The sequence below is a fragment of the Onychostruthus taczanowskii genome, unplaced genomic scaffold, assembly GCF_017590055.1.
Source record: "Onychostruthus taczanowskii isolate IOZ18803 unplaced genomic scaffold, ASM1759005v1 scaffold103, whole genome shotgun sequence".
Taxonomy (NCBI): Eukaryota; Metazoa; Chordata; class Aves; order Passeriformes; family Passeridae; genus Onychostruthus; species Onychostruthus taczanowskii.
This window is the reverse complement of record NW_024496858.1, coordinates 1,293,659-1,354,606: the sequence shown is the minus strand read 5'-3', so window position 1 is coordinate 1,354,606 and position 60,948 is coordinate 1,293,659. Positions and strand designations below refer to the sequence as shown.

The 60,948-nt window shown below is 44.8% G+C and overlaps 1 protein-coding gene across 8 annotated transcripts; it reads left to right on the top strand.

Annotated features, from left to right (window-relative positions):
* The first annotated feature begins 481 nt into the window (after window positions 1-481).
* KTN1 (kinectin 1) lies at window positions 482-58,846 on the top strand. Of its 8 annotated transcripts, XM_041413379.1 has the most exons (44): window positions 482-520; window positions 4,340-4,896; window positions 6,571-6,708; window positions 9,054-9,221; window positions 11,484-11,614; window positions 13,979-14,095; window positions 17,137-17,277; window positions 19,148-19,254; window positions 20,498-20,630; window positions 21,621-21,708; window positions 21,999-22,165; window positions 22,763-22,831; window positions 24,602-24,639; window positions 25,224-25,314; window positions 25,565-25,633; window positions 26,354-26,391; window positions 26,507-26,597; window positions 28,825-28,893; window positions 29,958-29,992; window positions 30,120-30,210; window positions 31,544-31,612; window positions 32,904-32,941; window positions 33,567-33,657; window positions 33,820-33,888; window positions 35,415-35,452; window positions 35,918-36,008; window positions 36,112-36,189; window positions 37,043-37,080; window positions 37,756-37,846; window positions 37,942-38,010; window positions 38,375-38,412; window positions 39,339-39,429; window positions 41,355-41,441; window positions 43,247-43,336; window positions 44,308-44,388; window positions 44,950-45,039; window positions 45,123-45,215; window positions 46,714-46,785; window positions 47,230-47,313; window positions 47,516-47,599; window positions 49,847-49,930; window positions 51,232-51,324; window positions 56,745-56,864; window positions 58,333-58,846. In XM_041413379.1, exons 2-43 carry the CDS (start codon window positions 4,374-4,376, stop codon window positions 56,847-56,849), a joined length of 4,068 nt encoding a protein of 1,355 aa, XP_041269313.1. In that variant the 5' UTR covers window positions 482-520; window positions 4,340-4,373; the 3' UTR covers window positions 56,850-56,864; window positions 58,333-58,846. The 8 variants fall into 8 exon arrangements, with proteins under 8 accessions (XP_041269313.1, XP_041269330.1, XP_041269321.1 ...); XM_041413396.1 differs by lacking the exons at window positions 482-520; window positions 33,820-33,888 and adding an exon at window positions 2,912-2,977; XM_041413387.1 differs by lacking the exon at window positions 482-520 and having other exon boundaries at window positions 9,120-9,221.
* Window positions 58,847-60,948: the final 2,102 nt, after the last annotated feature.

Here is a 60,948-nt window from a genome sequence, read left to right as displayed (position 1 = left end):
GCTTCTCATGTGCTGGGGCTAAGCTATGAGTGACTCATTAGCCAGATGGAGCTATAATTTATTTCTATCTTCTCAAGTAAGTTAATCCCCTGGACCTAAACTGAATGAATATCCTGTGAAATGTGGTATCTGCACAGGGTGAAACTTGAGATTTAAATTCAGAAAGGCAGAGGGTGGGTTAGGAAATGCAGGGCAGCGTGAACTGGCAGGAGAAGTCAGGTGCAGGCAGTAATAGCACACTGGAGTTCAGAAATAGTTATTTTTCTGTGGCACGGGCTCTGTTTAGGGAACAAAAGTGCAATTCTTTTGTTAAAGGCAGGATGGGAACAGTAACTGGGTCTGTGCACGGCCTGGGACAGATGCAGCTTGTTCCCCTTTTTCAGAATGACTGAAGGGATGTTGTGAGGTCTGGAATTTACGGGTGAGACGGGAGCATGTCTGCAAGGGGGGAGCCTGGCACGGGTGCTGGACTCTGAGAAACGTGATCAAGAGCAGGTTGAATATCAAATGCAGATCAAAGGTGAGTATTTAACCAAATCCCTTGAAATTTAAGTGTAGCTAAAGTTGCTGTGCCTCTGTAGGCAGTAGGGAGGGGGAGGGCAGTGTGATTGCTGCTGGGAGTGCCTTGCTGGGATTGTGGGTTTGGGTGGGTGGGGAGCTGGTGCAGCCACCCTGGAGACTTCAGAGCTGCAAGTGATAAAATCCCATTGCAGCACTTCTGGAGAAGAAATGCTTTTTTTTTTTTTTTTTTTTTTTTTTTTGAGAGAGTGTCTCCTAACCAGGATGGTAAAACTAAATGGAGCAGTTAAGCTGGTAGGTGAAGGTGTGTCAATGCAGCATTTGCTTCATTTGCTTTTTTCTGCTTTAACAGAATGAGTTTCTTCATCCTGTTTATTTCTGCATGGCATAGAATTTTTTCCCCCTATAGAGTGGTTCTGTTTTTTCCTAGATGGCTTGTCAGTGTAATACAGAAATACAGAAGTATAAATGGAAATGATGGAACTGTTGTAGTAATTGTAGATTGTCAGAGGACAACTGGAAACTGTGTGTGAGCCAAAACACTGCCAATTTACCCCATGGCAAGGATGCCACTTTATAAAGACATTTTGACAGAGGGTGGTGTGATGGATGTTGTTTTGTCATTCTGCATAGAGCCAGCAGCAGTGGGATCCCCCTGGAGTGAGTTTTAAATACCCTTGCTGGGCTGAGATGAGAAATTAGTCTGACCATCAGAGCAGAGCTTTTGCTTGCTGTTCCTGTGTGCTTAATCAATTCTAGTTACACCCTGAGACTTTTATTTAGATTTAGTAGTTTTTTTTTCTTTTTTTTTAAGTGTGCTTCTGTGTGAAAAACTGGATTTGTGGAAGGAATTCAGAGATCAGATCTTCCTTCCTCTGATCAGTGTTTGGGGTGGAAAAGTCTGTCTGTGTTTGGCTTTGCCCTGATGAGCAGGAGGGGGACAGGGGCAGGAATGGAGCCTGGGGATGCTCTGGACCTCATCACTGCAGTGTCATGCTCCAGATCTGGGAGATGATCCCGTTTTTGGGGAAGTGCAGGGAGCAGGAGGGGGACAGGAGCAGGAATGGAGCCTGGGGATGCTCTGGACCTCATCACTGCAGTGTCATGCTCCAGATCTGGGAGATGATCCCGTTTTTGGGGAAGTGCAGGGAGCAGGAGGGGGACAGGAGCAGGAATGGAGCCTGGGGATGCTCTGGACCTCATCACTGCAGTGTCATGCTCCAGATCTGGGAGATGATCCCGTTTTTGGGGAAGTGCAGGGAGCAGGAGGGGGACAGGAGCAGGAATGGAGCCTGGGGATGCTCTGGACCTCATCACTGCAGTGTCATGCCCCAGATCTGGGAGATGATCCCGTTTTTGGGGAAGTGCAGGGAGGGGGGAGCAGGGCGGGGGACGGAGGCTCGGCAGAGCTTGTCCAGCTCTGAGATCAGAGCTCAGCTAGTCCAGCACACATTCCCCACCCAGACTAGCTGTTGTCATTATGGATTTATGGCTCCTCTGGAAGCAGCTGTAGCTTTTCAGCGTGTCTCTCCTCTCTGGTCTCGGAGCAGCCATCACTTTGTGGAGCATGTCCTGCCTCGATGGCCGTCGTGCTCTCCTGACCCTCTTGAAGAGCCTTGAAGCTCTTGACCAGCACGTGTTACCCTGAGCCCCTGCTTTGCCCTGAGCATCTGGTGTCAGATGCTGGGAAATGTGTAGGGTGTGCCTGTCCATGCCATGAGTTCATGGCTGGCTGTGTGCTGGTGTCATGAGCTGTGCTGGGCTCCTTGTGCTTGGCTATTGTAGCTGCTGCAGTAATGTATTGTAATGATCAAGTTAATTACACTTGTGAAAAATCTGCTTAATTACATATTTACTTTGGGGATTAGCTTTTCCCCGTAAGCATTCAATATTGACTCTGGCTGAGACAAATTTTCAAGATCTGCTTCCTTCAAGAGATGACTAATATTAGATCACTTAGTGCAGGGAGCTGGGTTTATCAAGTAGCTGTAATTAATCATTTTGAAAGCTCCAGCTTAGTTTTGAGCATCTGTGCTTTTTTTCCCCCCAAAAGACAAGCTTTTCTTCTCATCCCTCTCAGCCCTTCCAAAACTTTCTGTGCTGGATGTAATTTTAGACCCTGTAATTTTCAGTGAGCTGTGTGCATGCAGAAAATAAATACAAACTGGGAGGAGACTTAATGTTAAGACAACTGATGAATAATTAGTGTATTGAAGTGTCAGTCTTTTATTTGGATAACTTAATAGCCAAATTAGTGTTCCCAAGCCTTGCTTTCTGTGCTGCTCAATGCACTGTACAAATATATTATCACAGGAACTCCTCTCTGTCCAGAAATTATTCTATATAACAACTCTTCCCTCCTGAGCCAGAGCCAGACTCCACACCGAGCTCTCTGCAGTGTGACAGGATGGCACAAGCCAGTTTGTGATAGCAGCGTCCAAACCAGTCAGGAATTGAGGTAAAACAACTTGAAATGAGTAAATCTTCTGCCCAGAGGCAAGGAGAGCCTGCCCTCTCCCTGCACCATGCAGCTTCTCCATGGATTTATTCCCTGTGCCCTGGGTAGACACATCTGTTTTCATTTTTCAAGCAGCAGTGGAAATATTCTGAGCAACCTGGGTTAAATCCCTGCCTTTCATTCCCAAGAGGATGAGTGTCCCAAGGGACTCTGGAGTTGAAGAATAATTTTTTCTTGTGTAGAGGAAAATGGAGTTGTGGCATGTGCTTCCCATGATGGATTTTAAACTGAATTGGTGGATTGGGAATTGCAGTTGCCTAATTAGTTTGGATTAAGTGTGGATTTTTTTTTCAATATTAGGTGGTGGTTGTTTTTTTTTTTTTTTTGGGGGGGGGTGTATTTTTCTTCTTGGATCAAACAGTCTGGAGAAGATTTGTATTCTTCCTGCAGAAATCCAAGTCTTTTTATAGTAATCTGTTGTGAAATGGGAAAATCTGTCTTGTTTTGACCCCAAAGTTAGGTTTTTTAACCTTGTTCTGACCTTTTTTTTAACTCTGTGGCTCCTGCTTTTTTATAAAGAAAATAAATATAATGTTTGGGACAAAAATACTCTTTTCAGCAAATTATCCTGGAATCATCTGGTCTGTATAAGTGCCGTGGAACTTTTATACCATCACATGTTCAAAATAAGTAACAGATCTTCCTGTTTCCCCATAAAATGTATGGAATTTTCCTGAGTGTAAAGCTGGGTTTTAGACTTCAAAAAGCAGTTTTGAAAATACCTGATTCTTTATGGCTGACTAAAATTCAGGGCTTTCTCCTGTCTTCTCCTCATTCCACTTCTGAAGCTGTCATAAATCTGGGAACAAAAGGAAGGTGAAATTTAACTCCCGCTTTCCAGGATAAGAATCTTAATTAGTTATATTTGATTTATGAAAGGAAAAAAAAAGAAAAAAAGTGGAGTTCTGCATATACTTAGTGGTCTTTATTTCACAGACTCTGGAAGTGCTGTCTCATGTATTTATGAAATCAGAAGCTTTACCTTTATGAAAGTCACGTGGAAAGGAAGAGTGAGGAGGATGAAGAGAAGCAAGGGAAGGGAATTATTCTCTCCCCAGATCAGCAGTCTGGCAAACTGCACTTCTTCCTATCCAGGCCAACAACTTTGAAGCAAGTGGTAAATGATTCCAGAAGCTGTTCCATGGCTGATGTAATTTGGTAATTTTATTAAAGCTACTTTGAGGCTGCTCTATAACAAGGAGAAATTTTCTTTTATTATTATAATTGGTGGAGGAAATAACACTGAGGGAAAACCTGTTCAAAACCTAATTTTTCTTCTTTTTTTTTTCCTTTCTCCTGTAGGTTTTTTAAGAAATCATAGCTAAGAAAAAGCACAATGGAGTTTTACGAGTCTACCTACTTCATCATCCTCATTCCTTCTGTGGTTATTACAGTCATCTTCCTCTTCTTCTGGCTTTTCATGAAAGAGACTTTATACGATGAGGTCCTCGCCAAACAGAAACGGGACCTGAAGTTCCCACCCAGCAAGGCCGACAAAAAGAAAACTGAGAAGAAGAAGAACAAGAAGAAAGAGGCTCAGAACGGGAACATCCACGAGTCTGACTCGGAGAGTGCCCCTCGGGACTTTAAGCTGTCTGATGCCCTGAGCACGGAGGAGGAGCCCGTCCCTGCTGTCCCCTCGGGTGGCACCGAGGCCCCCACCGGCCTCAGGGAGCGGAAGAAGAAGGAGAAGAAGCACAAGGCCAACCAAGATGATCACGTAACTAAGGACTCGGAAGGATCCAAGTCTTCAGGCAAGAAAGTAGATCCAGTCCCTGTTACAAAACAGCCCACTCCACCATCTGAACCAACAGCAGCTAAGAAGAAGCCTGGGCAGAAGAAGCAGAAAAATGGAATGGGTATCTGATGTTGCATATGCTTCTTGCACAGAACGCCAAAACCGTGTTCTGCTTTTTGCAAGGCCACAGAGTGTCTCTCACAACAACTGTTCTGCCTGATCTCTACGGGACAAAGCTCCCTTCTAACCTTCTCCTTTTTTATGAGCTATTGCTTTTTTCCCCCCTGTTTTTCATCTGGCAGCAGTGCTCTGGTTTTCCTCCTCCCGACCTTGCTTTCTTCTACTAAAGATGAAGTGAAACAGAGTAGCTCATTCCTCTGCTTTGCTCCGTGGTTTGGCTGCTTTGCTCTCAATCAAAATTTTGATTACCTGAGAGAAGTCAGTAGATAATTTTGCTGTGTGCATTCTGAGCCAGGCTGTGAAAAAAGGGAATCCTGAGAGTGGTTGCTCTGATAAGGGAGGGCATCTCAAGAAACCTCATAGCAGTCTGCAAAATAAATCACTGTAAGTGCAGGCTTAATGCATGGAGAGGTGTTTGGTGGCTGATTCATGGATTGGTGGTTGATTCATTGCTGCCCACCTGCTACACCTCTCTAACTGAATGGAACTGATGCTAAAACTGGTCTGGCTGTTGTGACTGAAATATCCAACCTGGAACAGACCAAAAACTCATCAGAATCACTTCTGACTGTCTTGACCATATCCTCGGCAGGATATGTCTCTGTGTGGTTGTCTTGACTAGGAATAGAAGTGAAAAAAGAATAGAAATACCCAGTTCTAGAAATAAATGAAACCCAGGATATTTGCAGATCCCCTTGTGAGATGCAGGCACAGCAGGTTTGCACAGGGAGTGAGGAAAAAGAATGACATTGCTGCTTGATGTGGTAGATTTTTTTCTTTTTCTGAAAAAAAAAAACCAAAAACAAAACCGAAACCAAAAAGAAAAAAAACCCCAAAAAACAAACAAAAAAAAAACCCCAAAAAAAACTGGAGAAAAAAGACCCACCCACTACCAACAGAGAAAGTATCCAATCTTGTTTGTGGGTGTTCTCTGCAAATCTCTGTGGCACAGTTAAAATGTGGTCTGCAAGCGCAGTTCTGAGGGCAGCCACAACGAGCTCTTATCCTTGATTACAGGAGCTGACACCAGAGCCCTGTGCTGTGCTTGTCAGCTCTGACAAGAATCTTAATATAGCACAGGCTGTCCAAAATGATAAAAAAAATTTCTCACTAGAAACTGCTTTCAAAAAGAACAGTTCCCTAATGCAAAACACTTATTTTCTGCTTCTCACAGTCCCAGCAGCTATTGGGGGTGTGTGTTTAAAGTGCCCAAGTGGGTTCATGGAGGGGAAAAGTACACTTCTAAATAAGAAACTAATATGGGTAATATGTGCTGTCTGCTCTGTCACAGTGAAATCTGGATTGGAGTTGTTAAACTGTTCCTTGCGTTGCCATATGTTCTGCTTGCACATGAGATTCCTGTCTTAAAAATCACTGGGTGCTGTGGCTCTTGACTCTGCTAAACTTTCCTGTTGCTTTGGGATCTCACCTGATTTGGGAATTGTGTGTGTGAGTCTCTGTGTGTATGTATATGGGAATAAGTTTGTGTTCTGATTTAAAATATGTGAGTTTGTTTTCCTGGGATTGGAGAATTTGGTTATTACAGACCTGCTGATTGAAAGGTAATGCTGAGAATATACAGAAGAGCATATATTGTCTTAATTGTCTGTTGCAGATGATCAAGATAGTAAGACTGATTCTGTTGTATCTCCTGCCAAAAAGCAAGAGCCAGTTCTGCTGCACCAGGAGATAAAGCAAGAAAATGTGTCAGGGAAGAAGAAGGTCTCTGCAAAGAAGCAGAAAGTTGATAATGGTAAGAATCCAGTCTGTGACATAGCTCAGATAAACCTGACTGTTAAACCTTTTTGCCATCCATGCTTTAGTTCCTTTTCCTTTGGAAAAGGAAGTTGTAGTATACTAACTCTTGTGATTTGAAAAAGCAGGAATTCCAGGTAGGGAAGATTGCTGAGCTGGAGATCCCATTAAATTTTATGAACATCTGGTACCACTGAGCATGAGATAATGAATGTTGTGAACCTTTCTGAGCTCTCTTGGATCCAAACATCCACACTTGAATGAGGAGTAATGAACAGACTTTGAGTATAAGCTGAGCAGACTTGAAGTTGCTCTGAGCAAGGCATGTCTGGAACTGCTGCAGTCATTGCCCCAAACAAGACTGCAGTTTTTTCAGCCAGTTGCTTTGACCACATTCCTCTCTTATTGTCCTTTTGTTGGCTGGCTCTTGCTCCAACAGAAACTGTTCATCTTTGCTGTCAAGGCCTTCACTGTTGTCATCCCTTGTTCTCTGCCAAGATGCTGCTTCTTGTGTCCTCTTGGCTCACTGTGCCTCTGTGTCTGTGTGTTTTTCTTTTTTTTTTTTTAATTGTTTTACAATGACTGCTGTTGTGTCTGCCTTTTGGGCACAGGGTGACCATGAAGTTCTGTGAGGCCAGCTTGTTAGCTTCTCAAGAGTCTTCTGGGCTGCTCCTGGAGGAGACACTGTTGCCCACGGTTCCCTTTATACTTTGGTCAGGTTATCAGTGTGCAGATCTGTCATGGGCCCTGTTCAGTCCAGGATGGAGTTCCAGGCTCGATGGGATTCCTGTATAACTGAAAAACTCCTAAATGATTCTTGGGAAAAGCCTACTGATGGGGAACTCAGGATGTGATCACCTTTTATGGATGTTCTTTTGCTTTTCCTGATGGAAATAAGTGCATTGCACTTTTTCAGGGGCACAAACTTGTCTGTACATGGCAGGAAATGTCAGTACCAGCTCAGCAGTAGCAAAGCTGAGCTGTCAGTGCTACAGGGCAAGAGCTCATGCATTATTTGAATGCAAACTGTTTTCTTTTCAAGCCATCTCTCCAAAATGACAAGAGTAAAAATGAGCTGTGGTGGACACCAGGATTAGCCAAGACACGACTGTGGGGATTTCATACTGCAAAATGTCTCATTGATATTAAATAGGTGTTGAAAGGAAGGGAAGTTCATAAGGAGAGGAAGGGAAAATATGAGGAGAGCAGCTGGTGGTTGTTTCTGCTAGAGGAGAGCTCTCCTCTCTTCTGAGCTTGCAGTGTACCTGCAGGTGTTTGCTGGCTGCCTAAGTGGAGAGACACCAGGTGACACAAAAAGGTCCATCTGGCCTATTCTCCTCCTTTTACAGCAGCCAGAATTTAAGTGTGTTTCATAACTGGCACTTTGGCAGCCAGGAGTGCATACTTGTTCTGCACTGCTGCCCAAAACCCTGCATCCCACCCAATTCCCCCCTCTCTCTGTGCTGCTGCCTGGCATCTGTTGTCCATCAGCCCTGCAGTCTGGGCTGGCTGGGGCAGTGATCTGCCTGCTGGCCCATGCACAACCTCTGGCATCCTGCAGGCAGTGTGGAGCAGGAGCTGGGCAAGCAGCAGCTGCAGCTCTGGCTGTGCCTCTTGCCCCAGCTCTGGCACTCCTGCTCTCCCCTTGCCTGCTTTTGTGTCTGCTGAAGAGCTCTTTGGACAGAGGCTGGTCCTCACCACGGTGATCCAGTGGTGTGGGAGTGGAGGGCTGGGGTCAGGCAGTGCCTCTGAGCACCTCTCTGCATCTTAATGATGCCCAAAACCTGCTCTGACAGATGAGAAATCTTCATTAAGTGCAGTGGAGTCTGCATGCAAAATGAGCTCGAGTGCTGCCCCTGCTGCATGTTCTGCCTAAGTGGCTGAGTGCACAGGTGATGTAATCCATGGAAATGCTGGCAGTGAAGTACCAGCTTTTAACAGCATAGGGACAAAAAGCTTTATTCATATTTTAGGGATGCTGAATGATTTCCTCCACAGCCGCAAGTAAAGCCATTGATGCCACGTGCAACTTTCTTACTAAAGTGAAGTGAAAGTCAAATGTAAAGGTTCTTTTCTTCTTGTTAAAATGCTAAAAGACAGCTTTGGAAGTAGAAATTTAATTGAAGCTATTAAATTACTATGCATTAGAGACCTTTATTTAATGGACTTACCTGAAGAGCACTAATGAGTTAAACTGTGAAGGATAATAGAAATGGAGAGTATAATTAACTGTTGAGGTTAGAGATGCTTTACTTCAACTCTTAATGTTGTGGCACCTTTTCTAAAAATACTGGTGTCAATTATTACAAAGCTTTAACCCATCCTGTGGACTTATGATTACAGTTTTTGTGGATGAACCTCTTATTCAAGCAACTACTTATATTCCTTTGATGGATAATTCTGACTCAGGCACTTTGGAAAAACGTGAGCCGGTTGAAGTTGTAAAACACAATGTGAATGAGGGCATCCAGAAGAGCAGTGGCAAGAAACTGAAGAATGAAACAGATAAAGGTAAGAAACTGATATTTGAGTCTATTTCTGGCATAGCCTGTTTGCAAATTCAATAGGGAAGACATGTGGGAAGGGAGATCCTCTCTGATGTAATGTGAAGAAGGGATTTGAGGAAAACATTTTTGCGGGATGCTCTTCTTGTGTGTGCTCGTTTCTGCCTTGTCTTTGGCACTGTGGAAAGGGCTCTGTGCCATCTGAATCCTTTCAGCTCTGACTGGGCTTTTGTGTCCCCAGCGAGCAAAGGGGTGATCACAGACCACACAGATGCAGCCAGGGAGTTCACAGTGGAGAGTTCAGACATTGCTCACAGGGATGGACTCCAAACCCAGGCTGTTCAGCACAAGCTCTTGGGGTCTGCTGGAGGCTGGCAGGGCAGCCTGCATGCTCTGGGGCTGTTCATGAAGCTATCTGAGGCTGGCCCAGTGCAATACAGAGTGACCTGAAGCAGATTGTCAGTGGAGAGAGTCTGGCAATTTCCAGAGAGAGTCCAAATTTTCCCTTCAGTGCAGTTGGAATTGGCTGGGACAGGAGAACTTCCTTCATACTCTCCCACAAATGCCTGGAGTGATTAATGAGCATTGTGTTCCACTCTGAAGCTTTAAATAGGCCTCTGGCCATCTCAAAGCCTGACAAACTTACTAAGCCACAAGGTGAGACCTCAAGTTTGTGAGCAACCAGAGAGAAGCCAGGCAGCTGAGCAGTGACACCCAGCTCAGCTTTGAGCAGAAGGCTGATTCTTCAGCGCTGTCTGGTCACTCACTTCACTCTTTGGAGTCTCTCTTTTTAATCTTGTCTTCTAAAATACCCCCTCAAAAGTTTCCTGGCAGCTCTTTAATTGGATTCCCACATTCCTGAGGTTCTTGTTGTGCTGCTGGCTCAGTGGCTGCACATTACTGTTCTGCAGCATCGGAGACCCTCACACGCTCCTGTCCCTTCTCATTTCCTCAGCATGCTTTGACCTTCTGCATGAACTCCTAATTCTCCTGTGTCAGCTGGGATTTGCCCTCCCAATATAGAAATCTTGCCCTGCTCTAGTTGTAAGCTCCTTGGATGCAAGGGCAAGGTCTCTGTGCCTTCAGGGGTCACAGGGCTGGGGCTGGTACTGGCCCAGCTGGGATCAGTTCCTGGGCTGTGGGCTCAGGATCTTGGCATATTCCTGGTAGCAGCATCACTGATGATGTCACTGCAGCTCTGATGTGAGCTGAAGACTAAGTTGGATTTAGGACTAGGACAGTGTGTGCTGGAATTCCTCAGCACTCCCTCCCCATGTCATTCAGTGATTTTATGCTTTTTAATTTCTTTTAGGGCATAGAGTAACTGCTGGTTTTTTGTTCTTCATTTATTTCTCAGACAGATCTTTGGGTTTGATGTGTTACTTGATTTCAGGGGCATGTTTAGCACCTGTGGTGAGAAACCCAGACCTGTCTCCATGATCTGTGGGACAATTTCTGACCAAGCATCAGTTCTAAGCTTGTGCTTTTTTAAATTCTTTGCATCCCTTCACACACTTTTGGGCACTGGTGAATATTTGGCAGGGATATGGGGTGCCTTGGTCTTGTGCTCCCATTTCCTGGAGTCAGAGGGCCACCTAATGACCTGTCTATGAGCAGCCTGTTTGTGAGCAGTGGTTTTTGTCAGAGAAAACAGTTTTGCTTCAGTTGAATTGTGTTTCCTTATGTGTGTCTCTTTAAACACTTGGTCAGCCATTAAGAGGGGTCTTACTGATTTATCTTCCTGCTGCTGAACTCTTCTTGCAGCAGTTCCCTCAATCTAAATTTGGAAGTTAATATTTTTGTCTTCCATATATTGTAATCAAAAATGTGCCAGTTTTTTAATTAATTAACTTTTCATATGCGTATTGCTTGTGCAGCCAGGCTGTACTCCAAATGGAGAGCTCAGTTTAAATTATTGTCATGATACACTGGAAAGGACTCTTGAATTTTTCACATTTATGCTATTTTTCTCCTCCAAAATCAGTGTTATGCTTTGTCTTCTTGCTAGCAACACTATAAACGTTACCAACTGTGCAAACAGAGTGGTGGGATTTTCTCTTTTCCCAAAACTATCAGCTGGCAGATTGTTATCAGGTTTAAATTGGAGAGATGTTGTTTTTGCTGAATGTTCATGACCTCTTGCTTCTTGGCATTTCATACTAGAATTAAATATAATGCATAATGATACCCTATCACATAATGTTTCAAGGCAAAATAAATAATTCTGTATGGAGTCCAAAGTAAATAAATCCTCCCTTCTGTGTTGCAGAGAATGCTGAAGTAAAATTCAAGGATTTTGTAACATCCATGAAGAATATGATCTTCTCTGAAGACGAGGCCCGTTGTGTGGTGGAGGTGTTAAAGGAAAAATCTGGTGCAATTCATGATTTCTTGCAAAAGGTGAATGACTGTGGGGTGTGGGGGAAAGACAAAACTGATTAAACACACAGAAATTGGAAGGGGTGCTGTCAGATGAGCTCTGTCAGAGTGATCTGGCTTTGGGACACTCTCTCCAGCTGCTCTGTGCTTGCCTGGCATGCAGCAGTGAGCTGTCAGATGCCTTTGTGCTGCTGTCTGCCACGCCAGGGGTGGCTCTGGCCACTTGGGAAGAGCAGGCATGGCCATGGAGAGCAAGGAATAAAGCAGGAATGCTGCTGCTGACACGTGTGTGTTGGCACAGGGAGGGATGGCTGGTGACTTTTGGGAGTGATCTTTCCCAGATGTGTAAATAGGATAAGCTACGGGAGGAATTCAGAACAAGCTGTGCTTGCCTTGATCAGCTAATTCTGTGTTTTGCAAGTCTATACAGTGTAGTTTGACTTCTTTGGATATTTTTCATAGGATTTTGGGGCACTGCAGGCTTTGAAGGGACCTCAAGGGGTTTGGTGTGGTCCAGCCTCCTACTTGAAGCAGGACCAGCTCTGAGGTCAGCCCATGCTGCTCAGACCTTTATCCGGTCTGGATATCCTGAAGCCTTCAGGGAATGGCTGCAAAACCCCTCTGGGCAGCTTGTGCCAGTGCTTGGCAGTTCTTTTTAATTCTTGTAGCCAGGACAGAAGAGAATGGTGTCCACCAATATCTTATCAATGCAGAATCTCACAATCTGGGTGGAAGGGAGCACTGGAGGCCATCCAGTCCAAGCCCCTGGCCAAGGCAGGGTCACCTGGAGCAGGTGACACAGGAATGTGTCCATTTGGATTTGGAAAGTCTTCAGAGAGGAAAACTCCACCCCTTCCCTGGGTAGCTGTTCCAGGTCTCTGCCATCCTCCAGGGAAAGCAGCTCTTTCTCATGTTGAAGTGCAGCTTTTGTTTTAGTTTGTGGCCATTGCTCCTTGTCCTGTTGCTGGGCACACACCTACTCCTCCCTGCCGTGACTCACTGTGGGTGTCACTTTGTGCTTGTCACATCCTGTGTGTCACACTTGAGCTCTCGCAATCCTGTGTTCCTCTGCAGACTCGGTACCAGAGCAGAAATGCAGAACTGGCTACGTGTCAGTCCAATTCATGCAATATATCAGAATAACAGCACAGTTTGGCCTGGGATGGGCTTCAGGAGGCTCTGCAGTCCAGCTGCCTGCTCAGAACAGGTCCAATACTGAATTCTGAGCAATTTGCTCAGGAATTTGTCCAGTTGCATCTTGAAAACCTCCAAGGATGAAACCCAGTAGTGCTGCCCTTGGAATGGTGTTGCCTTTTTGAGCAGCCACCCTGCTTGCTTTGGTTTTTTTCTTTTAAAGGAAGGTTTGGTGTTAAAGCTGATCCTTTAGGATGAAAACTAGTTCCTGGGTTTATAGACCACAAAAAAAAGTGGGTTTCTGTAGGTGGAAGTGTGAATTGTGTTGTCTCTGTAGCTCATGCAAGTCCCTGACAGTGTGTTGTACTGCAGGCATGCACATTATCGCTAAAGGAGAGTTTCCAAACAAATTTAGGGTCCATTTGTGGGACTGACACTTCTTTTCTTCTTCACTTCTCAGACTTCATTGAGTGAAGTCCAAGTAGTCCAACCTCCTCTGCAAAGCAGCACCAGCTCTGAGGTCAGCACAGGCTGCTCAGGGCTTTATCCAGTCTGGGCTTGAAACCTTCAAGGGCTGAATCTGCACAACCATCACACTTCACTGAGTTAAATCTGAGCACAAACACATAGAATTTGTGCTCTTTATTGCATTTATTTCATTTGTAGGACTTGTATGCAAGTAGCAGGACCATGGGGATTGTTCCTCTAGGTCTGTTCCCTGGAGTATCTCTGAAACTTTTTGTGTCAGTGTGCCAGCAGAAATGTAACTACATCAGCTGGAGGCTCTCCTGGGGAGTGGAAGGAGACACCAGATCAGTGTTTCCTTTTCCCTTTGTGGTGAGATATTTCAAGCAATTACATTTGTTGGATTATACCTGCCCTGAGCGTGGGCTGGACCAGCTGATCTTGGAAGTCCTTCCAGCCACAGTTATTGACTGATTCAGCATCTCTGCATCTGCTCCCATTATTTCTCTTAATGGCTGTTCTTTGTTTTCCCCACTGCAGCTCTCTTCCAATGGGAAGCACCTTAAGAGCCCATTTACCCTCTTAATTGCTTTCCATGTTTTCAAAATGCATTTCTTTGCCTGGTGAATCCATTAGTGGCAGAATTGGTGGTGGTGCCAAGTGCACCAAAGTGCAGATGGAAAATTTGGGAGCAGGAGGGAGTGTTTCCTCAGGTTTGCTCTGCTGCCTTGCCTTTTAGTGTGCTGTGCCACTACTAGTGGTTATTTTTATGTCATTCTGCTGCAGGCCAGCAAGGCTGAGACAGCTGCAGCTCTGCACCAGCTCCAGGACAAGGAGAAGATGCTCACAGCAATGAAGGAGGAGGCAGCTGTGGCAAAGGAGCAGTGCAAGCAGCTCTCCCAGGTAAATACTGAGGTGTTCATGGGTGTAGAGAGGAGCAGGGGTTTGGAGAACTAACAGCCAGCAAATGCTGGTTTACTGAGCTTACTATAAGCCAAAAGGTGGAATATTTTTACTGAAAAAGCTTACCAAGACACTACAATTGATTTTTACATTGTATTTATGCAGTTTTTATCCAGTAGTTTTTCCAGGGAGTTCAATTTACTGAGCCTGTTTTTCTTTTCAAATCTTTTAAAAGCACTTCCTTCACCACTGTGAGACTGTTCTGTGGATGCAAATATGAAATGTCTTTCCTGCATCACAGTTTTAATTTGGTCCATAGTGTAGCATTCACATGCCTGTGTGTTTCTAGGCACAACAATCACTGCTTTTCTTCAAGAAGGAAGCTACACAAAGTGCAGGCTGCCTGCTTACCCCTGGAAGTGCAGCTCTGATTGCTTTGGACTTGCAGGGATCCTGATGCATCACTGTCAAAACTAGTTTATGAAAATTTACTTTTTATGAATGTTTCAGAGGAAAACAGTTATAGCAGACCAAATAATGAGGCAGATATGGGAATTTTGGAGTCTTGGGAGAAAGATTGATGTGTTTTGGCTGGTCTGGAAGCACATGATAGACTCTGTGGGACATAATTTGGGCACAGAAAGCTGGGTGGCCAAAGGTGGGAGCAGAGTGGCCAGAGGGTGCAGGAGTTGGGAGATGAGAGGGGAAGAAGGGAGTGGGTGTTGTGTGAGCTGCTGGCAGGACACAGGTGTTTACAAGTGGGATCAAGATGTTTGGGATAGTCAATGTGTAATTATAGAGAGAAAGGGCTTTGTGATATGTTTGGAGGGAAAAAAGAAACTGGCTCAGGACTGCAGAATAAAATTGGAGAGAGGGATCTGCTGCTGAAGGAGTAGAGGGAATGGGTGAAGGAATCTGAGTGTGGGAAATGCAGATGTGGTTGGGGAAAAAACATCTGCAAAGTGGTGCTTGTAAAGGAGAGGCAGGAGCTGTAGAGAGGTAGGAGTCATTGGGGGTGTTTCCCATCTGAACTGGGGAAGGAAAAGCTGGGAGAAAATGGATAAAAGCAAAGTTGCTGCAATGCTGAAGTATCAGGACAAACAAGGGATAAAGCTCAGCTAGACTGATAAAAGCTCTTATCTCCCAGTTAATGTGTTTCTCTGAAAGCACTCTCAAAAGCTAAAGGTGCTTTAAGGTGCAGAGTGATTCCTGCAGGGATCTTGATAGAGATAATACCTGGAGAGGATAAATGAGGGCAAGAGCTGAGTACCTCAAGACTCAGAGGTGTTTGGCAAAACACAAACTGGGGAAAAGTTAATCTTCCCAGGGTCTCTGGTTCTGCCCTGACAGGGTAGCTGGGTTATTGAGACCTGCAAGTGAATGGTAGGATTGGTGTAGGGATAGAGGAGGCTGCAGTGTGTCCTGGTGCCCTTCTTTTAATTGCATCTTAGTTAAAAAAAACATGGAGAAATATTTGTTTCAAGCTGTCTGTATTGTATTTGCAGAAGTGGCTTAAAACTTGGAGTTTGATCTACAAGACAGAATAGCTTTTATTTAAACTAAAAGGTGAAAAAGACTATAATTACTCCAAAGAAATGGAGAGTATTCAGGCTAATAATTTAGAGCATTTAAATTGTGTCAAGACTCCCTGGCAGTGTTAGGAGTTGTGTGGCTGAAAACACCTGAAGCTTGGGTGGTACAAATTCCTATTTGTGTGATGGCAGCTGCTGAAAGCTGCACTTAATGGTTTTGCTTACTACAGCAAGAGCATTTATATTGCAGAGAAGCAGCTCTGTGGATTTCTCAGGTGTCTGGGTTGAATTACTGGCTAATAAAAGATTAAAAAGGAATGTATATTTTCATCTGAAAGCTATAATATGGCATCATGCTGGTGGGGTTCAGGGCTTCTCTGGCCTTTGTAGTGCACTAATAGCCCATCTCCTGTGGCAAAGCTGTTGGCTTTGCAAGCTGCTACAAAGCAATTATTTTGCTCTAAAGTGCTCTGTTTTGTCATGGTGCTTTACCTGTGTTCTTCATTTTGCTAAACTTGGGATGAAAGTCTAAGCTTTGTCCTCTGTGCTATCTGTGATTTTGGTTGTTAGGACTCTGTGATTTGGCCAGACTTGATAGAAATGAGACTCCCACCTCTTTTGAGACAAAGCAAGATCAGTGTTTAAATTGGTAAACTTTTTAATAAACGTGAGATTTATGGTGATACAGGATCAGTGTAAGGTTTTGGAAGTTTGGTTTGATTCTGTGAATTTGCTGAACAAAGATTTCATGCTGACTTCAGGGAGGTTGTGAGTTCGATCCTCACACCATTAAATGTTGGTTTTTGGCTTCTTTTTTCTCTTGTTGAGGTTGGGATTGAAGGTACTCCAGACTATAGTTTGTGTTCAGACTTAGGTGTTTATTATTTCTCATTTATGTTACAGTTTTACAGGTAGTGAGTTCTGCACTTCTTCACTAATTAGGTATAAAATGGTTAACAATCTTTTGCTATAAGGTTTTTTAAGGCTAAATGATCTAATTAAGAAATAGCACTTAAATAATTTTCACTTTTAATGCAATAACTCATCACTCCAAGTCCGCAGTGCAGACTTTTCTGTCCAATTACAAAATACCACCCAAACCCATGGAGAAGAAGGTGAAGAAGAAGGAAGAAGGTGAAGAAGAAGGACTAGCTTCTGCCTTAAAACTTTCTATCTTGCTCTGTATATATATTGCTATATTGTAAACCTCTAAACTCTAAGTTTTCCACCTTGTGATATTACTCACTTCTAGTCAACTATGCACCCATAATCCCTGTGTTTATCAATCAATTTTGGAAGCCTGTTCCACAGCCTCAGGTCAAATTTTGAAGTGCTCTCCTGGGAGTCAGAGTCTGTCAACACAGAGTCTCTAAAATTCTCAGCATCCAGAACTCCAGCAACTTTGGTTTGATGCACACTAGCTGTATTTGTAGTTACCTTAAAGACACTTAGCCTTTATAAAGCAGCAGTGGGTGAGTTGTTTCCCTTTTGCTGTCACTTCCACCCCAGGAGCTGGTGGCAGAGAAGGAGAGGAACGGTTTGCTCACGGCCAAGATGCGCGAGCGCATCAACGCGCTGGAGAAGGAGCACGGCACCTTCCAGAGCAAAATCCACGTCAGCTACCAAGAGTCCCAGCAGATGAAGATAAAGGTAAATGCTTTGCCAAAACTCCTGGAGTTGGTGCTCGTGCATAACTGCTGAGAAATCACTGCAAAACTTTGTGGCAGCTTCCTGGTTTAAAGGAAGGGGAGTTCTCACAGGTGGCTTTTGAGGTGTGTAAAGCCCAGTGCTGGCCAGGCAGCTGGTCCCAGATCTGGTGACTTTTCCTTCCTGGTGTTCTCCTGAAATGTTACTCAATTAAAGTGTAAAGTCTAATTGAAATACTCAGCTTAAGGGAGCCACTAATGCTGATGATCATTTACCAGCAGATAAATGTCTCTAAGATTATAGTACAGAGTGACAGCATAGCATAATACACATGAAATATCAGTGCCTGAGGGAGTGCTTTGCTGGAAATATTTGAAGAGCAGCCACTTGTATTTTTTTAAGACACTTGTTACTTTCTATTTTAGTTGCTTTGTAATGGAGTGACCTTAGAAGGTTTGTTTCATCAGATTTAAAAGTTTAACTTAGATTTTTCTAAGGAAAATGGCCCATCTTATGCTTAGATTTCATTCTAGTCATTCTGTCCTGTGTGGATGTCACAGCATTAAGCCCAACATGTGACCTTCCCAACTTCAAAGTTGTATCTTCTGTCATGGCCCTTTGGAGAGTAGCATCTCTGCAATTTTGGAGCAGAGGAAGCTTCCTTGGAACCTGTGTAGATAACTGGACAAGGAGAGGGTCTTGCTGCTGGCTGGGGAAGGGGGAAGGAGACCTGGGCACACCTGGGAGACTTCAGCAAGTGCTGCTGTCCCAGGCTGAGCTGGAGAAAGGAAATACAGATGATCCAATGCTTGGTCCTGCTCCCTCTGCTGATGTGCTGCAGCATGGCAGAGGAGCTGAAAATGGTCACAGCTTGGGTGGGGTTTGTGATTGTGCCCCTGCTTCTCTTGGGATCTTGTCGGCGTTAAAAACTAAAAAAATCAAGGAAAAGAACCCCCCAATAAACGTCCAAGGGCCAGCTTGTCAGGTTTGTTGGGGCAGAACTGGAGGTGGCTGCCCTACAAGGGACTGCTCCCTGCTGCTGGGCTGTTACACAAACATTTATTTGGATTTTCTCATGTGAGAAAGGCTCACTGATGAATCATCCACTTGATGAAACTGGGTCTTGGAATGGTGTCAACCATATCTACAGACTGGCACTGATAAAGGAAGAGTGTTGTGTGTGCTCAAGGATTTTCAGAGCAGACTTTTGGGCTCCAGGACCAGCTTTGCTGTGTCTGCATATGCAGAGTCCCTTTTTTCTCTTTAAATTCTGTCTGTTTTCTTTGTTCACACCATTCTGAACCTTAGATTATCAAGGCTTCTTTCTGCCTCAGCTTTAGAACCTTGCTGAAAATCAGAATATTAGATGAGAACTAGCTGTTTGCAGTTTGTATGCTGTAATTTGTGTATTGTTAGTTTTTTGTTACTTTTCCTGGTTTGTTGAAAGAACAGCAAATGAGGATTATCTAATGATAATTCACAGCATGTTTGTTTTATTTCCCTTTGGAAAAGTGATATATTGGTATCCAGTTATTGATAAATATCTCAGGTTATGTAGCTGGGCAATTGGTATTCTGAGTAACACTTATGTAGCCTTTTAAACAATAAAAAAGGTTGCCTTGATAAATAGGTTGATGCACTGATATAAAAAGAAACCTGTGCTTTGATTTGAGCAGAGGGTCTCAGTAGCACAGTTTAATTTAAGAACTGGTGTGTGAGGAAGGAACAAAGCTCCCCCTCTCCCAAAAAATCCACTTAGTTTTATTTACTGAAATTATTGTGATATCTTACCTACTTCTACAGGCGGCTTTATTTTGTTTTTATTGCTCCTTAGCCTAATCTTTCATGGAATTGATCTTTCTTTCCCCATCAGTTCCAGCAGCTCCGTGAGCAGATGGAGGCAGAAATAAGCCACCTGAAACAGGAAAATGGTATCCTGAGAGATGCTGTCAGCACTTCCACCAATCAAATGGAGAGCAAGTATGTTGGCAGCTCTTTGGAGCTCTGTGTGTTTTTGAGCCTCCCCTGAAGAATTGTTCTGGCTTCTGCTTCTTTTGTTTCCAAGTCCTTGGCTGTCTCTGAATTAGTGGTTAAGCTGGGAACACAAATATTTTGGGCTGAACAGGTAGTTGGTGGTGTTTGCATTGAGCCAGGGCTTTCAGAACAAATAATTGCCTTTTTTCAACTTGAAGCCTGAGCTTTTAGGCTGTGCTGCTGAGGCTTTAAGAGAAAGAAGTGCGCAGTGCTCAAGCACCTTTGGTGTTTTTGGCAGGGTGTGTGTGTGTATCCTTCCCCTGGGGCTTTAGGAGAGGTGCTGACTGTGGCCTCTTGGGAGAACAGCAGCTCTAAACTCACATATCAATACCCTGCAGTTACTGATGCTGCTGGGGTGGCACTTGGATTTATTTGCTGGTGTTGCAAATGTTTAGAGAAACAAAAATTGTCTTTTGGGAGTTATGACTTGGGCTACTCCTCAGCTGACACAATATCCTCTCTCAGCTATTTATTACTCAATGTCAAGTGCTCAGAGTAGGGTGTGGAACCCTCATTTTATGTGTCCTGTTCATTTAAATGAAGCATCATCATCTTTCAGACAGTTATCCTGAAAAGCCTTTAATTCAAGCAAACTTGAGATAAAAATGAAATGTTTTTTACTTGCTTAGGCACAAAGGGGAGCCTCTTAAAATTATTCCCTTGGGCTGAACAAATGCATCTCCTCTCCCAGCTGAGAAAGTGCATCAGATACCTCCATAAGTTAATAGTCAGGTCAAGGCCAGGAGGCAACAAATATTCTGAAGAAATGTGTGCAGTTAGTCCAGGAGGAGCAGTCCTCAGCAAGCCAGGATCAATAATCCTTTATGGGAAAAGGAAAAGAATGTGAATTTCCATGTGAGACCTTTCCTTATGCTGAGCCTCTTTAGCTGACATCAGCCTGCCCAAATCTTGCCAGTCAGCTTGCAGACCTCTTCCAGGAGCTGCTGCTTGTGCCTCATTGCTGACCTTTATCTCCTGACCCTGGCTTGTGGCTGCTGCCTTGTGCTGCTGACCAGGAGCCATGGTTCTCCTGCTGTGGCCAGGAGTACCTGACCCTCATCCCTTTCCTAGGATAAAACAATTTCAGTGGGGGAAAACACCCCAAACCCACCCTTTGGTTGCAAATACAGGACTTGCTGTTGACATTTGAGTAGCAAACCTGTGGCAATGTTTGTTTGTTTGTTTGCAGGCAGTCGGCAGAGCTGAACAAGCTGCGCCAGGACTACGCCAGGCTGATGAACGAGCTGGGGGAGAAGAACAGCAAACTGCAGCAAGAGGAGCTCCAGAAGAAGAATGCAGAGCAGGCAGTGGCTCAGCTCAAGGTGCCTGGGGTTTGCTCTGCCTGTCAGGTTGTGCTCAGGGTTTTATTTGAGCTGGGATGTGAGGCGGGGGGGAATTGCTTGAGCTGCTTGTTTCAGATGGGCTCAGCCAGCCTTGGGGTTTGTTTAATGGTTTGGTTCAGTGCACTGGGTTTTGAGTGGTTACAGACCTTCCTGTGAAGTGAAACTTACCTTCCAGGTAAATATCTTTTCAACATCATCAGTTAAGCTTTTTACTTTGCTTTCTGTGACAGTACAATTCCAGTTCGGTGAGAGTACAATTCCAACAGGAGTTGGTACTTCAGAGCCATTCATCCAGATGGCACTGTCCTTGTGTGGTTTTTATTTGAAGCTACATGCCTTTGCTTAAATGTATGCCTAATTTTTAAAATAAATATACTTCTTAAAGAGGTAAAATGTAAGTGAACAGGCTTCTGGATGAATCTCTTTCTGTTTCTTTGGAAGAAAAAGTCTTTTGCTTTTTGGTTTTTTTAAGAGGAGAAAGTGTTTTCAGGTGAGAATGTCAATCCAGAGCTCATGATTTCTTTAATTTTTGCAGTTAAATTCTACATACCAGAAGTTCTCCTTGCCTTTTGCCCTGGCAGGTGGAGAATTGATATCTAGAGTTGAGATGTTTTAATTACTGAATGCAGATTTATGTGATGCTTGGCTGGTCTGGCTTCTGGTGTTAATTCTGAACTATCAGGGCAAAGATGCTACATTTTCATATTACAGAAACCATTCTGTTAAGAGCCTATAATGAAATCCTGTTCACAATTTGCCTTTCAAATTAATAGGCTGAACTAGTCTAGGAGGAGGATTACAGAGCACTCTGTCTCTCTGATGTGCCCTAATGGAAACAAGAAACAATTTCACTTCATTGCCATATGTTTTGGGACTAGCACTGGGAGATGCACTCTGAATGCTTCAAAAAGAAATTAAAGGTAAAGAAATTAATTAAATTCTTCTCATCAACTCTTTCTTCATGTGAAGGTCCAGCAGCAGGAAGCAGAGAGAAGATGGGAAGAAATCCAGGCTTATCTCAGGAAAAGAACAGCAGAACATGAAGCAGCACAACAAGGCACGTATCACAAAATTCCCAAATAATGCTTACTGCAGTGAACTGGCTGTTGCCATTTGTAGAAAAAAGGGCATTACTGAGTAAATGTCTTAAAGAAAGCTCAGGTGAAGTCAGCCCTGCTTCAGCACCCCTGGGGAAAGTGTTTTGGGATCCCAGGCAGTCTGAATGCTGGTGGGGGAGCTGAGCCTTGGAGTGAGGCTCCTAATCAGCCTTCCCCTTTACAGTGAAAATTATTTCCCCCAAAGTTAAATTTTGACTTCTGAATTAAAATCCTGACATTTCTGCTACAGATGTGCAGAATAAGCTTGTGGCCAAAGACAATGAAATCCAGAGCTTGCACAGTAAACTTACTGATACAATGGTGTCAAAACAGCAGCTGGAGCAGAGGATGCTGCAGTTATTGGAGGCTGAGCAAAAGAGAGCTACTGAGAAGGACTCCATGCAAATGCAGATGCAGGTAGTATTCCTCAAGTTTTTTAAGGGTTTGGGCCTTTCCCTTTCACTTTGTGTCTGTGGAAACACAGAAATATCCCTGAAATGCTGTTTTAGTGAAGCTTTCCCACTGAATAAAGGATGAAAAACCCTGCTTATGGAGTGAGACCTTGTGTGTGTTGCTTTGAGGAGGTGTGGGGCCACCTCACACTTGGGGCAAGTCAGGGAAAGGTGCTGATCCCATTTCCCAAGTTGTGAAATGATCCATGGTCTGGGGAGCAGCCTGGCAGAGCAGCAAACCTTTAATTTTTGTGTGATCTCACTCCTCCTGGCATCAGGTGGTTGAGAGGCAGCGTGGACATAGCTCTTGAGGGCCTCAGGGAAACCAAATGGGTTATGGTGGAGCAGGGAATGTTTTTCCTCGATACAAAACAGGTTCTGGTGCTTCCACTCCAACTGGTTGTTTGTAGTGGGGAGAAAAAACCCAGCATCTTTTGTAAAGTGTCTGACATGTAAATGCTGAACTGTTCTTACTAACATAATCATGGCTAAGAGCTAATCCTAGCAAAAGTGGAGTAGCTGCAGATCTCAGCCTGCTTTTCTTTCTGTGCTCTCTTACAAGGAGCTGATAGAGCAGAATGATGCTTTGAATGCTCAGCTTCAGAAGTTTCATTCACAAATGGCAGCCCAGGTACAGCATGTTCTCAGACTTTCTTTCGTAGTCATGTCTTGTGAACTTTCATTAAAAGTAAGACTTTTTGTAGCTGGGTATGAGATGTAATGCTGAAAGCAGAGACTTGTTAGCATCCTCTTTTCTAATGTTCCTTAAACTGTTTTAAAACTTTAAGCTTCTTTTTTTTTTGGGGGGGAAATCCACTTATTTCCTTCCTTAGTGGCTTTCAATTATAACTAAAGGGTATAGTACCTTTTTCAATGTTTTTTTGTCCTGTAGCTTTGCATGAATACAATTCTGTCTTGTGGTTCTTCTGGTCTTTCTGCAGTCCTCCTGTGAACCACCTGATTGTGCTTTTTCCCTTGTGGTAGCTCCTGTATCAAGCTAGCTGTTCATTTTAGTGCTGATTTCTGTGCAGAAGCCAAAAAAAAAAAAATCACACCAAAACCCCACCAAAACTGCAGAATACCTTTCTCAGTTATTTTAATCTTTAATATTTTGGTTTAACTAGTTTCTTACAGACATTATTTCTGTTGTAAACACTGTGTAAAGCCTCAGGATCACTGGAGTTGCCTCCATGTGGAAGAAGGTCACAGAAATCAGCTCAGAAAGGCTTTGGGGGCACAAGTGGAGGTTGTTCCTATGCAGTTGAGTGCTGCCTTCTTTTAATCATGGATGTGCTTGATGGAATTTGATTAAATTTGACATCAGGCTGAAAATCTGGCTTTGCTTGAAGTGCTTTAACCCACTGGGTAGGGAGAGCAGTGAGGGAAGAGCCACTCTAGATTTCCAGCATCTTCATGACCTGCTCCTCTCATCCCTTTAAGTGCCTTGGAAATAAATTCCTAGGGAAATTTGACTTCTTAGCTGTGAGTTACACAGGGAGGGTGCTGGAGGTGTGTGCTTTCCTCAGGTAGCCTCAAGTAGCCATGAAAGTTCAGGGATGTTTTTCCACCATGGACAGTGGGGGTGAAAATAACACTTTGGAGAAGGGAGTTGGGGCTGTATCCTGCTCTGGGTATCAGGGGTGGTGAAACTCTTTTAGTTGTTAAAAGGGACTGGAATTGTGAACATGGAAGTTCACAGAGGTCCCTTGAGGCCTTCAAAGCCAGTGTGCTGGGTCTCTCATGCCCTGTTGTGTGTGACAGCCTAAGGACAGGCTTTTTCCAGAGGGAAAAATGCCACTTGCTGCATTTGTGCTGTTGTTTCAGTTAACAACACAACTCCTGATGCACTGTGCAGGATTTTTTTTTCTTTTTCTCCCCTTTTTTTTTCCTTTTTTTCTTTTTTATTTTTTTCCTTTTTCTCTTTTCCCCCTTTTTTCCCCTTTTTTCTTTTTTCTTTTTTCTTTTCTTTTTTCTTCATTTTTTCCTTTTTATTTTTTTCTTTTTTCCCCCTTTTTCCTTTTTTTTTCCCTTCTTTTTTTCTTTTATTTATTTATTTATTTATTTTAATTTGAGTTGTTTGTCAGCATTATATCCCATAAAGCACTCAGTTCCTGGGAGGGAAGTGCTGGTGAGCCCCGTGGCTTTGTTTGAATCTAGTGAAGGACAAAAAAGACAATAATAGGGGTCTTTTTTCCCTTCATGTTGCACCAGGCCAGAGGGGAAGGGCCATTGCAATGTGCTGGTATTCCTTCAATGTTCCTTAGCCAGGAAATAGTTGGAAGCATCCTGTGCCAGTTTAAAATAACCAGACAAATGCTATTCCTGGCTCAGTGTAGATGGGGATTCTTTGACTTGCTTTACTTCCAGTTATTTGGTTTTATTTTTCTTTCCCCTCCTGCAGAGCTCGGCATCAGTCCTGGCAGAAGAACTTCAGAAAGTGTGAGCATCCATTTCCTCTGGGATTTGGGAGGTGTTGCTGCCTTTCAGTGCTTGCCACCTTCCCTTCACTCACCTGCAGAGCGTTTGGGAGGCACTGCTGAAGGAAATGTTGCTGTCTGTGCTTTTAACTCCTCATGAGATCAACCTGGGAGCTGGGAAACACCTTCCTACAGATTTCCCTTCCCTGTCTGGCCTCAGGTTTGGAGTTTTGCTGTAGCTCTGAGCTCCAGAGAGCAGCATCTCCTCTGTTGTTTATCCCTGCCTGTGTGCAGGGTCAGTGCAGCGTGCAGGAATGTGCGTGACCATGAGAATTGTTATTATTTGGGCTGTGCCAGGAGGCTTCTCCCTCTGGGAGATGGGATGCTAGTTGTGCTTCAGAGCTAGGGAATGTCTCATAAATATTTTGGCAAGCAGACAGCATTTAAAATGGAAAAGCTTTTGGACCCAAAGTGTACAGTCAGCAGGATTTGGAGTAGGAGCTGGACTAAAGGGCCAGGGTGTATTTTGGGTTTAGCCTGATGCATCCTGCACCATTTCCATCCACATCTTCTGTGCTGATCTGTCACTGTTTCCCCCTTGTGCAGGGTTGCAGAGAAGGACATACAGATCAAGCAGATGGAGGACTCATTGGGCAATGAACGTGCCAACTTAACCAGCAAGGAGGAAGAGCTCAAGGTACAATAAAAGCCTGTGCAAATGCCAGCTGATCTGGCTGCATGTATAAAATGAAGCCCCCAAGGCTGCTGTCTTTGGGTCTAGGAACAGCCTTTTCTTTCTAGGCAAGGCCAATGCTAGATGCTGGGAAAGCTGTTGATAAAGAAACTTGAGGATTTTCCTTCAAAAAATCCCCTGAAACTTCACCTTGGAGAGTGAAAGACTATCTGTGTGTGAACTGCAAATTCATTTCTTTTTTTCCTTCCTTCAGGTCTTGCAGAATATGAACCTCTCCCTGAAATCAGAAGTACAGAAGTTACAGGCTCTGACAAATGAACAGGTAAAACAGTTGTTTTGATTTTCCTCCCTTCCCAGTACCTGTTCTGTCATAAATGCAAATGCTGATCTGTTGGCTTTAAGCAAGCTCTGCTTAAGCACATTAATGGTGTGAGGCTTCCGGATTGGGCTAATATCTGATTCCCTGCAGTTCTTAGAGCTGGTGGGAGGCCTAATTCTTCCCCTTCCTTCACCAGCAAAATCTTGTACTTGGATATCCAAGCTACTGAAGCATTTTGCTTGGTTGGTTTAGATTTCAGGCATGCAGAGTGCAGGACAATTCATAGGAGCAAGCACAGCTGGCTGTGAATATGCAGGCCTGGCATTTGCATACAAGATTCATAAACACCCCCCCAAAAAAACCCCAAAGCCCACAGCTCCCCCTGCCTCACCACAGAGATGTTTTTAGAACCAAACAAAATGCTGTCCCTGTGTTGCTGCTATGTGGCCTGTTCATTACAGAAGTGGAAATGAAGTGTTTAATTAGAGATAATCCCAGTTGTCAAATGAATCTCTTGGAGATGGTCTTCCCTTTGTATAATTGCATGCTTGTAGATTGGGGTTGTAAAAGTGCATGAAGACAAGCTTACCCCTTTAACTCTTGATTTCAGTCATGTGCTGAGAGGCCAAATGACTTGTTCTAGCTTTTTAATATTGTGGAATGAAAGGTTGATTGAATCATGTGATGTATCCTAAGTCTGTGTTAATCCTCTTTATAATCCAGGCTGCTGCTGCACATGAGCTGGAAAGGATGCAGAAAAGGTAAATAGCTCTGGGATTTGATAAACAATGTTTATCAGTCTTTTATGTTCTTTTCAATCATGCTTTTTTAAGACTTGGATGGGGAAACGTGTTTAACTGTTCTGCTGTGTCTCAGCATTCACATAAAAGATGACAAAATAAGAACTCTTGAAGATCAGCTTCGGGAAGAACTCGCTCAGATTTCAAACACAAAAGAAGAATTCAAGGTAAGATACAGAACAGGTGTTTTTGTGCTTGTTTTCAGTAAGTTTTCCAGTCTCCAGAGGTGGTGGAGCAACAGCAGAACAGTGAAATTAAACTGACTTTTGGGTACTTATGTAAATTACAGTATTGTGTTTGTAAGGCAGGAGCAATGGGGGATGTCACAGCAGAGTGAGAGGTGGGACAGCACAAGTTAAATGCAGTGTCTGAGTTGTGGAGAGAGAGGGCTTTGAATTCTGCAAGAAGAGGTTGGACAGTAAAAACTGTTGTGATTTCCCTGCATTCCACTTGCAAATGTGCCTTTCAAGGCCTTGGTGCTTTTGTTTGGAACTTTTGTTGCTTGGATGAACATGCCAAGCCTCTGTTTTCTGTCAGGCAGATGTAAAAATGCTTATTTTAACTCTGCCTCTTTCCACATTTTCTCATAAGGCTGCAGCTGAACTGCTGAAGCTTTTGTTCTGACATCTGGGCTCTGCACAGCAAAGCTGCTGCTTGTTTCTGGGTGGTGTGTGCAGAGAGCAGCTTAATTCCTCCTTGCCCTCTGCCACCTTGGCCTTTTTCTTCTGAACCTGGGCTGTTAGAAACAGAGAGAGAGGTGCTGACTCCATCCCTTCAACTCCTTTAAAGCCTGTGGTGGGTGCTGCTGCTCCTCTGATGTTTCTGGTGTGAGGTCAGTCCCTCTGATGCTGCCACTGTCACCTTGGTGAGTTTTCTGGTGAGGAACAGAGTGAGTGGGCAGTGGCAGAGGCAGGATGCTTTTGTAGGAGAAGCCTCTGGAGTCTCCTGCAGCTCTTTGAAGCAGGTAGTAAACTTGATTCTTGTATTTAAGTGACACTTTCAAAGAGGTTTTGATGAGAGTCCCTTGCCAAGGCTCTGTAGTTTCTCTAAGCTGTCAGAGGAGAAGAGGGAAGAAGTTTGTTCAATTAATGAAATAGGAAACAAAGCACAATTTCAATTGATTTTTGGAATAAAGCTGCTGACTGACTCCTGTGTGCTGGGTCACAGGTGTATAACCTGTGTGGAGATGTGGCAGGCTGGGGGAAGTGGGCAAGTCTCAAGTTAGTGACACTCTCAGGGCTTTGTGGTGGAACATTTTAAATGGTAGGTGAGGTGAAAATGAATGTGAGAAGGAATAGGAACATCCTTTTAGTGTGATGGTTTCTGTAGTAAGTGTTCCCAGGAAAAAGGCCTTAGAGGTGTTGTGAATGGTTATGTGCTGTAATCAGTTCAGTGCTAAAGTGATGGCAAAAATCACCTGCAGGCAGATCCAGCAGTTCTTGGGAGGTGAACAGAGAGATGAATGCAGATCATCAGCGTCGTGATGGTGCAGAAATCCACTGTGTGCTCTCAGCATGAAGATTATGTGCACTGCTGCTCTCTCCTTCCTCCTCTCTTTGATCCCAAACAGAAACCAGACCAGTGCTGTTCTAAATGCTTCCACCTAAGGAAGTGCTGTTTTTTTCCCAGGCACATGAAAGAAGGGAAAGCCAGGTTCAAAACAGAGCTGTGCATTTAATCCTCACTGTTGCTGTCCTTTCCTGCCTGTGTTTTCCCTGTAAGATTTTGGGGCTGGAGTGCAGAGCACATGTCCTGCTTTTCACTTTTGTAAATCACCAAGCAAGTATTCAAAAAGACAAAAAGCAGTAAGAGAGGAGGATTTTAAAATACTTTCTCTTAAGGGCTGCTGTGACCATTGTATGGAGCAGGAATGCTGGAGGAGAGGCAAAGTCTGTTTATCCTCCCCATCCACCTCTTCCCAGCCTTCAGTGGGACCAGGTGTGGGAGCTGTGCAAACCTCTCTGCTGCTGGACTGCCAAGTCCTTGCTGTGCACTGAGATAGCTGAAGGGAACTCAAAAAGGGGATCTTGGATGATTTTCTTCACCAGATGAGGGTTTTGTAAGAGGCAGTTATTAAATCTTGACACGATGCTGGTGCTGCTTTAGGAGGAAAATGTGTTTTTTTCTGAGCTTCTCACATTTGGTACTGTCTGATTCTCTGCCAGGGAATAAAGATGGTAACAGCTGAATTTCTCATGGGACATAAGGACAATACTTTTGTCCTTAATACAGAAGAGCAAGACAGAGAAGGAAAGGACTCTTTGTAGTCTTGAAGCTTCCAGAGAACTCTCTGTAATGACTTCTGTGCTATTTAATTGCCTCTTTGCCATTATGGAAAAGCTGTATTTAGGCTCTGCAGTTCTGAACTGATAAAATACCTCAATTTTCTTCCAGGTTCTGAAGGATCAAAACACAGCTCTGCAAGCTGAAGTTCAGAAGCTGCAGACTCTCCTGTCTGAGCAGGTACAGCCAGTGTTTGCAGAGCTTTTATCAAGTATCTTCTCTGCTTTTAATTTTTTCAGTGTCTTTTCTTAACCTCCCTGTAGGCTGAGCTGGTTGATGTCCAAACCTGATGCTTTTTTAGGTGTTTTCTCTTCTGTGGAGGGTCAAGTAAGGCAGTTGTGACTGTCTTGTAGACCTAGTCAGGAGTGTCCAAACAAAATCTGGATTTTTTTTTTCCCACTCCTGAAGGCCTGTATAGCTTAACACAAGCAAGAACTTATTTCTGCAACCTCTCTGACCTTTGGAAGTAGAAAACTTCCAAACATTGTGTTGTCTTTTGCCTCCTGTTCTGTGTTTTTGCCCCTGGCTCACCTGCTGCAGCCAGACTGGTGCTCACAGGATGCTGCAGCTTCAAAGCTGTTGTGTTGTTCAGCTCCATCTCCTTTGGGATGTTCTCTGGGAGATCCCATATGAACATCCCTGACTTTGCACCACTGTGGATTGAGAAAACTTCCTGAAACACTGGAAAAAGACTGACAGGACAGGAAACTTTGCCTGTACTCCTGCTAGTCAGGAGCTCCATTCTGGAGCTGCTCCCTTTCTCCTGGTGGAGAACCAGACCTGCAGGCACTGCTCCCCTGGCTCTGGTTGCTCTGGTGTCCTGTCTGAAGGACTGGAGAAGATTTTGCTTGGAAGCTGGTTTATGTTTCCCATCTGGTCTCTCACAATGTGGTGGTGTTGAGAATCATCAATGTTCTGCTGAGTGAGCCTCAGGTGGAGCTTGTGGTTCTGATAAATGCTCAAAAGGGCAGATTTTTCAGAGCTGGCTGCAAGTCCAGCAGTGTAAAACCATCAAGGCATTTGGGCTGGATCTGTCCTTCCCCTGAAAGATGGATTTTTTTTTTTCCAGCATCAGTATTAGACACATATGCCATGAGGACTTTCTCTCCCTACTTTGTTTTTCTTCCTTTATTAGTGTTATAACCAAGCTTCTGGTTAAGTTGGTGCTTTCCAGTTATTTGTTTTTTAAATCCCAAACCATTATCGATCCAATTAATGATGGCCCTATTTTTTTTTCTTCATAGACAAACAAAGACTTGATAGAGCAGATGGAAAAAAGGTAAGAAACTTTGTTCTGTGTCAGAAGCTAAAATAAAGATTTTGGTGGCAGTAAGGTTACTGTTGATAGCTAGCTGCCTTCAAAGTTAAACTCTGTTTTTCCTTAATTTTCACTCTTGCTTTTTCAGCATGAGAGAGAGGGATGATAAAATCAAGACAGTTGAAGAGCTGCTTGAGGCAGGACTCATCCAGGTGGCTACTAAAGAGGAGGAGCTGAAGGTAAAATCCCTCTTATTATCTTTTGATGGGGAAATAGATATTAAGTGCTCTTGTGCAAAGTGAACGTTGGAGTGCTCATAGCTCAGTGTGAATTCCTTCTGAACAGGAAAAGCACCTTGTGGAGATGAGGTTAAAACCTTTCCTGCAAGATAGACTAAGCATGATCATCAGTGGGGTAGAATAAATGCTTCTCTCTGCTTAGTCTAGGGCAGATCTTGCTAAAATGCCCTTTGAAATAATGGGAATATATTTCTAGAGCTGTACATTTGATTTAATCCCCAACAAACCTCCTTTTAGGAAAGGGTGTTTTGTAAAAACTTGGTATTATAAAACTCCAGGGTTTTTTTTGTCTTAGTTGATAATCTGAAGGGTTAAGTGGATTATGAACTAGTGACATTTCTGGGATTGTGATAACGTTATTTCCTTCCTGTTTATTTGTAAAGAAGGTAGTGATGAGAAGCCTGGAGAGGAAGTGCAGAAATCCCTGTTTTGAGCTGGCTCTTGCTGGAAATCTGTGTCCACCTGGGCACAGCCAAGACAGTGTTCCCTTTCTTAAGGTGCCTGAATTCAGGGGCATTGCTGCCAGCCCTGTGCTGGGGAGGGGTTGTAAACCCTGAGGTCACTGAGCAGGCAAAGCTGTGTGCACACCATAGACTCCTTTATGCTGAAAAACCCTCTGAGATCAAGTCCAACCATCCCCAGCACTGCCAAACCACATCCCCAAGTGCCACACCCACATGGCTTTTAAATCCCCCCAGGGATGGTGGCATTTTGCAAGTTATTTGTTTCAAATAATATTTTACAAATTTTTAATAATGCTGACAATGATGTTTAGATTATTTGATTTTTATTCTTGTAGTGCCTTTCTGTACAGAGGCATCTTTTAATTCTTACGTATTTTGGATGCTATTGACTCCAGAATAGGATCTAGACTGTTAAAGCCCATGGTGTTATATATTTTTTATTTATATTCCCACAGTGGTGAGAAGCCTGTCTGTGGGAGAATCCCAATATTATGTAAATAGATATAAATAAATGAGCTGTACAAAAGATGGGCTGTAACATGATTTGTTGCATTTGTTTTTCTGACCCCTCTGCTCAGTTACAGCATTCCCACCTTGCCCTAATTTCCTATAAATTAGTGTCCACTCCAAGTTATCCATGGTGAATAATTAGTCTGTTGAATACTTTGGCTCCAACACCTGCAGAGGGGGGTCTCTTCCACACTTTCAAAGTCTTTCACTTATTCTAAAAGAAATTACTTTTCTGTCAAGCTTAACACTTTTTCCCCCCACAAATGAGGCTTTCATTATCTGTGTGTCTGCTTTCAAAGGCCCTGCGAACGGAAAATTCATCTCTGAGAAAAGAACTTCAAAGCCTGCAAATTCAGCAATCGGAGCAGGTAGTACTTTTCATCTAAAACTTTTATTACACCTAAACTAAATCTGAAAGAATCTTGCTGTGGTTGCAAAAGTCAAGGGAAGAAGGTGGAGATGCCTTTGAAGCCTGTTGGCAAAGCATCCTGTTTTCTTTCAGCGTTGGTCTGGGAGTTGATGATTCTGTCAAATCTTCCCTTTGCAGAAGTGTCAGAAGCAGGGCAGATGTTCAGGATCCAGTCAGTGCTGCCTGGGGGTTGGTTTAGTTTGAGGGCAACTGGTTTGGTGAGGGGCTTGGAACACAAATCCTGTGAGGGATGGCTGAGGGAGCTGGGGGTGCTCAGCCTGGAGAAAAGGAGACTCAGGGGTGCCCTCCTCACTCTGCACAGCTCTGAAAGGTGCCTGTGCTCAGCTGGGGCTGGGCTCTGTCTCCAGCAGCACTGACACAACCAGAGCACACAGCCTCCAGCTCCCCCAAGGGAAATACAGGTTGGATATCAGGAAAAAGTTTTTTACATCAAGAGTGATAAAGTTCTGGAATGGTCTGCCCAGGGGGGTGGTGGAGTCACCGTCCCTGGTGTGTTTAACAAAGCCTGGATGTGGCACTGGGTGTTGTAGTTCAGGTGTTGGGGCTGGGTTGGACTGGATGATCTTGAAGGTCTCTTCCAGCCCAGTGATCCTGTGAATTTTGTGAGTTTGCCATGCTCTGAAATGGCTGTGGACCTCCTTTTCCAGAAGCCTGGAGCAGCAGGCATGGCTGGCAGGCAGCTTGTACTGCCTCAGCTTCATGATGAATGTTTGAGCTTCCCAGTGTCAATCCACACTCTGCAGGTGTCACTTATCCCCCTTCTCCTTGTGTTTGCTCAGTGACACTGTCACAGTGTTGTCACTTCTGATGTGCTGCTCAGGAGCTGCCTTTCCCTGACATCCAGCTCTGCTTGGACACCTCAGGAGGGCAATTAGCTCCTAGAAAATCATGTATGGAAGCGGGGAGGCACAGTGACCCTGTAGAGATGTGCAGTAGTGTCAGTATTAAAGGGCAGCTGATGAAATTATGGTCCTGAGCCTCACCCTCTCCTGCTAAAGGTGGCGTGGGTTTGCTTTTGTTTCCCTGGAGCTTGCAGGAAGCTTAGTATTACTGGTTTGCCAGGAGCTGGAGATGAATTTTCTCAGGGGCAGCCAGATAAATAAAATATTAGGCTGCTACATAGTTTATCCAGTGCCAGAGAGCTCCAGCTCTCTATCCTCACCCCTCAACATTCACAGATTGTTTTGCTCTGTTCTGTTTTTCCTAAGATGAAGCTCTGTTTTTAACAGGTTTCCTTCCAATCACTGGTGGAGGAACTGCAGAAAGTGTAAGTTACTGCACAGATCTAATTTCTGATTAATTCTCTCTGTCTTTATTCCGTGACTACAAGTGTATTGCTTCCCTGAAATGATTGGCTTCTGACTGGGTGAAGTGTGTGTGTGGCAGGAAGCATTTTCATTTTTGAAATGTCACACCAGATCAATAGCTGCTGAAAATCCAGTTGCTGCTCTGCTAAGCATTTAATTTCATAAACCTGGCTTTGACTAGGTGAGGAATTGCTCTGATTTGTCATATAATCATTTTTGTCCAGTAGGCACTTGAAAAGGAATGGGATTGTCCCCTGTGTGTTTTAAGTTGATAAATACTTTCTGGAGTGTCCAGTGAGGGCTGATTTTAAGTATGTGTCATTCCAGGCACTCTTGATACCTTAATTTGCATTTTTTGACTGTAATAGTATTGATTTAGCATGTGAACTACTGGTTATATAAAGCCAGCTGGTTCTGCACTAGTCCCAGTCTTATTCTTCCTGTTTGTTTCCCCTGCCTGATCCCACTGTGGATCCCTGAGGCTGGTGATGGGATGTGATGTGATAGAAGGACTAAATTTTGTATATTTGCTTGAGCAGCACGTGTTTTTCAGCCAGCTTATGTTGTTTTTCTGCTCTTTTTAAGGATCCATGAGAAGGATGGAAAAATAAAATCAGTGGAAGAACTCCTACAAGCTGAAATCCTAAAAGTAGCAAGCAAGGAGAAGACTGTTCAGGTATCCCTGTGCAATCCTTGCAATTCCTTTGTGTGTTGGTGCTACAACCACATTTGTCTGTTTTACTGCATGGCATTCTACAGTGATCAATCTGTAGCATCCATTTTTGTGGTGTTTTTGTGTTTCCATTGTCCAACCCTGTCTTGTTTTGTCATTGAAAAGGCTTTGACACAGGAAATAGAGGCTCTGAAAGAAGAAGTAGGAAATTCCCAGCTTGAGATGGAAAAACAGGTAAAATACTTCAGTGGCAGCAGTGTGAACCAGCCTTGCCTTGGGTGTGCTGCTCACTCGTTTCTGTTCTAGTGTGTTCTGTTTCACTGGTGAATGTCCTTGGGTAAGGAACTTTTTCATGCTGAGGCTACACTGTTCTTGGATATAAAGCCATAAAAATGTAGGATAATTAATGATGTCCTTCAGAAACCACACACCTCTGGAAGTCTGAGCTTTTTGGGCCATCAGTATGAAATTTGGCAACAATTGCTATAGCGCAATGAATTGCAACATCAGCTCTGCCTTGGGCACGCTGTCCCTGTAGTAAACATGAATCCCTGGGGCTTCCTTGGGGGCTGGCAGCTTGGAAATCTCAATTGCTGAAGTTACTGCTCCTGTCTTGGCTTTTCTGTGTTGCTGGAGCAATACTACAGGCCCAGATAGTATCTGGTTTCCAGGTAAAGCCAAGACTGGATTTTTTTTCCCCCAGTGCCCAAAAAGAGTTCAGTCTTGGCACAGTCAGTTTTACTTTAGCTATCAGGAATGCAGGGATGAAGGAAAATGGGCTTTTTTGGCATGATTGCTGTCTGGCATCCAAAGCAAGGGAAGCCCACGTTTCCTTAGGGAGCCCATTCTGCAGGCAGCTCAATCCATTGTGCTGTCAGGAAGTGTGCTTGTTTGTGTGGGTTGTGTTTTTGGTCTGCACTCTTTTCAGTCCCTTTAGCTACATTCCAACATGTCACCCCCTTCTCAGTGTTAAGAGTTTTGTCCTTTTTAGGCAAAGCTTCACAGAATGTGTTTCCGTCTTGGGCTTTTCCTCCAAAGCAAATTTCCAGGAACTGAGGGATTTATTTGTGTGTATTTCCTTCCCTGGAACTGTCAGAGCCCAGAAAAAAAAAATGCAGTTTAGGTTTGCTGTTTCTGGAATGCTCTGTGAGGGATGCTTGCTCCAAAGGTGATGTATCTGTGCACCTTTTGGTCTCCTGCAAGCAGAAGAGAGATTTTTGGGAATGCCTGGAACTCCTGCTGTGTTGTGGTAGAGGATTGACAGATAACCACTGTCAGGCTTTCACACAGCATTCAAAAGCAACATTCCCACTCAATCTTATGTCTTCAATTCATATTCAGCCTTAGAATGGGAATTTAAGGGAGTGCTGACTTTTCAGAGAGCACCCAAAAAGCACTTCCTTATGCAAAGCTCTCCATGGCCAGGGATGATCTCTGTGGCTGGAGCTGCAGTTGCCAGTGGGATGGTGGTCACAGTCACTCTCTGCTTCTTCCTCTGTGTCTCTGTGGGCCTGCTTGTTGTTCCCATTTGCACTGTTTCCTTTGCTGCTTTGGAAGTCACATTTTAAATGGGGGGAATGTAAATAGCTGGAGACAACTTGGTGCCTTGTAATTAAAAAAAGTGCTTTTATGCTCACTGCAATAAATGGTGCCTCTTTTGAACATGGTAATTTTTCCTTGTGTTTCTTCATAGAGCAATTTTTAGCATTTATGTGCCTTTTCCATGTGCATTGAACTGAAGTGCTGATTATTTTCTTTAGGTGACAATAACATCACAAGTCAAAGAACTTCAGACTCTGTAAGTGCAGTTGTTAATTCTGGTCTGCCCTGTGCACACCTTACTGACCCCTTAAATACAAGTCAGGATGGAGGGATGTAGGCAAGGCATAGTGGAAAACCTGCTTTGGTAACACCTGAGCTGTAGAGGTGGGGAAATGATCAGTCAGTCCCTTGTATCCCCAGCTGGGGAGGGGCAGAGAAGTGTTTTTGGATGAGGAGAGCACACATTTGTGAAACCCCTGCAATGTGTCAGCACAGAGTTTGCTTTCACCTAATGAGCAGTGCCGTTGATCAAGGGCATCTCCTGCTAACCCAGGCTGCAGTGGAAGTGCTCACACGTTGGTTTTTAGTAGGTGAATTGTGCTTGTGCCTTTGATCACAGATGCTGCTTTTGTTAGGTGCTGCAAAGCATAGGATGTTTTATTTCCACATGGATGAAAGAGCAAAGGGTTTATGCTGTGTTTGTCTCTGTTCAATGGCACAGGTTGAAGGGGAAGGAAAAGCAAGTGAAAACCATGGAGGCCTTATTGGAAGAGAAGGAGAAAGAGATTGTTAAGAAAGGAGAATGCCTGCAGGTAAGCTGCTTTAATATTCTGAAGGGAAATAAGTTCTGCTGCAGCTTGTCTGGCTGAGAAAAATAAAGCCACACTTCTAACTTTGCTTTTTTTCTATACAAAGGGTCAGAAGGATACAATTGCACAATTGACCAGTAAAGTTCAGGAGCTGGAGCAACAGAACCTGCAACAACTCCAACAGGTACAGCCTGCAGAGTGGATGTGGCTTGGGAGTGCTGCTTGGTTGAACAGGAAGCTGTTTTTTCTCCTCTACCTCACAGGGAGGATTTGCATTGGCTTCAGCTTAGAGATGCTTTAAATCCAACTTGACTAAGCTGTTTATAGTGCAGAGAGCCCACTAGTTCAGCTGTGTTCATCCAAAACAGGTTTTACGTGGCTAGCAAGTTCTGGGAGGTTTTAACTGGGATGATACCGTGCATAAAGAGGAGCTTTGGTGGTCTGAAAGCCTTGGAGCTTCAGACAGTCCCAGCTGTGTCCCAGCCACCTCCTTGCCAGGCTGAAGCAGCATCTCTGCAGGGCTCTGGTCATGCAGGAGCTTTGGCTGTAACTGAATGTAACAGCATCTCTTGAAGTGGTCAGCCTGACTCCTTCCTGCCGTTCCCTGGGGCTGGAATATTTTGACTTTTGATTTCCTGCACTGGACTTGAGAGCAGACAACTGGACAACCTCAAAGCCAGGTGTTACTTAATGGAAGAATTTTTCCAATAAGGTGGTGGTCTGGCTCAGTTTGGATTTTTGTTGATGGTAAAAGGAGGAGACTGAGTTGAACTTTTTATTTTGGGTGGATGTCTAGACACAGGCATTTATCCCAGGGGAAAGATGGAATGGAGAGCAGTTGGCTGGTGTGAAGTTTGGGATGCTTGGTGTAAGCTCTGTTTCTGAAATCCATTATGTATTTAGATATTCTTGGAGCAATGCCTGATGCAAAATTCCTGGTATTTATTTGGCAAGTGTCTTGCAAGCTGTGTGTTGCCCCTTGTGCTGTTAATTTGAAAACTATGCCATCAAAATGAGACTGGCAATTACTTTTTCAGGTACCTGCTGCATCCCAAGTCCAGGACATGGAGAACCTGTAAGTATGCAGAGTAGCAGTTCCTCAAGTGCCTGCTGGGAATACGCATTGAGTTTATCTTCAGTTGGAATGTTTGAATTGCTGTCAGGAATTTCATGGGCTTTGATAAAATAAGCTATTAGTGCTGGTGGCTGCTGCCATGCCTGGTGTCCCTGCCCTGAGCTGTGCTGCTCCCACACTGGGAATGTGCACCCAGGGCTCTGTTAACAGTGGAACTGCTGCTGCTTCTCCTGTCTACTGCTAATTCCTCCTCCTGTTCAGCATGTTGGAGGGTTGCAGTGCCTGTGGCTCAGTTGGTAGCAGATCCAGTTTGTGCCATTTTCAGGCTGAGATGCAATAGCCAATTCTCCAGCTCCTGTTTTATGGAGAAACGCTGCCAGGCTTTCCTCTGCTTTGTCTGGCTGCTCCAAGTCAGAGGAAGGTTGTATGAGTCTGTGCCAGAAAGGGATCTGTCTGCAAAGCAGCTCCTGGGATGTGCTGCTCTCCCAGCAGAGCTCTGGTACAGCCGCTGTGGGGTACCTGAGGCAGCCTCAACACACAAAATGTATTTATCTGTATTTATCTTCTGCTGCTCAGACTGTCCCAGTTTGAGTGGCTGTCCCTTTTTAGCATAAATTCTTTAACATTTTTTTTCCCCTACTTTAACCCTTTCTCCTTACTAAACCATCTCTGCAGGTTGAAAGGGGAAGAAGAACAAATGAAGAAGTTGAAAGCTATGGTGGAAGAAAAAGAAAGAGAAATTGCAAACCAAGTAAAACAGTTACAGGTAAAGTTTTGATAGAAGTTGTCTTGAGGAGTGTGTGTGTTGTGGGTGTATATCTATTTATACATGAGCATATGTTGCCTTTTTTCTTTCAACAGGATGTGCAAAAAGAAAATGAATCTTTCAAAGCTCAAATACAGGAGTTAAAGCAGGAGAACTGCAAACAGGTACAGCTTCCAATTGCAGTGTAACTGAGAGAAGTCAAAAGTGAGTGGTGGTAGCTTGCATGGATGGCATGGGAAACCAGGAGTTGCACTGCCCATGGAAATCCAGGGGCACCTTTGGGGTTGGGTTGTACTGAGCCAGCTTTTCTGGCTGTTGCATATCTATTCCTGCTTCCTTTTATCACATGGATTTGCAGCCTTGTGCTCCTTCTTATGCCTGCTGTGTTCCTGGCCAGAGGAGGCTGCACAGGATTCCCTCAAAGGCCCAGAGTGCAGCTTTCTGGTGTTACAGCAGTGCCTGGTGAACAAGGCACATCCTGGTCTTTGCTGCTGCTCTGCTCCTAACACATCTCTGATCTCTTTGTAGGCATCTCTGGCTGTCCAAAGCGAGGAGCTTCTGCAAGTGTGAGTACTGCCAGGTTGTTGAATGCATGACAGAATTTATTCAGTTCACTTAATTGCTCAGGAAATTCAGAAATAAATGCCAAATGTACAATATCAGACTATGTGAAGTGGCCGGTAAAAAAGAAATAAATTAAATTACTGTCTGACAGAAGTTGAGCATGGGAGATTGTGCTCACACTGCTAATCCTCAGGTGTAATCTCCTGCAGACAGACAGTGCTGGCAATATGTTGTGCCCACCATAGAAGCAAGCCTTGACTGATGTTATTTTGAATGCATGCCAGCTCAGCTTATGGCTCAAGAGTTAAATGTTGGTGTTTCAAGCAAAAGTGACAGGTTTTTTTCCTTGGAACTTCAGCTTAGCAGAGGGTTGTTCCTATTACAAAATCATCTGGAAATCTCTTCCAGGGAAAACCTCAGGGGTAAAAGTGTGTTATAATGTGGGGCTGAAGCACATTAAATAACTGTGTGGAAGCTAATGCTATATTGTGCTAAGAAAATTGCCACTGTCATGCATTTTTGGCTTGCTGAATTATTTGTCTTTCAAGTTAAATGACTTACAAATTGTGGATTAGGTGCTTGAAAGGGAACACTCTCATCCAGCAGGCAGTGCCTGTTCTGTGGTGTTGTACTGGCGTGGGCTGGCTGACTCTACCCTCAGCTAATGTGTTGCCTTTCCCTGGCCTTGCTAAATGTGTGCAGATGCCTGTTGTAGGCAAACAACAGCTTTACAATGGGTTTGCTCAGGCTGAGTGGTTCAGGGAGCAGTGGGAAGCAGGCAGTGCTGCCAAGTCAGTGAAAACAGCTTTTCAGAGAGAGCTGAAAAGAGAAGGGAAGGCAAGTTAGTGTGTGGGAAAGGGTGTCAGTGCTTCACTGGGAATTTCTTCAATGTCTCCTGACTTGTTTGTGATTCCCTTTGTTAATTCAGGGTTGCAGGCAAAGAGAAGGAAATTGCCACTCTCCAGAGCGAGCTCGCCTCTCAGAGAAATGCTTTTGAGCAGCAGAGGAAAAAGAACAACGTAAGGAAATTCTTCCCCCACCACTTCAGAAAATCCCCAAAAACAACCAAACCTGTGTTCCCAGCACTCCTTGAGGCCTGGGACATTTTGCAGAGAGCTTTTGTGACAGCTGTGTTGTGTCCCTGGGTGCTCCTTTCCTCTTGGGAGTGACTCAGCACACCTGACTTCACTGCTCAGAGTTGTGTCAGCTCCTGGACAATTTGTTGATTAGATGAGAGGAAGGAGACTTGCTAAGGGACACATCCCACAGCAAGTTCTTGGATTTGGATTCAAACCCGGTTAACCCTGTTCAGAAACATGTCCTTTGCCAAGGGCAGGGAGGGAGGAGGAAAGGTGCTGTGCTCTGACAGAGTTCTGGCCCTTGTGTGGGGACATGGGGGAGGCATTACCTTCAGGGTGCTCAGATCTGGCTCTTCCCATTCCTAAGAGTGACTAATCCTGATCTTCCAAAGGAAGTGAAAGACTGAGCCCTCCTGCACAGCAGCTGCTGATGGTGCAGTCTGGGTTCTTTGCAGATGGAATTAAAGATTGCCTCTTCCATCACAGAGCTGTGGAGTTACTTCCTTGTAATGCATTACCTGTGCAGGGCAGGGGAGTGTTATCTTTTAAGTTATATGGAAGAAAGCTAAAATGCGGGGTGTCTGTCTTACCTATCTCTCCTTGATACCCTGTATAATCCAAGGAATACCAGGCAATAAGCTTTATTTCTTAATAGTCAAACAATCTAAGGAAAATGCACAAGGAAAATATTGAGAACTTTTGAGCAAGGAGTGCTGTTTAAGAGCTGAAATAAAGTAGAGAGCAAGAGGCTGAGTAGACTCAGAAGACAGATGATGAGCTGGAAAGGTAGAACAGAAGGTTTGTTTCCTGCAGATTCACAAGGTCTCAATACCCTTTGTGCTGCAGGCAAAGTCTGGCTGCTGCTAAAGGCAGACCAGGCCTGTAGATACCAGATTTTTCTCAGTTTTATCCAATGTTGTTTATATCCTGTGAACAGCCCTTAGGATTGTGGGCTAATAGAAGTAGTAAAGTAAAACTAGTGTAGGTGCTTGCTAGGCTTTTGATGAATTCAAAATGTAACCCTTCCAAAATAACCCTTTGCTAAAGGAGATTTGCTCTGAGGGTTGGAAAAAAATCTAAATCCCAAGCACTGACTATAATCTTATTGCTGCAAGGCCCCACCATCCTTGCTAGAGAGGAGCTGTGAGGCTGCTCTTAGAAGAGCTCTGAGGCTCTCACTGATTGTGTTGACATCTTGTGGAGTACACGTTTGATGACCTCGCCAAGAAAGACACAGGAGCCTGGCACCGTGGCCTTCCCACGTGGATCTGGGATGTGCTCACCTCTTCTGAAATCCCAGAGCCTCCCAGGAGGGCTGCTGAGCACCAAACCAGTTCTCTGTGGAGAGAGCTGCAAACCCTGAGCTGTGTGTTCCCGAAATCAGCGCCGGGGTTTGGGCTGAGGTCTGGTTGCAGGATCAGGGAGGTAAATGTGCACACCTCCATGTCTCCTGGGTCCATGCTGGGTTCTGCACTGCAACATGCCTAACACTCTGTTGTGTAATCTGTGGTTTGGTGTCTGTGTTCCTCACTACTTTTGAAAACTTCCCTCTTTCTTCTTACAAGTGCAGTCAAAGTGTGGGGTCGCTGTAGTGATAACGCTCTGCAGTAACACTTGCATCAGTTTTGGACATGGGGACAGGTTGGGCAGAAATTGGCATTTCCCCCCCCCACTTTTCATTCAGACTCTTTGAACATCACACTTGTTTTTGCTAGTGTATGTCATACCCCCCAGCAAAATCACCTTACAGTAACCAGCATTTAAATGCAAATGGTGGAATGTAATGCGAAATATTTCTCTGAATTAAAAGCGAAAACAGTTTGAATATTGGCTGAACTGAAATCATTCTTTCTAAAAATGATTAGGACCTTCGGGAGAAAAACTGGGAAGCAATGGAAGCATTGGCATCAACTGAAAAATTGCTGCAGGACAAAGTGAACAAGACTGCCAAGGTTGTAATGTTGACTGCTAGAAATGATGCGTTAAGCTAGAAGCAGATCTGCAGCTGGTTCTTTAAGTGAAATGGAGACATTTAACTTTTACTGCAGTTTAAGTATAATCTCTTCTGAGTGATCATTCATATACTTTCATCTCTGCTTCTTCCTGTTGTCTTTAGGTTGTTTGCTTTTTTTTTTAATGGTTAGTTTGTGGGCATGCTGACTTTTGATTTCTGTTTGCGTAATTGTTAGAGCTGTCGTGAATTGTTTTTGATTTGTGGGGAGCTCCAAGAAAAGCTGTGCTGGTGAGCAACCTGCTTTTTTCTACTGGGCTTTGACAGTGCTTGAACAAATCTGTTGGACCTGGGAAGAACCAGGACTAAATTATCATTATTAAAAAATCTGGGAGCTTCTCAGAAAATTCTCACCACAGCTGTCAGTTTCCTCCTTGAAGGCACGTGAAGCATGACAGGGAATATTGGACCAATGTTCAAAATGATCTGGGATGCGAATTGCTTTGAAAGGAGCTTGTGTTTGCCATGGGACTGATTCAGTGTTCATTGCCACTGTGCAGAACTCAAAAAGAAAAAGCATCCAACTAACCCTAAGACCAGCAGGCAGGAGCAGAGGAGCTCTGCTTTGGGCTTGTGTGTGTTTTGGAGCTGTCTCCCTCTGCGCTGGCTGCAGCCTGTCCCTGCTCTCGCTGTGTGCTAACGCTTGCCTGCTTTCTCCTGCAGCTGGAAGACTTCAGCAAACAGCCTTGTGCCACTTCATGGTGGCTCCTAAATTGCTGCCAACTAACACCCAGCACAGCCTCACCACCAAATGTCTCCTGTCTGTTTCTGTCTCTGAATCTCAACCTGCTCACGCCACCGATCCCTTGCAGTGGAGGAACTCAGAGCAGCCAGGCAGCAGCGCTGATGTCAAAGGGAAAAACAATCCCAAATCATCAGTGGAGGATTTGGGCTGAAAGCTGCCCTTCTGTGCAGTGTTTCAGGCTTTCTACATTTAAGTTTAAGTGGGAGCCTGAGTGTTGTATGGCTAAACTAACCCAATCTGCCACAAGCACAGCAAGCACGTGTCCTGTGGCTGCTCTGCTTTTAATGTTAAATACATGGAAGGACAGATCTGTGCTGCCTGTGGCTCTGGGTGTTTATATTTGCAGAGCACTAACAAAAAACACCAGGAGATTGTCACACAGCTCTAATAATTATCTCCCATTGCATCCAGGGTTGGGAAAAGAGGATATAAGTGGCTTCCTCTTAAGTTTTTGAAAGTCATGTTTGAAAGTCTTACTTTCTTGGCCTGGTTCAAATGTGCATTAACACAAAGTTTCCTTTTGATTTTAATTCTCTGTTTTTGAAGTGATGATGTTATCTTGTGGTGATTTTTTTCACACCTAAAATTATTTTTAAAGTTCAGATTAGAAAATAAAAATAGTTGATTGTCCAAAGTATTTGATTTTGAGCTCACTTCACTTGTGTGGCAGGGCTGGTGCAATCTGTGGATGCAGTTACTCAGCACAGTGCAGTTTGTGTTGTGGACAAGTGAACAATAGTGTAATTTCTGTACAAACAGGCTAGATTGGAGGAGAACTTCAGAAAATAAAAGCTTAAGCGAGAACAAATGCAAAGGCCAAATTCTGAAGCAATTTGGTGCCCATTTCTGAACCAATTTACTGCAATTTTAGAGACTATAGCTCCTTTCTCACTTAGAAAAAGACTTCCTGGGTTAGGTAAATTGCTGTGGGCAGAGGAGAGGCTGTTGCCAGGTCAGTGAGCGTGGTGCCCAATGTCACCTGTGCCCTCCTCTTGCTTTAGGAGAAGCAGCAGCACTTGGAAGCTGCCGAGGTGGAGACGCGCCAGCTCCTCCAGAAGCTCTTCCCCAAAGTGTCTCTTCCTTCCAACATGGTAAGAGAAGTGGATCTTCTAAACCTCCTGCTGGGGTCAGGGTGCTCTGCTCCTGCTGGGCTGGGCAGTGTTTCCTCTCAGCCCCTCTGTCCCAAGGTTTTTGCAATGGGGTGAGAGTGTCTCTTGCTGGTGGTGCTTGTACTTGCACAAGGAGGCAAAGCTGTGGATAGGTTGCTTCAAGAAGTGTTAAAAGAGCAAAATAAAAGTTATTATCTTGTGGTTTTTATGCCCCAACATCTGATTTACCTGTCTGTGTTATCTGGTGTCTCACTGAGATAGTAAATTTTCAGGGGTGGGTAATGCCTGCTTTGTTTGCTCACTGCCTGGCACAATGGGGATCTGGATATTCCCAACCTTTCCAGAGGAGCTACGGTGCCTCAGTGACAGTTAATACAATTTAGGGGGGTTTATTTTGTTCCCAAGCACTGATTTCCTATTTTATATTTTTGGTGGCTTTCAGTGATTTGCAGGGAAAATGCCCTGGGTTCACGGGGTTCAGATGGGGAGAATAACATCAATTTGTGCTACCTAGAGGTTTTGAATATTCATATTTTAAATTGTTCCCAAATGTGCTAAAGTAAGTGTCCTGATAAAAGGACTTTCTATAAGGTTATAAAACAACCTTCTTAGAGTTATACAGCATCTGCTTGGAGTGCTCAGGGGTTTGGGGAGAGATTCCTTTGAATCTTCAAAAGCTTATGCAGAGCCCTGACTCTTGCAGGGAGTCCTCTGTCACCCAGCTGCATTTCATCTCATCCAGGGCCCCTAGAACTGTGTGTGTCTCATCACCTCGTGCTCCTGGGCTGCTGCCAGCTGTGTGTGGCACTGGCTGCACAAGAACCAGGGGCTGTGTGTGAGCTCCAGGGACTTGGGGCACTGGGACACTGCTCCCTCAGCAGTGGGGAGGCAGATGTCCTGAGGAGAGCTCTCCTGAGGTTGTTCTCAGCCTTAACTGAATGATTTCCCAACAGAGCCACAGTGAGTGGATATGTGGGTTTGAAAAGATGGCTAAAGAATACCTAAGAGAGGCTTCAGGATCTGAAGATGTCAAGGTAGGCACAAAAGATGGGCAGTGGCATAATGGCATAATGGATTTGTCCAGTATAAATCTTACAAATTGTGCTGTGGGTTGGGAAGTTCAGGTTCTCAGACAAGTCACAAGAAAATTGTTTTATATTAATTCTAGAGTGGTTTGGGTTGAAAATCATCCAGTTCCAGCCTCTCTGCCTTGGCCAGGTTGTTCAAGCCTCATGCAGCCTGGCCTTGAACACTTCCAGAGATGAGTCAGCCACAGCTTCTCTGGGCAACCTGCTGTTCAGATATTCACAGAAATGTATTTGCATCTTTGATAGGTACCTTGTGGAATTGTGAATTGATGAAATTGAAAACCCCCATTATCTTTTTTTTTTAAGTAATGGGGTTTTTTACAGTAACTCAAGGTTTGTGACTGAGTATTGAGAGTTGTAGGTGAACACTGCACTTGCTGTTACTTTTTCATGGGTTGGAAAGACAGACCTGCCCAGGAGTGATACCAGCTTGTTGAAGTAAGATGAATAGAACTGAAATCCATCCACTGAGATGTGACTCTTGTGATGCCTTTCCTCCTTTGCCAGGCTATGGAGCAGAAGTTGAAGGAGGCTGAGGAAATGCACATCCTGCTGCAGCTGGAGTGTGAGAAATACAAATCTGTTCTGGCAGAGACAGTAAGTGGGATGCCTGGTCACCTCTGTGATGTTCCAGCTGCCTTTCTTCTGCTCTGAGCTTTCAAATCCCTCTCTCTTCTTAGGAGGGGATTCTACAAAGGCTACAGAGGAGTGTGGAAGAGGAAGAAAGCAAATGGAAGATAAAAGTTGAAGAATCACAGAAGGAACTTAAACAGGTATTTCTGAAGTTGGTTTTTTTTTCTCCTCAGCAGCCAGGCAGGTTCTGCTTGAAGTCACAGAGGGTGTTTGAGCTCTGTGAAGGCAGGTGTGGAACAGCCCTGGCTGCCTGGTTTGATGTGTGCATGGCCAGGGGATGAAAAGGTGAAGCCTGCAACAAGTGTAATAGAAGAACAGCCCTGGCTGCCTGGTTTGATGTGTGCATGGCCAGGGGATGAAAAGGTGAATAATAGAATGATTCCTCATGTCAGTGGTATTTTGGTGCTGTGATACTTAGCTTCATGTAAAGGCTGGGTTTTCATTTTTGAAGGAATGTATTTCCACTAAAGGGACTGAAAAATGGAGGATTTGTTTATATCTTTAAATTTATGTCACTATTTCTGTTGTCATTTTTGCAAAAGCAAGAAAAATAAACAGAACAGGTATAAAGTCTTTGACCATTAAGATAAATCTGTGTCACAGTCACAGAATCACAGAATGGTTTGGGTTGGAAGGACCATAAAGCTCATTCAGGTCCAGCCTGGCCTTGGACAATTCCAGGGATGGAGAGTCCTTTACAGATGCTGCAGGAAGCAGCCAAATAATAAATAATAATATTAATGCTGATGGGATAGGAAACCAAAGATAGACTGTACAAGTGTCCCGTTAATGTGCCTAGGAATATATATATTTTTCTGATCCTGTAACTTGGGCTCTGTTTTTTAGGTTTTTTTTTTCTGAGTATTTTTGTGAGCAGATATGGACTCTTTGTGCTAAAATTGAAGTACCATAGAATCATAACAGTTTTCTGAAAGCTGTTAAAGTGCTGCTCAATCCATTATGGTCAACTAATTACACTTGAAATTGCCTGCAAAGCTTTCCTTTTAGGAAAGTTCTGTTGATAGCAAAAGTGGGAAGAAAAAGGGCTTTTATGTTTATTTTCTAATCTAGAATTAAAGTAGGTCAAACAGCTTTTTTAAAAAAAGTAATTTCTAAAGTATCTCTGCTTAGTAAATTTGAGTGCCACTGTGTGAGCCTGGCAGCAAACAGATGATTTATAAACATCTTTGAGGGGCTTATAAAGGCTGTCAGATCTGGAACTATAGATGTGCTGCCATCTGCTGCACTTACACAGCCCCAAATAAGGCTAAAAGTGCTGGGTTTGGGTATGTGGATGGTGAGTATTCCCAGTCTGGGAAGGATATTTTCCTTACCATGGCTAATGGACAGCTGGATTAGTGCTTATATTCCAGATCTTTCAGGCATGTGGGCTCTAAGTGTGTCAAAGAACTTGGGCTGGGAATAGGTAGGAATGGTGTAGACTCAGTAAATTGAATTATTTGAGTGAGCATCCTGTTTTATTCAGCCACTCTGATTTCATCCCTAATATTTTTAGGATAAAATATTTTGATATTTAGGATAAAATATTATAGATAATTTCCACAACCTTGTGTATTTATGCAGAGTTTGTCTCAGACCAACCCAAGTAAATATCTTTATTTTCCCCCCAAACTGCAGATGCGTTCCGTGGTCACTTCTTTGCAGCACGAGGTGGAGAGGTTAAAGGAAGAAAACAAAGAAGTTGAAACTGTAGGTGCAGGTGGCTTTTTCTTCTTGTCTTTGAAGCTTTATGTTGTTGCAACACAATTTAGGCTTGTGCTGTAAATCTCAACTTCTCCCAGCCTGTGCTGCAATTTAACCTGAGCCTTTGGGGCAGGGTTTTTGAAAGGCAGAGAAGCTGGAAAGTTGTTCTGGGTTTTACTTCTGTACTCACCCACTGGGGCTTTTTCTTGGGAGACTGAGCAGTTCACTGCTTGTTACAATCATGGGCTTGATTCTTTCTCTTTTTATCTTACTTTTGATGTTTAAATCTGCAGTCTGATGTTTAAATCTGTGCAATCGCTGGGCTTGAAAATGCTCTCAAAACATCATGGAATATTTGATAGAAATTTACAGCCAATTAGAAATCAAGCAAATGATACTGCAAGAAAGCACTGAAAACATCTGTTTTAATTCTTGTTTTTCTGTTTCTAGCTTAAAAAAGAGAGAGAACATTTGGAAAGTGAACTAGAAAAGGCAGAAATAGAACGATCCACTTATGTTTCAGAAGTCAGAGAGGTAAACATAATTGTCCAAGCTGTACTTTTTTTTTTTTTTCCTTTTGGTTACCAGTTGGCTGGCAAACTAACCTAGTGCTTAGCCCCTGTGGCTGAGGAGTTTGTGTGCTTGTGCCTTAGGGTAGAGCAGCACACTAATAACTGAGCAGAAGAGAACGGGCATACTAAGGAGACAAATCCTAAAACTCTAAACTTCATTTCAGCTCAAAGATCTCTTGACTGAATTGCAGAAAAAACTTGATGATTCATATTCTGAAGCAGTAAGACAGAATGAAGAGTTAAATTTGGTAAGAAGCTTGTTGGGCACAAACGAGGCTCCCAGCATACGTCTGAAGCGGAGACTTATTTCAAATCCTGTCTGTTCTGCTAACCTCTTCAGCTTGATATTTTTGTCCATTGAAATCATTTATGTAGTCTGACTTTTACAATTTGTCTCTTTTCTCTGCTCCTAACAATAGCATGTCTGGTTCTTAAGACTTTTTCCCAAAGTCTGTAAGACTTTCATTCCTGAAACTTCTTGAGAAGATTTGCAGTGTAGGCATATGCAGCAGCAAATGTAATGTCCTTGGAGCAACAAAAGTGGTCCTCTCATCAGTTTAACTGCAGGATTATTCTCTGGTGGGGTTTTTTTTTCCCCCCAAAGCTTTTGAGGATGCAGCAGTGCTGTCCGTGCTCTGACTGTGCAGAGCCTTTTCCATCCTGCTCTGTGTGAACAGAAATTGGCCAGACCCAAAGCTGGATGAATTCAGAGCATTCAGCCATTCAGCTGCTGACACCCTGCTGTGGCTGAATGGCTGTGCTGGCTTGGTGCTTGCATGTGTTACGGCCTGTTTGGCTAGAAATGCTTCCAGCCAATAATGCTCCTATAGCAGCTTTCTCAAGAAGGACTTGGATTAATAGGATAGACCTAAGGATGCATGGTTTTCCATTTTGAGCCCTTTCCCTTCTCACTTGTTTCAGTGACCTGTTTTTTAAGGCTGCAGGAGCAGTCAGAGCCTTCCTCTGCTTGTGTTTGGCCAGTGCTTTCCTACTTTTGAGCCAGAATTAGGGAGGGTTGTTCCTGTCACCATGTCTGTGGGATGATGGGACAACCAGGCTACTGCCACTGATGTAGCTGGGCTGAAATAGCTGATTTAGAAAAATCACCACCACCACAGTAACAATGTGCTTAAGTTAATGGTACACTAGCCTCAGCAAGCAAAGCCTCTCATTCTGAAAGCAAGGAAAATGGGAATTGAGTGCATATCTGGGAGTTAATCAGTAAACACCAACCTCTTTGAGGCAGCAATTTATTATGTCTGTGCACAACAAAAGCTGAAAAAGCTGAGCTCCCTGCTAGGGCAGCTTGAGTGCAATGTGATGGTGCTGTGCTGGTGGGAGTGTGAGGATGTGTTAAAAAACCACCTCCACGCAGCTGGCTCAGGAGTTCTGTCCTGAGTGTGTGTGAGTGCTTCTGCAGGAGGCTGAGGAATAGAAATTGTGGCATTTCAGAATGGGTTCCCCACTATTTAAAAGGTAAGCAAGGAAAAATTGAAACTGCTGAGGAGCTTCCCCAAAATGTGAAAGCCCAGCATTCACCAGCCCAGGTGCTCCAGAGGGGGAAGCCTTCCGAGGGTGAGACAAACACGATGTGTAGGTTTGGAGTCAGTAAAAATTCAGAGCTCTGAGTAGCCCATTGTTCCCTCCTTTAATCTCCTGCTGGCTTCCAGGAAGATTGACAGCAGGAATAGTGAACATTAGCACAGCACACTTCAGAGGCACAAATCCAACAAAATTGGCACTCGAGCTCCTTGTTAGCACTTCTGTTTGAGGCTCAAGCCTCAAGTGCTCTGGCTGGTTCTGTGTGCTGTATTGAAGAGCAATCAAAATATCCTTTAAAAAACTGTCTATCCTTTGGAAAGGCTGCAGTTTAAGTACTGACTGCAGCCAGCACAAAGTAGTCATCCCTCTTGACTGAAATAGTTTCACTATTTTGGATTGAATCTAAACACAATCGACAAGTTAATATCCCCCTGTCAGTGATTCATGCCTTGATGTGCCATTAACAGACTGGTTAAGTCAACATAGTTGTAGTAAGTGGTGCTTTGTTAAGATGATAAGTAGAGCTTTTTAGTTTATTCAGCAGTAGAGAGACTGTTTAGCCTGCTCTAGCAAGATGACAATCTTCATTTTTGCATACTTGCTGTGAATTAAGTTGGAGTCTGGGCTGACTCCCTTGATAAGGATGCTGGAGAGGCTGATGCTTCTCGTGGAATGGAGTTGAAAAGTTGAAACCACTTGTAAGGAAGCCAATGCCAGCCACGTTTTTGTCTTCTGTAGTTTCCATTCTTTACCTTTATCTTTACAGATGGAGTCTCTCTTCCTTGACTGTCCTGGTAAACCTCATCATACATGTCCACTAATCCACTGTGTGCATTAATTGTTAGTAAATCTTACTCCCTTTGCAGTCCATGTGCACTGGGTTAATCCCTGGGACAGACAGAGGAGATCTGTGTGTGTGAGTGGAACTGATTTGCTTGGTTATTGTTTTGCAGCTGAAAACACAGCTAAATGAAACACTATCAAAACTCAAAGTTGATCAAAATGAGAGAGAAAAAGTAGCTGGTGACTTGCCCAAGGTAAGCAGAGACCTTTAGCAGTTGCACATGTTAGAAAAACCCCTCAATGTCTGTAGTTTTGCAGTGTGGGAATGATGATTTGAAGGAACTTGATTTGAGCTGACTGCCTGGTGGGGTGTCTTGCTCCACTGGCTAGGACTGTAAGAGCTCTACCTGCATGTCAGAAATGCATGAAACTGCAGCTAAAATGATAATGATGAAATGGCAAAACTGCAGCTAAAAGCTCTGTTTAATCATCCTTCTTGAAAGAGTCCCCTCTTCATGATCATTTTATGCCATTAGAAACAAATGCTGATTTGGGGCTGACAAATAATTCTTTATTTAAAAGAAACCCCGGCCTAACAAAAAGCCCATCCCACAGCCCTCCACCCACATTACAAGTTTTTAAATCCAGTCTCAAATGGCAGAGGGTTGCAAGCTGCTTTACAAAGCATCTGCCCTTTTGCACTTGGTGACATATCCACTGGAGATACAGGAGACTGCAAATTCTAAAAGTTAGATCTGTGCAAGTGTGATGGGACAAACAGGTGGGTTTCCTGTGCTTTTCCTCAATGACTGCTCTTACAAGATGGGTTGGAGTGGAAAATCTTGAAGCACGAGAGGTCTCAGTGCTGTCTGTCACTCCAGAAACAAAGGTGACATGGGAGAATTGGTAAATGGAGACAGGAATAGCGTGTGGAGTGGCTGGGCTCTGGCTCCGGACTCTGCAACAGCACAGTATCAAATTGGGCTGAGTTCTTCCAGGATTGGAGTGGGAAATGCTGTTGGGGGAGCATACCTTGTCCTGGACAGGGATAGGTGATCACAAAAGCACTGGAGGAGGTGAGAAGCTAAAGGAAACTTGCTGTAATAAAGAATTTAAAACATTTTGCTCTGGACAGTTATGTTGGGTGTTGGCATACAAAGCTATCTGTGCTGATGTCCATGGTTCATGGTATATCCTACATAAACACAGAGCTGGGGTTAGGATTTTGGAGACCTGCACTCCTGCTCTGAGGAAATTTACTGCATGATTTTTACCTGATAACCTGATGTGAGACTATTAAAGCTCCCCTGTAGGATTGCTCTCAGATGCAGACAGGCTGACATGCAACATGCTGATTGTGAGGAGACATGTCAGTCTTGGCAAATGGGTTGGTCCCTGGAGCAGATCTGGCATAAAACAGATTTCCTCCTGAACACTGATTTCCTGTGTCTCTGGTGCTCTCAGGGAGATGGGGCTTTGCTAATTGTTGTGCCTTCCCTGTTTCTTCCTTTCTTTTTTTTAATGTGTCTTTTTTTATCCTGTCTTTCCCCTACAGGCCCAAGAGTCTTTGGCAGCTCTGGAGAGAGAAATTGGGAAGGTTTTTGGGGATGCCAATGTTATTGAAAACAGCGACGTTTGCACAGACTCGGTGAGTGATTCCTGGAGCTCGTGCTCAGGGGCCACTCAAATCTCAAAGTGGCAACTTTGGGAAGTGAGGTCCAGCAGAGGAACAGGATGTTTGGGGCTTTATGAAGATTCCAGCACTACAGCTTGCCAGGGTGTCAAGGATTCACTGGGAATTTTGCTGCTGTCTGGATCGTGACCTCCTTCCCGTGGCTCAGATTTGCAAGGAAGGAAGGGAGAGATTCTGGGCTTTTGGTGGGTTTTTTGTTTGGTTTGGGCAAAAGTGGGGAGATCCCCAAACTTGTCCCTTCTAGAAGGGAAAAGGGAAGCCAAAAATAACTCTGCTAATGACTAAGTGGGCTGAAAACACTGTTGGGTTGGCCTGTCTGACATCAGTAATGCCAAAGAAAGGCAGTCTTGCACAACCTGCAACACTCAGACAGAGATTCTCCTGCCAGAACATGGTTCCTTCTGCTCCTCTGCAGCTGTGGCCAAGAGCCAGAACTTGATTTCAGCTGGTCCTGGCTCCTGGGAACTTGTGTTGACCTTGATGTGGCCCAGCAGCAAAATGTTGTGAAAATGAGCTTCAGCCCTGAGGTGTGGGTGGGTGACTCTGCAGGCTGCTGGTTTTCCTGTATCCTCCAGCAGTGGCATTCCAGCTTTAGGGTCTGGAATTGGGTGGCAGTGGCTCCCCTGAGCCTGTGGGTTGCTGTGAGCACAGCTGGGTGTGGAGCTGCTCCTCACAGCATTGACCTGCGCAGGGGCTGGGCTGGGGCTTTGTCACTGGCTTTCTCCATCTCTGGCAAGCAGAGCTTTCACACCAGCCTGGAACAGCTTTCCAGAGGACAGTTGGGAAGGGGAAGGCTGAAGGAGATTCTCTCCCAGCTCAGTGGTGTCAATGGAACTCATTCCCTTTTTTCTTCTGAGGGACAGGGTGGAAGGACCCGCTGTCGTTTGATGGGGGAGAGGAGCACTTGCTGATAACACAAATAATTTATATCAATTCCTTTTAGCTGCTGAACCTAAGTGGCTTCATCAGCTGAAAGAGGAAGCTTGGGGTCCTCTGAGGAGAGCTGCACGAAAGCCTTTGTAGTCATTAGCAGCAATGAAATGGCTTTTCCAGGCTCATCACTCATGGATGCTGATGGACCCCTGTGCTGGGCTCAATCTGGCTGAGCCAGGGATGCAGCTGGGCCTGTGAGACTGCAGATGTGCCAAGCCTGGGAGCTGATTCCTGGAGGATGGGAGGGCTGCTGAGCCCTCCCTGTGTTCCCAGGGGAGGCCAGGGGTTTCTGGTGCTGATGCCTTGTGAAGGCTGACCTAGAACAGAGGTTGGATGGAGCTAAAGAATAAAGCAGGGATTTATTAAAAGGCCTCAATGGATCCACCTTGGGCAGCACAAGAGCCCAGCCCAGGCTAGATGAAGCCAAAATGGTCACAAAATGGACAACCAGTCACAGGGCCTCTCACTTTTATAAGTTTTGGTTCATTTGCATATTGCAGTTCATTGTCCAATTCCAGCTTTAGCCCATGCAGTTCCATCCTTCTTGTTTTTCTCTCTCCAGCCCACGTTTTTGTGCTCTTGGGCCTGAGACTTGGATCATTTGTCCTTGGTGCCCAGCTAGAGCAGGAATTGTTTTGTCTCCCTGCTCCGTGCAGAGAGCTCACCATCCCATAATATGAAGCTCAGAACTCCACACTGAAGCAGCCCAGAACCTGAAAAATACAAAAGCTAAACCCTGAGGTATCAGTGCCACTCAGGTGCTGTGTCCCTGTCTGCAGCAGGCTGGAGAAGAGCTCCTCAAGCCAAAGCCCAGCTCTCAGCCGTGCCTTCACGGCCTGTCCCTGTGGTGCATGGGGACAGCAGTGCCATCAGCCATGGCATCTGTGGCTGGTGGCTCTGGGCACCCCTCCTGAGCTGGGCTGTCACTGGAAGTGCCCTGTGGTGGCCCAAACGTGCTTGTTTGGTTTAATTGCCTTACCTCACAGAACCCCTCTGGCTCTCTCACTGCTCTGCTCTTGCTGCACATCGTGGAGCCCAGGTTTCTGCCAGAATATCCATGGCTTTATTCTGAAGAGGAGTGTGGAAAAACAGTCCTAATAAACCTGCAATTAAGCCTTCATTAGTAAAAATACATTAATTGTCTAAGCAGCACTCTTGACAGGTAGCCATTGGCAGAGGCTGGAATTAGAACATTATCTTTTCTCCAAGCCTTTTCTGCTGCCTTTTTTTTTTCCCTCTTTTTGAGGGGAGAAAAGGAAACTGTCTCCCCAGAAGCCTAAAAACCCAGCTGAAAATAGCTCTGAGATCAAAAAAGAAAGTCTTCCAGCCACTTCCACCTAGCAACAGTGCTTCTTTTTTTTTTTTTACTAAGAACCTGAAAACACATGCTTAAAAATGAACATATTTGTTCCTTCTGGGTGCTGGAAGCAACCCACAAAATTGAGAAATGATACTTGCATAAACCCTCAAACACACTCAGAGTGTTTTCTTTAGACTCCTTTTCTTTCTATTTAAAAATAGACCATTTGGGGTTTCTAATCAGCTGCTTTGTCACTTATGGGACCAGCTGATGACTAAAGGGGGCTTTTAGTGTGCTTTAAGGAAGTCATTTAAATTCAGCAGCTTGCTTAGGCACTGAGCTTATTTTCAGGCTTATGTGCAATCTAATGTGCTTTCCCCCCAGATCTCAGTGCAGAGCAGTCCATCACTGGAAACTGGGAATGCCACATGTGTGAAACAGCCAAGGGAATCTGTCCCGACAGTTCAGCTCCTCTTCTGGCTGCTGGGTCTGAAATCACGGGGGCTTCCCCACTAGATCCTCTTCCTCTCTTCATCCTCATCTCCCAGAGAAGTGGATCACAGAATCCCAGACTGGTTTGGGTTGGAAGGGACCTTAAGGACCATCCAGTTCCACCCCCTGCTGAGGGTGGGGACACCTGCCACTGCCCCAGGCTGCTCCAAGCCCTGTCCAACCTGCCCAGGGATCCAGGGGCAGCCACAGCTTCTCTGGGCACCCTGTGCCAGGGCCTCCCCACCCCCACAGGGAAGGATTTATTCTGTTTTTCTGACCTAAATTTCCCCTCTTTCCCCCAGTCCTGGAGAGCACAGGGCTGGGGCTCAGCAGTGTGAGGCAGCTGTGCACTCCTGGCTTAGCAGGAGCTGCAGGAGGACTGTGCTGAGCCCAGATCCATTGGGATCCAGTCAGGATTGGCCCCAGGAGGATTTGGGATGTGTCTGTAATTCATGAGTGAACACTGCCTGACATTAGTGAGGTCACAGAACAGAAGGGAGGTGCAGTGAATGAGGGAGGGAAGGAGGAGCTGTTCCCAGAGAGGGGCTGGCAGTGCACTGGGGGCTCCTTCCCTGCTCCTGCTGCTTCTGTGCTGCTGCCCAGGCACCTCACTGCTGCTCACAGCTGGATTAATTCATCTGCTTCCTGCTAATTGCCTTCACCTTTCCACTTCCATCAATCTCTGTGAGACTGCTAAGCCAAGTCTCAACCTTGACAGACCTGATTTTCTACTTTAATAAGGGTAAAACAGGTTAAGGCCACCCTAATACAGATCCCAATGATTTTTTTTTAGAGTAGAGAAATGTTTACCAGTTGCACAGGAGTAAGAGCTTTGCTGTAGATTGTTTTGTTCTCTTGTCTGAGCCTGGAGTTGTTCCTGTAGTGGTGCAGGTGCTTGAGTTTGATTTACTGCTCATTTTGCATTTCCAGCCAAATGGGAGCAGGGAAAATGGCCCTCTCTGAACTCCCTCTAATTTCCCTGGAGCTCTGGGGAGAGATTTGCACCCGCATTATGCATCAGTCTCAGTCTGTGGGTAACACCAGAGAGGGGCTGACAGATGCTGAGAGCCTGCAAACACCTCTGTGCCCCTGTGGAGAATTGGGTACTACTGCATTTGCTGGCACCATGGCAGAGTTGCTTATTTTTAGCTGTTAAATTTCAAGGAAAAGCTCTCCTGCAGGTGGTCTGCATGTCTGTGTTCTGAGCTGAATAAGGAGCAGTAAGGTGGGTGTGTTGGATGTGGAGTGCTCTGTGCATCTCTGGAGGAGTTAATCAACAAATATAATAAAACAGGGGTTAATCAATAAATATATAATAAAACAGGGATTACACAGCACTGTTAGCCCAGCAAGGCTGACAGGCAGGGAGGCAGGAGGGGAGAGTCCGTCTTCAGCTGTGACACTTCCTGATTAAGCAACTGTTGAATTCTTAGAGAAAAAAAAAGGCTTTTATTTTTGTTTCAAAACACAAGCTCAGCATTTTCATTTCAGCACAGGAAACATTCTAGCTCGTGGTGGCTTTCATTTTTCATTTTCTCTTTGTTTTCTCGTGCTTGGACTGTTGTTTGAAGCCTTCATTTAAGTCTGGGTGTTGCTGGCAAGGGGGAATTTCCCAGGGGTTTGGAGCAGCGGGGGAATCCAGGGATGGCTGAGGGTGTGGATTTCCAGGCAGCTGTTCCAAATGCTGTTTCACAGCTGGAGCTGCCTGGGGCTGGGATGTTGGGTACTGCTGAGGACACCATCCCACAGCTCCTCAGTCACACCCAGGCCTTGGTGGTCCAGGAGTTCTGCTGTTCCAGCTCTGGGGTCAGGAGCTGTGCTTGTGATGCCTTGTGAAGGCTGATCTAGAGCAGAGGCTGGACAGAGATAAAGAATAAAGCAGGGATTTATTTAAAGTATCTCCTCCATGGATCCACCTTGGGCAGCACAAGAGCCCAGCCAGGGCTGCAGCCAAGATGAACCCAAATGGTCCCAAAATGCACGAGCGCTCCCGGGGTCTCTCCCTGGGATCAGCTCTGCTCCATGTGCACATTGCAGTTCAGTGTCCAATTCCAGCTCAGCCCCTGCACTCCCATCCTGCTTGTTTTTCTCTCTGCAGCCCACGGGGTTTGTGCTCCTGGGCTGAGATTTGGGTTATTTGTCCTTGGTGCCCAGCTGGAGCAGGAATTGTTTTGTCTCCCTGCTCTGTGCACAGAGCTCACCATGCCCTGATGTGAAGCCCAGATCCACACACTAAAGCAGCACAGAATCTGGAAAACAGAAGATCTGAAACCTGAGGCATCACCTCTGCACCCTGGCCTGTGTTATAAACCACATCTGTGGGGTTCAGCCAGGCTGGTGGGGAAATAACCTTTGAGCCTGGATCAGTTGTGGATACCTGCACAATTCCTGGAAGCAGGGAATGCTGGAGTCCCAGGCAGGCAGGGTAGGAGCTGGATGTGCAGATGATTCCCTGGAACAGGAAAGGGCTCCTTGACTTTGAGCCATGTTCTTCTTAAACATGGCCATAACCCTCTGTCTGACAAGAATTGTTCCCTTCTGCACCACGAGTTGTAATTTTATACAGAGGATCTACTTCTGGCCTTTCTTGGTAATTAGATTGTAAATGAGTTTTTAATGATTTCCTTTTTTTTTTTTTTCCTTCTTTCAGGAATTGAGTGATAAAAGGCGAAATGTGGTGGTGAATCTTACCCAGGATGTGGGTCACCTCAAGAAGCTGCTTGTGTCAGTCAGCCAGATGCTGTCAAAGGGATGAGGACACTACAGCCAGGTGGGTGTGGACAGTGGCCCCCAGTTCAGCTGCTGGGAAGGCCACTGGTGTGTTATGGTGGGACTTTGTTCAAATTACCAACTCTCATGTCAGAATATGAGACTTTTTACAATCAGATCACAGAATCTGTGAATTACTAAGGTTGGAAAAGCTTTCTGAGACTGGGTCCAGCCTTTCCCCTGCTCTGCCAAGGCCAGCACTGGCCATGTCCCCAAGTGCCACGTCCGGGGATGGAGATTCCATCGCTGCCCTGTTCTAATGCCTGACCCTGGTAACACTTTCAGTGAAGAATCTTTTCCTAATCCTCATCCAAATTCCACATGCAAATCATAAAAAGCTCCTGGTAGGCACTGGATTTGTTCTCTCTGGATGCACATGTCAATTAGCTGAGACTAATCTTCTGTCCCTCATGTAGGCATGTAATTCCACCCCTTCCTGCTACTTCCTGCAGGTTGCCCTGAGTTTTGTTCTCCCAGAGCCTTTTTTCCTCTTTGTTTGCTCCACCAGCAAACTGTCTGCACTCCCATGCCCTGATTGCTTTGGGATGGAGGATATAAAATAACCCACAGCAGTGGCTGGCTGGGAGTGTCTGAAGCACCAGCCTCCCATGGCTCTTCATCCAGTTACAGACACGTGGACAAGGCTTTAATTGTAATACTCAGCCAGCTTGGAAACCTGGACCTTTGTGCTGATTCACAGAATTCACAGAATCACTGGGTTGGAAGAGACCTTCAGGATCATTGAGTCCAGCCCAGCCCCAACAGCTCAACTCAACCCTGGCCCCCAGTGCCACATCCAGGCTTTGTTAAACACACCCAGGGATGGTGACTGCACCACCTCCCCGGGAAGCCATTCCAGAACTTTATCACCCTTTCTGTAAAAAACTTTTTCCTTATGTTCAACCTGTATTTCCCTTGGTGCAGCTTGAGGCTGTGTGCTCTGGTTGTGTCAGTGCTGCTGGAGACAGAGCCCAGCCCCAGCTGAGCACAGGCACCTCTCAGAGCTGTAGATAAAGTTAAATAACCCAGAGTCAGCTGAAGGTTGGATAAGCTCAAGACACTGAACTTTTTAAGGAAGCTGATGCAGATTTGGGTCAGAACTGGGAGCTGTTTGTCTTGGGAGGCAACACTGAATGAGGAGTGTCAGAGCTGCCTTTCACCTGCTGAGGATGGGATTTGTTGTATTCCTGATTCAGGAGCTTTTTATGCTCCTGCCCTTGTGATGCAGGGGCAGCAGAGCTGGCAGAGGGTACCTGGGTGTCCAGGTGGGAGGGAGGGAGGTGCTGCTGCTCCTTGGCCTCTGCTCTGGGAGGCTGTTCCTGCTCAGCCTCCACCACCAGGCTCCTTCCCCTGGCCTTCCTCATGCCTGACACCAAGGAAATGCAGGCAAGGTGCTGGAATGATGGAATTATTATATCCCTCCTTGGGAGGCTGCTCCTCTGACCTGGTGATTTGTGTTTCTCTTGCAGAGTGAAATCACGGGGGAATCGTTCATTTGAGGATAGCAGAAGGCATTGTATTATATTTTGCCAAATTAAAGCCTTATTTATGTTTTCACCCTTTCTACTTCGTCAGAAACACTGAACAGAGTTTTGTCTTTTCTAATCCTTGTTAGACTACTGATTTAAAGAAAAAACCCCAACTCTGTAGACACCTCCAGAGTTTAGTTTTATAATAAAAACAAACCTGTTTGGATAATTAGACCTTTACATTCCTGGAGAGACAGTAAACACATAATCTTTTATCTTATTTTGCTCAATAAAACTTGTTCAGAAAACTCCAACGTGGTAAAGTCACCGATGGGAAATGACATTTTAATACTGATGTTGTACACTGTTTTACTTAATTACATTTTTGGGATTAGCTGCCTCTGACTTCAACCTCAAGTAAACACTCCTTTTTTTTTTTTTTTTTTTTTGGTTGCTAATGTAATCAGTTTTTGTAATGGTGTCAGCAAATAAAGGGATGCTATTATTCAAGGTGTTCCTGCTCTCTTCTTTCAAGTGAGTTTGGATGACTCAGGTGAGGTTTCCACCTCTCCCCTCCACAAAATGAGCATCAGGCTGCACCCAATGTGCTTGTTTTTGGGCAGAGGAGGAGGCACCAGCTTGAGAAGAGGCAAACTTTTGTTCTAAAGAAAAGGTATTAGGGTTTTAAAAAATACAAGAAATCCCCATCAAAGTGCCATGTAAATTGTGGTTCTGTGCCATGTGTTGTCTTTGGGGAAGATCAGGGAGTGCCAGGGGGAAACAGCTGGAAACACTGGATGTGGCAAAGCCAGCGGTGAGCAGAGTGTGTCCATCTGCCCCAGATCCACCCCCTGGATGGCATCTGGGCTGGAAGGAGTTCTGGGAGGGGGTTTGGATGCCTTGTGCTTTGTTGGGAACAAGTGTGGGGAGGGTCTTTGATGGGACAGGGGTTCTGCTGGGGGTGTGGGGAGATCAGGTGGCCCCTCCTCTGTATCTTACAGGAACCTCTCAGTCCTGTGGGATTCTGCAGTGGGTGAGGTGGGGGGTGGTTTGGTTTTTCAGAACGCTTGAGGATGTGATTATCTGTGGGAAGGCAATAAAACAGGGGTCAGTCATTAATTGGGGGTTAATTGCAGAGATGAAACAGATCAAACTGCTCACCCTGAGCTGTTCACACTCCCCTCTGTGCTGTTTTTTAGTTAATATTTGGCCTTCTCCAGGCAGGAGGTAAAGAAGCCTCTTCCTTACATGGTTCCAGTGATCTGGATCATGCCAGGTCCTGCTGAGAGCTGTGAAATAACTCAGAAGAGGGAGAAAAAACCTGGAAAATGTGGTTTCCTCACAGCAGGAGCTACCCCTGGGCTCCAGCTGTGGCCACTGAAGTGTTGTGTTCCATGGAGTTAAAACTCAAATGCCATTAGCCTGACTTGTGTAGGTGTTTGATGTGGAAAGTAGAAACACATCCCTACAACTGCAGATCCAAGGAAAACCTGAACCCTGGAGGGTCTCCACACTTGCCCTGGTTGGGGTTTGAGGCTGGTCCTTTGGCAGGTGTCTAAACACCTAATTTGGGGTGTAATTGGCAGTTTAATGGATGCATGCAGGTTTGACTGGTTTAAAATGGTTTAAGAACGTAACCCAGGAGCTTCAGTGGGGATGGTTTGGGCTGGGGGTGTCCCTGTGGCTCTGGTTCTTCCCTGCCCTTGGTCACCCATGCTGGGAAGCTCCTCTGAAGCATCATCCCACTGGGAACTGGGCTCTGCAGGTAAGGTGATGTCCTTTATTTCCTTCAAAAGGTGGTTTGCAAATGCTGGAGGTGCCTCATTGAATAAATAAATAAATACTTTTGGGAGGGACAGCAGTGCCTGGAGAGCCTCTGGATCATTCCTGTGCCTCCAGGCTCTTGACTTTGTGTGGGTTGAGCTGCAGAGCAGGGGGTGAAGGTGCTGCTGCAGTGCTCAGCTGAAAAGGGGAGAGATTTGCAGCATCATTCCCTTTCTCTGCTGGCAGGAATTCTCCCTGGAGAGGATGGGAGACCTTTTCGTTTTGAAATTTAAGCTCAGGTTTTGATTTTGCTTTAGGGGATGTACAGAGGTGTTAGAGGCAGCTGTGGAAAGATCCCCTGAAAAGCTCAGCTGAGCAAAGCCTGATGCCCTCTCTGAAGGGTGAGGAGAGGTCAGGCTGGTTCCCCAGGAGCACTGGGAAGAGGGAAGGATGCTGTTTCATCTCGCTGTCCTCTCCAGCCCTGCATAAAACACTGCTCATCCAATTTGGTCACTGAGACATCCCTCCTGCCCTGAGTATCTGCTGGGAGAAAATGGGATGAGAAAAAATAATTTAAAAAGTGTGGGAAGCTGATTCATCAGTGCAAAGGTAGGGCTGGAGCCTGGCATGTTCCCAGGATCTCTGCAGAGCCCCAGCCCTGGTGCCCAGCCAGGCAGGAGAGGAGCAGGATGGTGTCTGCCTGCACTAGAGGGAGACAATAGCTAATGGATACAGGGATGCTTTGCTTGGAAAAAAGCCCAAAGTGGGATGTTCAGATGCTGGCAAATGGATTTTTCCTGGTATATATTTATTTTTTTGGAGGTGATTTGCCCAGGAGAGCCTGTGCTGGTG

Coding starts and splice junctions, on each gene's coding strand:
- KTN1 (XM_041413379.1), top strand. CDS start 4,374: ATGGAGTTTTACGAGTCTACCTACTTCATCATCCTCATTCCTTCTGTG. Junction 37,847..37,941: donor ACCAAGTAAAACAGTTACAG/GTAAAGTTTTGA, acceptor TTCTTTCAACAG/GATGTGCAAAAAGAAAATGA. Junction 47,314..47,515: donor ATGTTTCAGAAGTCAGAGAG/GTAAACATAATT, acceptor ACTTCATTTCAG/CTCAAAGATCTCTTGACTGA.